General features: G+C 44.6%; 4 non-coding genes across 4 annotated transcripts; 3 read left to right on the forward strand and 1 right to left on the reverse strand.

The window, feature by feature from the left end:
* The first annotated feature begins 33,156 nt into the window (after positions 1-33,156).
* On the forward strand, positions 33,157-33,251 carry trnai-uau (transfer RNA isoleucine (anticodon UAU)). Its single transcript has 2 exons — positions 33,157-33,194; positions 33,216-33,251. It is a non-coding gene; the product is annotated as a tRNA-Ile (tRNA).
* Positions 33,252-35,314: 2,063 nt separating this feature from the next.
* Positions 35,315-35,409, reverse strand: trnai-uau (transfer RNA isoleucine (anticodon UAU)). The gene is made up of 2 exons: positions 35,372-35,409; positions 35,315-35,350 (listed from the first exon to the last, which is right to left on the reverse strand). It is a non-coding gene; the product is annotated as a tRNA-Ile (tRNA).
* A 2,154-nt stretch (positions 35,410-37,563) lies between these two features.
* trnar-ucg (transfer RNA arginine (anticodon UCG)) lies at positions 37,564-37,653 on the forward strand. The gene is given in 2 exon segments: positions 37,564-37,600; positions 37,618-37,653. It is a non-coding gene; the product is annotated as a tRNA-Arg (tRNA).
* A 4,344-nt stretch (positions 37,654-41,997) lies between these two features.
* Positions 41,998-42,070, forward strand: trnat-ugu (transfer RNA threonine (anticodon UGU)). Its single transcript has one exon. It is a non-coding gene; the product is annotated as a tRNA-Thr (tRNA).
* The last annotated feature ends 22,528 nt before the right edge of the window (positions 42,071-64,598 follow it).

Here is a 64,598-nt window from a genome sequence, read left to right on the forward strand (position 1 = left end):
CACACGATTCGCTGAAAGCGAGCATTCAGGTGCAGCAAGCAGTTAGGAAGTCAAATAGTATGTCGGCCTTCATTGCAAGAGGATTTGAATACAGGACCAGGGATGTCTTACTGCAGTTATACAGGGCCTTGGTGAGACCACATCTGGAGCATTGTGTGCAGTTTTGGTCTCCTTATCTGAGGAAGGATGTCCTTGCCATGGAGGAAGTGCAACGAAGGTTTACCAGACTGATTCCCGGGATGGCAGGATTGACGCGTGAGAGATTGGGTCGACTAAGCCTATATTCACTCGAGTTTAGAAGAATGAGAGGTGATCTCATCGAAACATATAAAATTCTAACAGGACCAGCCAGACTAGATGCAGGGAGATTGATCCCGAATGCTGGGGAGTGCAGAACCAGGGGGCACAGTCTCAGGATATGGAGTATGCCATTTCGAACCGAGATGAAGAGAAATTTCTTCACTCAGTCGGTGGTGAACCTGTGGAATTCTCTACCACAGGAGGCAGTGTAGGCCAATTCATTAAATATATTCAAGAAGGAGATAGATAAATTTATTAATCCTAAATGGAACAAGGGATATGGGGAAAACGCGGGAAAAGGGTACTGAGTTAATTGATCTGCCATGATCATTTTGAATGGCGGCGCAAGCCCGAAGGGCCGAATGGCCTACCCTTGATCCTGTTTCCTATGTTTCTATGTTTCTCGCTCATTATCTCTCTTTGTCTATATTTTTCTTTCCCACACACTCTTCCTCTGTCTCTCCATATCGTTCCCTGTGTGGTTCTCTCTGTCTCTCTCTCTGTCTCCCCTCTTGTCTTTCTCTCTCTCACTGACTCCCCCTCTTCCCACTCTCCACTCTGTCTCTCGCTCCCTTTCTCGTTAGCTCTCGCTATCTATTTCTCTCTCTCTCTCTCTACCTCTCGCTCGTTGTCTCTCTATCTGCCTTTCTCTCACTCTCTCTCTTTGTTTTTGTTCATCATTACAGATTTGTTTCCTCTCTCTCTGTCCCGTTCTGCCTCTCTCTGTCTCTCTCTATCTCTCTGCCTCACCCTTTCTCAATCTCTTTCTACAACTCCTTGTCTCTCTCTCTGTCTCTCTCACTACGTCTCTCTCTATGTCCTCGAACTCTGTCTCTCTCTACGTCTCTGTCCCTCTATAAGACTCTGTCTCTATCTCTTTCTCTCTCTCTCTCTCTCTCTCTCCCTCTCTCTGTCTCCCCCTCTCTCTCACTATTTTTCTCACTCTCTGTCTCTGTCACTCTCTGCGTGTGTGCCCTTCTCACTCTGTCTGTCTTTCCTCTCTCGTTCTCTCCCTCTACGGCCTCTCTCTCACTGTCTGTCTATCTGTCACTATATGTATCTCTCCCTCTCCCTCTTTGTATCTGTCTCCAAATCTATCTCTATCTCTGACTCTCTGTCTATATCTCTGTCTCTCTGACTCCATGTGTGCGTGTGTGTTTGTCTTTCCCTTTCTGTATCTTCCTCACCCTCGATCTGCCTCTCTCACCCCCTCTCTGTCTCTCATTATCTCTCTCTATTTCTCTCTCTGTCTCTATCCCCCTCTCTGTCTCTCTGTCGGGTTTTCTCTTTCCGTCTCTCTCTATCTCTCCCTCTCTGTCTCTCTCTCCGTCTCTCTCTCTCTCTTTCGCTCTGTCTCTGTCACTCTCCCTCCATCTGTCTTTCTCTCTCCCCATCTCTCCCCCTCTCACTCGATCACTCCTGGTCAGCAGTGCCCCCTGGTGGAAAGTGCGGTACGTGCTAACACCGAGTCTCCTTTCTGAGACACAAGTTCAGGCCCTTGGGGTGAAGGGCCAAGAAGGCATCCTATCTTTGTGGAGGCCGTCCCTCAGCGACAGTCAGTACCTGCAGGGGGTGGGTGGAGGGAGACAGGAAAGTTCAATATTAAGTGAATCACTGATGTTACCAAAGTTATTATTAAATGTGGACGATCAAATTTGGCTGCATTTCATCGGACAGTGAGATCTGGGGGTATATATGCACAGATCATTGAAGATGACACGTCAGGTTGAGAAATCGGTTAAGAAATCATACAGGATCCTGCGCTTTATAAATAGAAGCATAGAGTTCAAAAGCAAGGAGGATATGATGAAACTTTATAAAACACTGGTTCGGCCACAACTGGAGAATTGTCTTCAGTTCTGGGCATCGCACTTTAGGAAATATGTGACGGCCTTAGAGAGGGTACAGAAGAGATTTGCTAGAGTGATTCCAGGGATGACGGATTCGGATACATGCATAGACTGGAGAAACTGGGGTTGTTCTCCTCAGAGTAGAGAATATTGAGAGGAGATTTGATAGAGGTGTTCAAAATCATGAAGGGTCTGAACAGATTAGATAGAGATTAACTTCCCATTGGCGCGGGGGAGGGGGGGGGGCGGGGGGTCATGAACCAGGGGACATAGATTGAAGGTGATTGTCAAAAACAAATGAGGACGACATGAGAAAAAACATTTCACACAGTGAGTGGTGGTGAACAGGAATGATCACCCTCCTGAGGGGGTGGTGGAGGCAGATTCAATCGTGGCCTTCAAAAGGGAATTAGATAAGTACTTGAAGGGAAAAAAAAGAACAGGGCTATGGGGATGGAGCGGGGGAGTCGGACGAGCTGGATTGCTCTTGCAGAGAGCTGGCACGGACTCGACGGGCCGACGAGTTTCCTTCCGCGCTGTAACCATTCTATGAATCTATGATTCCAACAGTCCTCTGGTGTGAGCGAGAATGTTTTAGGCAAAGGTACCATCTTCTGGTAGCAGGGAGTTTTACGCCTTACCGTTCGTTGAATCTTTCAGCGCAGGTGGAGGCCATTCAGCCCATCATGGCGATGTCGGCTCTCCAATTCGTCCCACTCCCCTGCTCTTTCACAATAGCCCTGCAAGTTTTTGCCCTTCCAGTATTTATCCAATTCCCTTTTTGAAAGTCACAATTGAATCTGCTTCCTCCACCCTTTCGTGCAGTACATTCCAGATCATAACAGCTCGCTGCGGAAACGGAATTTCTCCCCATCATCCATCTCTGGTTCTTTGGCCAATTATCTTTAATCTGTTTCCTCTGCTCACCGACCATCCTGCCAGTGGAAACAATATCTTCTTCAAAACTCCTCGTAAAAATCAACTCCGGCCGAGGAAAAGTTTGGTGCGTGTTCGGGACCAGATGTCAGAAGGAGGATTCGCACCTGCACTTCGAAGAGAGACTGCGACCTGAGCGCAGCGCCTTAAACCGCTCAGCCATCCTGACTCCAAACCACTTGCGCTGCTGACACTGGTTTTCCCGCAGTGGGCCAATGACAATTTCATTCTGTTTCTCGGTAAATCTTGGTGAGAGACGGAGTGACCAGCGTACAAGCTTCCCGGATTTTCTTGTGCCTGATCTCGGTGTATGGGGAGGTTTGGTCGCGCCGTGGTATATTTTTTTTCCTGGGGAGGAGCAGCAACGCGCGGACTGAGACTGTATTCGGTGCTTTCCGTCGGCAGCGGGTGATGACATCAGCGAGGCCGGACAGGCGGTCTGAATATTGCACCAATCGCGGCCTCACTCACTCCGGGAGCTGGGGAACAGCGAGAAACTGATGGGTTTGATGCTGCATTCGAAATGCGGCTTGGAACTGTTGTTATTTACGGAGGCAGCGCTGCGGGATCCTTTCATGATCGCTCAGAAATCCACAGAATCCTGTTGGAATGTGAATAAAATTAAGAGAGCGACATTCATTGTGGAAACAAGGAAAGAGTCTGGTGTCGCTCACTGCAGAAATATCCATGTCACAGTGAGCCAGCTCTCCTGTAACCAGTAAATCCTCCCTTCGGACCTTGTCTGTCAAGAAGAATTCTGATTTCCGTGAAGCCAATCTCGGCTGTTTACAGCAAAATACTGCGGTTTCTGCAAATCTAAAATTAAAGTGAAAATTCGTCAAGACTTTTGACGAAAGGTCTTCGATCTGAAACGTTAACTCAGTTTCTTTCTCCAAAGATGCCACCTCACTTCCTCAGCTTTTCCTTATAAAGGAAGCCTCAAAACAAGGCTAGGAAGAGTGCAGAGAGTTAATCAATAAGTATTTAATTAATCGGTTAGTGTTCTACTGTCAGATAAACAGTGAAACTTGGAAGTGTAGTAAACAGTGAGGAGGAAAGTGATAAACTTCAAGAGGATATAGACAGGCTGGTGGAATAGGCGGACACGTGGCAGATGAAATTTAACGCAAAAAATGCGAAGTCATGCTTTTCGGTTGAAGAACGAGGAGAGGCAATAAAATTAGAGGGCATAATTCTAAAAGCGGCACAGGAACAGAGAGATCTGGGGGTTTATGTGCACAATCATTGAAGGGGGCAGGGAGGATAAGAAAGCGGTTCAAACAGCACACGGGTTCCTGGGCTGTATAAATAGAGGCATAGATTGCAAAAGTAAGGAAGTCATGAGGAAACTTTATTAAACGCTGTTTCGGCCACAACTGGAGTATTGAGTCAAGTTCTGGGCATCGTACTTTAGGAAGGATGTGAAGGCGTTAGAGAGGGTGCAGAAGAGATTTACTAGAATGATTCCAGGGATGAGGGACGTTAGTTATGTGGATAGACTGGAGAAGCTGGGGTTGTTCTCCTTGGAACAGTGACGGATGCGAGGAGATTTGATAGAGGTATTCAAAATCATGAAAGGGCTGGACAGAGTAGATAGAGAGAAACTGTTCCCATTGGCAGAAGGATCAATAACAAGAGGACATAGATTTAAGGTGATTGGCAAAAGAACAAAAGGTGACATGAGAAAAAACGTTTTTCACCGCAGGTGGTGAGGACCTGGAATACGCTGCCCGAGGGGGTGGTGGAGGCAGATTCAATCATGGTCATCAAAAGGCAACTGGAAAGTACTTGAAAGGAAAAAGAAAATGCAGGGCTACAGGGATAGGGCGGCGGAGCGGTTTTAATGTGGAAATGAGAGAATCTGACCACTGCACCCAGGAGTCTGGAGTCTCAGGCGTCTGCGTATCAGGCCGCGTGAAGCCGTGGGTTTGAATCCCAGTCCTGACCTTCAGTCCTTTACAAAGACGGAACAATTGTTGGTGCATTCGGCTGGAGGTGATTTTTCAGTCTTGTTAATATGTTCCTTCCAGAAAACCTACCCGACCTGCATCCGAATCCTCACCACCAGGGAACCTGCTGCATTTTTGTTGCTTTCAAGACGACCAACGCTGCTTTTCCAAATTGTTCATTTGAAATTCAGGTCACTTTCGCCCCAGACAAGCTGGCATTTACTGTCAGAACACCAAATACGTGTTCAGAGAATGAAAGCACCAAGAGCGGGGAGGCATGAACATGGAATTGTCAGTGAGGGGAAATACTATCACAAGCTGCTGGTGGAACTGTTTCCATTTCCAAAACACACCGACCTGTTCAATGCATCTCCTTGGAAAGGTGCAAGGCAACGCCGGCCTCTCAGGCCTCATTTGAAGCAAGTGACCCTCACATTTTTTGCCAGTTTCACCTGCCACCTCCTTCTGCTTCTGTCTATTATTTTAATCCATCTTCCTCTGTTCCTCCAGATGCCGGGGGAATTAGATGTTCGAAGCAACTGCAGCGACGGAAAATAAAACGCTTTCCAGGAAAGCAGGGAGAGGTGAAGAAATATATTGGTCATTGAGAGACGATGGATTTTGCACATGCCAGGATAAATTGACACACCGATCTCATCTCCCTGCCGCTTTGAGCTGCTGAATATCTGAATGCTCAAGAGATATTCTCACTGCCCAAGGACAATTATCCCGAGTCGCCCTGTCCCTCCAATCTTGCACACGGTGCTTAGATTTTAAACTGTCCATCACCCCTGTGCTCGCTCACCTACATTGGATCTCGGTCCGTCAATGCTCGATTTTAAAATTCTCATCCTTGTGTTCAGTTCCCTCCGTGGCCTCGCCTCTCCCTATCGCTGTAACCACCCTGACCCCAACAACCCTCCGAGATCACTGCGTTCCTCAAATTATGGCCTTCTGTGAACTGCTGAATTTAATCGCTGCACCATTGGCTGTCTTGCCTTCAGCTGCCTGGGCCCATATCTCTGGAATACCCGAATTAAAGCCCTCCGCCTCTCTCTCTTGAAAGGAGATCGTAAGTGTTCAAAATCATGAAGGGTTTAGATGAAGTAAATAAAGAGAAACTGTTTCCATTAGCGGAAGGGTCGAGAACCAGAGAGAATAGGTTTAAGGTGATTGGCAAAAGAACCAAAGGCGACATGGGGAAAAACCTTTTTACACAGCGAGTAGTTATGATCTGGAATGCGATGCCTGAAAGGGCGGAAGAAGCAAATTCAATCGTGGCTTTCAAAAATGAATTGGACAAATACTTGAAGGGATAGAAATAGCCAGGTTACGAGGAAAGAGCAGGGGAATGGGAGTAAATGGATTGCTCTTCAAAGAGCAGGCACGGGCACGATGGGCCGAATGGCCTCCTTCTGTGCTGTAACCATTCTGTGAGTCTATGATTCTATATCTATAATCGACAACAACTTGCATTTATATACCACATTTAAAATAGCAAAACTTCCCAAGTCGGATCACAGGAACATTATCAAACACACTTTGACACTGAGCCACATCAGGAGGCATTAGGACAGTTAACTAAAAGCTTGGTCAAAGAGGTCGATTTTAAGGAACGTCTTGAAGGAGGAGACAGAGGTAGAGCGGCGGAGAGGTTTAGGGAGGGAATTCCAGAGGTTACTTCCTAGGCAGATGAAGGCACGGCCGCCAATGGTGGAACGATGAAAATCGGAAATGCACAAGAGGCAAGAATTGGAGGAGTGCAGAGACCTCGGGCGGGGGCGGGAGGGGGTGGATGTTGTCGGGCTGGAGGAGGATACAAAGATAGGGAGCGACGAGGCCCTGGAAGGATTTTAACACGAAGATGGAAATTTTAAACTCGAGGTGTTGCCGGACCATTATTCAATGTGCTTCATACTTCTACACATTAAGACATCTGGCACCTGTCAATCCATTCCAGTCCAAACCATCAATGTCTTCCTGAACTCATTTAAATTTTCGTTACTGGCTGTCAAATCTCCTAATTTTGTGTCATCAGCTAATGTTCCGATTGTGATGCCGATTGCAAATCCGAACAGTCTGTATATACGGAGTGGGGATCTGGGCCCAGCACTGACCCCGAGGATAATCACTTCCACCCCTCCTCCATTGGAACATAGTTACAAGGGAACATAGGAACAAAGGGACAAAGGAACAAGAGTAGTCCAGTCATCTCCTCGAGCCTGTTTCGATCAAATATATCATGGTTGATCTGAATCTTTACTCCATCTACCCGCATTGGTTCCATAACTCATAATACCCGTGCCTAACAGAAGTCTATAAATCTCAGTTTTGGAATTTTCAATGGATCCCCAGCCTTAACAGCTTTTGGGGGCGAGAGTTCCACATTTACACTGCCCTTTGTTTGAAGAAGTTCTATCTGACTTCACCCTTGAACGGCCCGGCTCTAATTTTAATGTTATTCCCGTTGTTCTGCACTCTCAAACCAGAGGAAACAATTCCTCTCTATCATCTTAAACGCTTCAATTAGATCTTCCATGAGAATTAGGAGCTTCGATTCTCAAGGGAATGACAGCCATTTAAATAAATTCTAGGATCTACTCATTTTTGGTCCAAAATGGATGACCTCATATTTAACTGGTTTGAAGTCCATCTGCCACAGTTGTGCCCACTCCCTGAATCTACAAATATCTCTTTGCAATGTTCTGCTCCCGTGTACACGACTTGCTATGGCATCAATCCTTGTTTCATTTGCAAACTTGGATAAATAGCTCTCCATTGTGTTATCCATGTCAATAATAAATAGACTGAATAGTTGATGCCCCAGCGCAGATCCTTGTGGGTTCAGGTGTTGGGGAAGAGGATCAGGGTGTGGGGAACTGCTTCAAGGGTGGGAAGTGGATGGTAGGGATTCAGAGGGTGGGAAAGTGGTTCAAGGGTTTTGGAAGGGATTAGGGAGTAATGGGCGAGGGAAGGGGTTTATTGGGTCGGAAGGTGTTCAGGGGGAGGAGAAGTGGTCGAGAGGATTGGAAATGCTTTAGGGGTTGGGACAGGTTTTCAGAGGGAGGGAAGGGGTTCAGGGAGTGGGACGGGGTTCATGGAGTGGGAACAGGTTCAGGGGATGGTGAGCAGTTGGGGAAGATGTTGGAAAGGGGTTCAGGGGATGGGAAGGGGCTTCGGGGAGGAGAAACGGTTGAGTGTATCAATAATTCGTTCATGGGGTTGAAAAGGGGTCCAGGGGATGGGAAGGAGCTCATTGTGAGTATAAGGAATTCAAAGTGTGGGAAGAGCTTCAGGGGATGGGAAGCTGTTAAGGGAACTCGTTCAGTGTTTGGGGAAGGGCTTGAGGGAGTGGGAAGGAGTTTATGGGGTGGGCAATGTGTTCAGGTGGTTGGAAGGAGCCGACGGGCGATCCTGGTTGCCTCCCGGGGTTTGAATCCCAACTCCAGCTCCTTTCGGTGCCTGTCCCCGTTGGAGGGCGGCGGTTTCGCGGATTTCAGGAGCTGGTTGGACGGATGCGGCGATGACGTCCCCGCCTTCCCACAATGCAGCGCGGCCGAGACAAGCCCCGATCGAACCACAGCTCTGACCGCGTTGCACTCTGCGAGATGGCTTCACCTGACCAGGTGACTCCTCAACCGGTCACTCGGGTGCGGGGCAGTAGGCGGAGCCCAGCTGGGCCCGGCGGCGAACATGTTGAGCTGGCATCGACGTGACGAGGTCACTTCTGTGTCAGGACCAAATTTCGAATGCGGAGCGGGCTGGTCAGCAGCGGTGCAGTCGGCCATGTGCGACGTCAGTGTCTTACGCGGTGAGGTCACTTCCTGTGACACGCACCGAGGCCAGAGTCCCTGCCCCCTCCTTCTGTCTGCAAACCTCCATTGTGTTCAATGTCTGCGGGCCGCTTTGCTTCTCTCACAGGAGGGGATTAAGAATAATGTTAAAGAGTTTAAAAGGGGTTTAAAAGGGGACTAATGTTATAAAGGGGTTAAAAAGAGGGTTAAACGGGGTTAAATAAGTTACTGGTTGAAAGGGTTGTAAAGAGGTTAAAAAGAGGTTAAAATAAGTTAAACGGGGGTTAAAGTTTAAAAGCGGGTTGGTGGTAAAATTTTGGTTGAACAGGTGAAAAGGTTTAAAAACGATCGTAATAAGCGGTGTATGAGGTTAATAGTTCAAAGCAGGTTAAAGAGGTTTTAAAGGGGTTTAAAAGGGGTTAGGAGAGAGACTGTAAGCTCGGTGAGAAAGAGATGGGTTTCAAAAGGAAACACAGTGGGAGAGTTTGGAGAAAGACAGTCTCTCCAAAAAATGGGTTTAAAAAGGGGGCAAAATGGCTTCAATAGTAGGGTTTAAAAATGAGGTTTAAAAGGGATTAAAAGGGGTTTAATGACGTTTCAAATGCCAATTTAAAGTGGATTTAAAAAGGGGGGATAAAACTGGTATAAAACGGAGGTAATAAAAGGAGGTTTAAAAAGAGACTTCACGGGGGCCTGTTGAACCGGGTCTTATTTGCGATTCTAGATTAATTCTGGACCAGTGTGCGATGCTCATCTTCTCTCGTACTTTGTCTGAGTTTGTGTCACAGCTTGTCTCTGTTTCTGTTTAATTCTCTCCCCCTCTCTCTCTGCGACCCTCTCTCTCACCTGTCCCGCTCTATTTCTCACCACTTCTTTCACTGTGTGTCTCTCTCTCCCTCTGACTTTGATTCGCTCTTTCCCCTGACTCTTTGCCGAGGTAAGATTGTCCTCGCCTGGTCCATTCCATCTATCCAGTTGTGGTCAGAGAATCAACTGCAATGGCTTCTCTTCCCCCTCCTGCATCTTTACCTCTGGAAACCCCCAATGATCTCTACTTTGCCCCCGCCTATTTCTCCTATTGATGCTGCCCCTCGCCGTCATCATCCGAAAACACAACGCCAGGTTCCAGACGGCCTGTGGCGATCCAGCGCTCGTGGGGATGTCGCTTTTTGATTCTTCGATGTCGGCTGTTCCTCCGATTGTGAAGTAGACTTCACCCAGCGCTGGATTGTTCACACTCTAATATTGAACGTTAGCTCGGATTAGACCGTTGTGAGACAGCTTAGTTTCACACCACTGATGATGTGTTGTTGCAATAGTAATCCTGCTCAGTCCGGGAGGAACCAGTTCAGGCTGCTGACGAGACCCAGCTCCACATCCCCACCACCTCTCCCGACACCTCCACTGCCTCTGATTTGTTAGGCTGCTTCTCCGTCATCGAGTATTAGTTGAACAGAAATTTCCTCCGATTAAACGTCGGGAATACCGAAGCCATTGTCTTCGGTCCCTGCCACTAACTCCATTCCCTGGACACTGACTCCATCCCTCTTCCTGGCCAATGTGTGAGGCTGAATCAAACCGTTCACAATCTGAGCTCCCAATTTGACTCTGAGATGAACTTCTGACCCCATATCCTCTCCATCACCAAGACCGCCTACTTCCGCCTCTGTAACATCGCCCGTCTCCACCCTTTATCTCAGCTCATCTGCTGCTGAAACCCTCATCCATGCCTTTGTTACCTCCAGACTCAACTATTTCAATGCCCTCCCGGCCGGCCTCCGACCTTCTACCCTCTGCAAACTTGAGCTCATCCAAAGCTCTGGTGCCGGAATTCTCACTCGAATCAAGCCCCGTTCTCCCATCACCCCTATGTGTTCGCTGACCGACATTCCCTCCCGGTCCAGCAACGCCTTGTTTTTTTAAATTTTCATCCTTGTCTTCAAATCCATTAACGGCCTCGCACAACCTTATCTCTGTGACCTCCACCAGCCCGACAACCCTTCGAGATCCTCAGTGGAATATATTTATTTTGAAAGTTGTAAAATAACTCCCTAAATGAACACCACTGCTCATGTACCGTCTTAACCTTTAATCTATTTTCACAGTCCACTTTAATCAATTCCGCTCTCATACCATCATAGTCTCCTTTATTCAAGCTCAGTACGCTTGTTTGTGAATCAACCTTCTCACCCTCTAATTGGAAATGGAATTCAACCATGTTGTGGTCGCTCGTTCCAAGGGGATCCTTAACTAGGACATTATTAATTAATCCTGACTCATTACACAGGACCAGGTCCAAGGTTGCCTGCCCCCTCGTAGGATCAGTTACATACTGCTCAAGAAATCCAACCCTGATGCACTCAATGAACTCGTCCTCAAGGCTGCTCTGCCCAATTTGATTTGTCCAGTTAATATGACAATTAAAATCCCCCATAATTATGGCTGTTCCCTTATTACATGCCCCGACTATTTCCTGATTAATACTTCTTCCAGCAGAGTTGCAACTATTAGGAGGCCTATACACTACGCCCACTAATGTTTTTTTCCCCTTATTATTCCTTATCTCCACCCAAACTGTTTCATTATCTTGATGCTTTGTCCCAATATCATTTATCTGTATTACAGTGATTCCTTCCTTTATTAACATAGCCACCCCACCTCCCCTTCCTTCCTGCCTGTCCTTCCTGATTGTTAAATACCCTGGCATATTTAATTCCCAGTCGTTGTCACCCTGCAGCCATGTTTCTGTAATGGCCACAAGATCATACCCATACGTAGTTATTTGTGCCGTTAACTCGTCCATTTTGTTACGAATGCTACGTGCATTCAGATAAAGAACTTTCAAATCTGTTTTGTGACGCTTAGTTCCTGCTTTTTCCTTTTTTAACACTTTACATATTACTCCATACCTTCTGTCCCTTCCTGTTACGCTTTCCTCTCTCTCCCTGCTCAGGTTCCCAACCCCCTGCCACTTTAGTTTAAACCCTCCCCAACAGCACTAGCAAACACTCCTCCTAGGACAGCGGTCCCGGACCTGCCCAGGTGCAGACCGTCCGGTTTGTACTGGTCCCACCTCCCCCAGAACCGTTTCCAGTGTCCCAGGAATTTGAATCCCTCCCCCTTGCACCATTCCTCCAGCCACGTATTCATTTGAAATATCCTCCTATTTCTACTCTGACTAGCACGTGGCACTGGCAGCAATCCTGAGATTACTACCTTTGAGGTCCTATTTTTTAATTTACCTCCTAACTCCCTATATTCTGCTTTTAGGACCTCATCCCCTTTTTTGCCTATCTCGTTGGTGCCTATGTGCACCACGACAGCAGGCTGTTCGCCCTCCCCCTCCAAAATGTTCTGTTGCCGCTCCGAGACGTCCTTGATCCTTGCACCAGGGAGGCAACACACCATCCTGGAGTCTCGGTTGCGGCCGCAGAAACGCCTGTCTATTCCCCTTACAATTGAGTCCCCTTTCACTATAGCTCTTTCACTCTTTTTCCTCCCAGCCTGTGCAGCAGAGCGACCCGTGGTGCCAGGAAGTTGGCTGCTGCTGCCTTCCCCTGATAAGTCATCCCCCACAACAGCATCCAAAGTGGCATATCTGTTTGAGAGGGGGATGGCCACAGGGGACCCCTGCACTACCTGCCTGCACCTCTTACTCTTCCTGGTGGTCACCCATTCACTTCCTGCCTGTATACCCTTTACCTGCGGTGTGACCAACTCGCTAAACATGCTACCCATGAGTTTCTCTGCATCGCGGATGCTCCACAGTGAGTCCACCCGCAGCTCCAGCTCCGAGATACGATCGGTCAGTAGCTGCAGGTGGACACACTTCCCGCACACATGGTCGGCAGGGACACTGGTAGTGTCCATGACTTCCCACATCTTGCAGGAGGAGCATATCACGGGTGCGAGGTCTGCTGCCATGACTTGCCTTAGCTGAGTTACCCCTTTTAAATTACGTTGAAATTAGAAAATGTTAACTGTACTAGGGACCTAGGTTCACAAAAAAAAACACTACCTGCTATAAAACCTGCAGATCTTCCCTTTCTTATTACTTTACTTACAGTAAAATGGTACAAATACTCACCTGAACCTACTCACCAATAAGCTGCCTCCCCTGTGCAGCGTCACTTTCTGACTGGTGACGTCACCCCGAACTGCCGCTGGTCTCAGAGTCTCGCTCTCAGAGTAAGCTCTGGTCTCGCTCTCTCCGCGCTGTTTATATCCCCGCTCTGGTCTCGCTCTCTCCGCGCTGTTTTTATCCCCGCTCTGGTCTCACTCTCTCCGCGCTGTGTATATCCCCGCTCTGGTCTCGCTCTCTCCGCGCTGTGTATATCCCCGCTCTGGTCTCGCTCTCTCCGCGCTGTTCATATCCCCGCTCTGGTCTCGCTCTCTCCGCGCTGTTTATATCCCCGCTCTGGTCTCGCTCTCTCCGCGCTGTTTTTATCCCCGCTCTGGTCTCGCTCTCTCCCGTCGCTCACCGACTGAACTCCCGCCCTCTCCGTGCTGTTTATATTCCCGCTCTGGTCTCGCTCTCTCCCGCCGCTCAACGACTGAACTCCCGCTCTCTCCGCACTGTTTTTATCCCCGCTCTGGTCTCGCTCTCTCCCGTCGCTCACCGACTGAACTCCCGCCCTCTCCGTGCTGTTTATATTCCCGCTCTGGTCTCGCTCTCTCCCGCCGCTCACCGACTGAACTCCCGCTCTCTCCGCACTGTTTTTATCCCCGCTCTGGTCTCGCTCTCTCCCGCCGCTCACCGACTGAACTCTCGCTCTCTCCGCGCTGTTTCTATCCCCGCTCTGGTCTCGCTCTCTCCCGCCGTTCACCGACTGAACTCCCGCTCTCTCCGCACTGTTTTTATCCCCGCTCTGGTCTCGCTCTCTCCCGCCGCTCACCGACTGAACTCTCGCTCTCTGCGCGCTGTTTTTATCCCCGCTCTGGTCTCGCTCTCTCCCGCCGCTCACTGACTGACCTCCCGCTCTCTCTGCGTTGTTTATATCCCCGCTCTGGTCTCGCTCGCTCCCGCCGCTCACGGACTGAACTCCCGCTCTCTCCGCACTGTTTTTATCCCCGCTCTGGTCTCGCTCTCTCCCGCCGCTCACCGACTGAACTCACGCTCTCTCCGCAATGTTTTTATCCCCGCTCTGGTCTCGCTCTCTCCCGCCGCTCACCGACTGAACTCCCGCTCTCTCCGCACTGTTTTTATCCCCGCTCTGGTCTCGCGCTCTCCCGCCGCTCACCGACTGTTATTATGTTATTAATTACAACCTATTTCTGTGAATCTGTTAATGTTTACAGGTTGTTTGTGTGAGACGGATCATGTTTGCAGGATGTTTCGGTGAGTGTGTTAATGTTGATCATGATGTGGAGAAGCCGGTGATGGACTGGGGTTGACAATTGTAAAGAATCTTACAACACCAGGTTATAGTCCAACAATTTTATTTGAAAATCACAAGCTTTCGGAGGCTTTCTCCTTCGTCAGGTGAATGTGGGAATCCTTGAACGTTTCGCATTTATATTCAGAGAACAATACCCGGTGATTACAGATAATCTTTCCAACTGCCCGTTGTCAAGGCAATCAAAGTTTTCAGACAGAGAGGTGTTACCTACAGGTCCACCGAATATACAAACGGCCAGGACACAAGACAGAGAGAGAGAGGGAGAAACATCCCAAAGGAAGAGAAAGAAAGAGAATGACCAGTTGTATTAAAAACAGATAACTTTTATTCGCTGGTGGTGTTACGTGGGGCGTGACATGAGCCCAAGATCCCGGTTGAGGCCGTCCTCATGGGTGCAGAACTTGGCTATCAATTTCTGCTCGACGATTTTGCGTTGTCGTGTGTCTCGAAGGCCGCCTTCGAGAATGCTTAACCGAAGATCGGTGGCTGAATGTCCTTCACTGCTGAAGTGTTCCCCGACTGGGAGGGAACCCTCCTGTCTGGCGATTGTTGCACGGTGTCTGTTCATCCAATGTCGCAGTGTCTTCATGTTCTCGCCCATGTACCATGCTCCGGGGCATCCTTTCCTGCAACATATTAGGTAGACAACGTTGGCCGAGTCACAGGAGTATGAACCATGTACCTGGTGGGTGATGTCCTCTCGTGTGATGGTGGTATCTGTGTCGATGATCTGGCATGTCTTGCAGAGGTTACCGTGACAGGGTTGTGTGGTGTCGTGGACGTTGTCCTGAAAGCTGGGTAATTTGCTGCGAACGATGGTCTGTTTGAGGTTGGGTGGCTGTTTGAAGGCGAGGAGTGGAGGTGTGGGGATGGCCTTAGCGAGGTGTTCGTCGTCATCAATGACATGTTGAAGGCTGCGGAGAACATGGCGTAGTTTCTCCGCTCCGGGGAAGGACTGGACGACGAAGGGTACTCTGTTGGTTGCGTCCCGTGTTAGTCTTCTGAGGAAGTCCGTGCGATTTTTCGCTGTATTCCCCGCGTGGGAGACTTCTACTGCCTCCCAAAGATACACAAAGCCAACAGACCCGGACGTCCTATCGTATCAGGCAACGGAACCCCGTGTGAGAACCTCTCTGGATACATCGAGGGCATACTGAAACCCATCGTACAGGGAACCCCCAGCTTTTGTCGCGACACTGCAGACTTCCTACAAAAACTCAGCACCCATGGACCAATTGAACCAGGAACATTTCTCACCACGATGGACGTCTCGGCACTCTACACCAGTATCCCCCACTGTGACGGCATCGCTGCAACAGCATCAATACTCAACACCAACAACAGCCAATCTCCAGACGCCATCCTACAACTCATCCGCTTCATCCTGGATCACAATGTCTTCACCTTCGATAACCAGTTCTTTACCCAAACACACAGAACAGCCATGGGGACCAAATTCGCACCCCAATACGCCAACATTTTCATGCACAAGTTCGAGCAGGACTTCTTCACTGCACAGGACCTCCAACCAACACTATACACCAGATACATCGACGACATTTTCTTTCTATGGACCAACGGCGATGAATCACTGTAGAAACGACACGATAACATCAACAATTTCAATCCCACCATCAAGCTCGCCATGGACTACTCCTCAGAATCGGTTTCTTTCTTGGACACACGAATCTCCAATAAAAAGCGGGCTGCTCAGCACCTCACTCTACCGCAAGCCCACGGACAACCTCACGATGCTCCACTTTTCCATCTTCCACCCTAACCACGTCAAAGAGGCCATCCCCTATGGACAGGTCCTGCGAATACACAGGATCTGCTCAGACGAGGAGGAACGCGATGGACACCTACAGATGCTGAAATACGCCCTCGTAACAACTGGATATGACGCTCGTCTCGTCGATCGAAAGTTCCGACGGGCCACAGCGAAAAATCGCATAGACCTCGTCAGAAGACTAACACGGGACGCAACTAACATTCCTTTCGGATGTTTCTCCCTCTCTTTCTCTGTCTTGTGTTCTGGCCGTTTGTATATTCGGTGGTCCTGTAGGTAACACCTCTCTGTCTGAACGTTTGATTGCCTTGACAACGGGCAGTTGGAAAGATTATCTGCAATCACCAGGTATTGTTCTCCGAATATAAATGCGAATCGTTCAAGGATTCCCACATTCACCTGACGAAGGAGAAAGCCTCCGAAAGCTTGTGATTTTCAAATAAAATTGTTGGACTATAACCTGATGTTGTAAGAATCTTTACATGTGTTAATGTTTACAGATGGTTTCTCTGAGTCTGTTAATATTTGCAGGGTGTTTCTGTGAGACAGTTAATATTTATATGGTGTTTCTGTGAAACTGTTAATTTTTACAGGTGGTTTCTGTCACTGTTAATGTTTACAGCGTGTTGCTGTGAGACGGTTATTAATTATAGGGTCATTCTGTACGACTGATAATGTTTTCATCGTGTTTCCTTGAGTCTGTTAATGTTTGCCGGGTGTTTCATAATTGTGTAAATGTTCACTTGTTGTCCATTTAAGTTTGAAAATGTTAAAAAGAGTCTTCCGTCATGAAACTGAACATTTAATTGATAATTTCTTTCAATAATTTAAAACATCTTCCAACGATTGCCCAGTCCCACAATGTCTGGATAGGAAGCCGTAGTGAAATTACCGGCCCCAATCTAGAAGCACCGCAGGGACCTCAGAGGTTGTGACGTTCCCCAAACCTCCATTCAAATTGGGAACCGATATTCGCATTTTGGACTGTTTCAGTGTCATAGCCGATTGACCCCAATATCTCGATATCACAGACCCCGGGTGCGGAGCGGGTCGGACAGAAAATGAAAGAGGATTGATTTCTGATGTTGGGAATTCTTCTGTTCTTCTCATCATTTAATGATTTTAACAATTAGAGTAAAGGGATATTTCAGCATATTCTTCAACTGCTCTCTGAATTTTGTCTGGGTCACCGCATAAATACAAGTATTTGTGCAGCAACTCAGGAGCTGGAGCATGAATCCCAGTTCCATTAGAGCTACAGGCGGAGTTCCAGCCTGATATGTGAAACCCAACGCCCGCATCCATATAGAATACAACATAAACATCGCCCACAATAGAATGAAATTCCACGAGATGACGAACAGTAAAATAATGGATTTCCTTCGAATCGTAATTTCTGGGTCACTGGGACTCTCTTCACTGCTGTGGTCCCGGAGTCTCCTGCGGGCTCTGTTGGCCACGACAATGTTTCTGACGATTAAAACATTGAGCAGCAGAATCAGAACAAATGCGACCCCCGGGGTTAGAATATAATGAAGGAGTTCGATTGCTCCCCACACCTGTGATGCATTAACAAGGCCGTACACAGCACAAAACCAGGGAAGGTTGCCAAGATTATACCCACTCGATAACATAAAGTACCAGGTGATGTTCTTTAAACAGCTCAGCACAGTCACTGTTCCCAGAACCACAGCCGCCGTTTTCTCGGTGCAATATTTAGTTTTCAGTTTCTGGCAACAAATGGCCACAAATCGATCAAAGGTGAAAGTGACTGTGAACCAGACAGAACAATCTGTGGCTGCATAAAGCAGGACGGCGTGGATATTACACACAGGGATGTCGTACAGGAAAACAAAATGTTCGAAATAAGCAATCGGAATCTGCCTCAATATCAGATCGATGATAACGACCAGTAGATCCGCCGCTGCCATGGCCACCAGGTAGCGATTGACACATTTGGAGAGGCCGCACTTTCCTCGGGACAGGATCACAATTGTCACTAAGTTAACTGTAAGGAAGGGAAATAAACAGGGAAATTATATAAGGCTGGGAGCAGAAACAACAGTTTGATGGAGTTCGGGGTGAAATTTGCTCCTTTATTACTGCATCCAGTGATGGACCTGATTATTATACTTGTGATACGGCTTTCTACTGGAGACAGAGTTTAAATATAATAATAGTGATTGGACTGCGGAATAGAGAAACAAACAGAGATTTCCGCTGGAATCAGGAGTGGATTGAGAAGTAAAAAAAAAACGGAATTTAATTACACTTGAACGATAATAGGTTTCCATTGAAACAGATCCCCCTGTAAATATTGATAGAGCCTTTGATCCAAGTGTAAGTATTAATACAATCCGTGGTTCCAAAGTAAATATTGTCATAATCTGTGGACCCACTTGTCAACATCGTACCGTCACTTTAACTCTTATCGATATGGCCACAGATTCCAGGCGCCCCTATAAACATTCGGGAAGTCCATTGATCCAACTTTCAATATTCCAACAGTCTCCGGATCCTGTGTTGATGTGGTATAGTCCCTGAAGCCCCCGGAACATTTGGTACAGTCATTAATCCCCCATTAATGTTGATCTTTTCATTCAGTCTCCAGACCGTGTCAGTCTGGACAAGGTTCGGTGGACAGTGTCAATATTTCAAACAGTAAAAGAATCAGAGCACACAAGGAGGACACTCGGCCCACCGTACCCGTGCCGGCTCTTTGAAAGAGTTATCCAATTAGTCCCACTCCCCTGCCCTTTCCCCACAGCCCTGAAAATGTTGCCTTTTCAAGTATATATCCAAATTCCTTTTGAAAGCAACTGTTAAATCTTCTTCCACCACCTTTCAGACAATACATTCCAGATCATAACAACTCGCTGCATGAAAAAAAAATCTCCTCATCTCCCCCTGCTTCATTTCTCAATGATCTTAAATCCGTTCCTTTAGTTACCGACCCACCTGCCAGTGGATACAGTTTCTACTTGTTTACTCTCTCAAAACCCCTCATTATTTTGAACACCTTTATTAAACCTCCCCATGGCTTTTTCTGCTCTAAGTGAACAATCCCAGCTTCTCTCGTCTCTCCACATAATGAAACCCTTCATCCCTGCTGCCATTTTACAAATGGCCTCTGCACTCTTTCTTTGACGAACTTTCTAAAGTATGGTTACCAGAATTGGGGACAATACTCCAGCTGAGGCCGAACGAAACAGTGCCAGAGCGTGTACATATTCAGACAGACGCCAGAATGTGTCAGTGTTTACATGGGTGGGTGAGTCAATATTTACAGGATTACCAGGGTGCGTGCCCATTCAGGAAACCCCGAGTGCGTTGGTAAGTACAGGGTCGATAACAATAAGTCAATGCGAATCTGGAACAAAGGACCAGGAGGAGGCCATTGAGCCGCTCGAGTCTGTTCACCATCCAATAAGATCATGGCTGATCGACATCTCAACTCCTTTTACCGCCGTTTTGATCCACATAATTTGTTAATAAACACAAAACTATCGATTTCAGTCTCGAAAATGTGAATTGACCCAATACGCACAGCCGTTTGGGGAAGAGTGTTCAAGGTTTCCACTACCCGTTGACTCAAAAAGTGCCTCCTGATTTCGCTCCTAAATGGAATAATTTGCCCTCTACTTTTGGATTCCCCCAAAATAGAAAACATTCGTCAGTATCTTCCCGATTCATTCCATTTATGACTTTAAACACGTCGATTAGATAACTTCTCAGATTTTAAACTAACGGGAATACAAAAAAAGTTTATGCATCCCACAAGTACTGACACGCACAAAGGAACATCCAGCAAAGAGTGAGAATCACTTGAGAATAACGTATAATTACTGACACACAAATAGAAAGATCCAGCAAATACTGACACTAATTTAGAAACAACCTGTAAATATTGATACTCAACCAGGAACATCCTGTAAATATTGACACTCAACAAGGAACATCCTGTAAATACTTACACTCAACCAGGAACATCCTGTAAATACTGACACTCAACCAGGAACATCCTGTAAATACTGACACTCAACCAGGAACAACGTTTCAATACTGACACTCAACCAGGAACAACGTTTAAATACTGACACTCAACCAGGAACATCCTGTAAATACTGGCACTCAACCAGGAACATCCGTTAAATACTGACACTCAACCAGGAACATCCTGTAAATACTGGCACTCAACCAGGAACATCCGTTAAATACTGACACTCAAACAGGAACATTCTGTAAATACTGACACTAACCTAGGATCAGCCTGCAAATACTTACACTCACTCAGGAACATCCTGAAAAAACTGAGTTCGCACAGGAACATCCACTAAATACTGACATTCACCCAGGAACAATCTATAAATACTGACATTCACCAAGTAACATCCTGTAAATACAAACACTCAGCAAGGAACACCCTGTAAATACTGACAGTCGAACAGGAAATTCCTGCAAATACTGACACACAAACAGGAACATTCTGTAAATACTGACACTCACCCAGAACCCTGCTGTAAATACAGACAGTCAACGAGGAAAATTCTGTAATTAATGTGACTCACCTAGGAAAAGACTGCATATCCTGACATTCAACCAGGAGCAATCTGTAAATACTGGCACTCACCTAGGAACATCCTGTAAATCCTGACACTCACCCAGGACCATGCTGTAAATACAAACACTCAGCAAGGAACATTCTGTTAATTGTGACACACACTCAGTTACATCCTGCAAATGCTAACAGACACTCGGGAACATCCTGTAAATACTGACGCAATCAGGAACATCATGTAAATAATGACACTCACCCAGGAACATCCTGTAAATAATAACAATCAAACAGTATCATCGTGTAAATACTGACACTCTCTCAGGAACATCCTGTCAATACTGACACATATTTACGAATAACCTGTAAATACTGACTCTCACTCAAAAACATCCTGTAAATACTGACACTCACTCAAGAACATCCTGTAAATACTGACACTCACTCAGAAACGAACTGTAAATATTGACACTCACCCAGGATCGTTCCGTACATACTGACAATCACTCGGGAACATCGTGTAAGTACTGAAACCTACCCAGGAACATCGTATAAAGAAGGAATCTCGCCGAGGAGCATCCTGTAAATACTGACACTAATTCAGCAACAGCCTGTAAATACTGACACTGAACCAGGAATGAGCTGTAAATACTGACATACACTCTGGAACATCCTGTAAATACTGACACTCACTCAGTAACACCTGTAAATACTGACACTCACTCAGTAACACCTGTAAATACTGACACTCACTCAGTAACAACTGTAAATACTGACACTCACTCAGTAACACCTGTAAATACTAACACTCACTCAGTAACACCTGTAAATACTGACATTCACTCAGGAACATCCTGTAAATACTGATACTCACGCAGAAACAGTCAGTAAATACCGACATTCACCCAGGATCATCCTATAAGTACTGACACTCAGACAAGTGCATTCAGTTAATACTGACACACTCTCGGGAAAAAAAAAACCCTGTAAATTCCGACACTCACCCAGGAACAACCTGTAAATACTGACAATGACACGGGAATGATCTGTAAATACTGACACTCACACAGGTACATCCTGTAAGTACTGACAGTCACCCCGGAACATCGTGTAAATACTGACACTCACTCAGGAAACTCCTTCAAATACTCACACTCACACAACAACACTCTGTACTATTGGCACTTATCCAGGAACATTCTCTAAATACTGACGCTCACTCAGGAACATGCTGTAAATATTGACACTCACTCAGGAATATCCTCTAAATACGGACACCCTCATAGCTACATCCTGTGAATAGTAATAATCCATACGGTACTTCCTGTAATTACTGAGACTCATGCAGCAAAATCCAGTGAATAATATGACTCGCCTAGCGACATGTTTTAATTACTGGCACTCATGCAGGAACATTCTTTAAATACTGAACTTTTCGAAAGAACATCCTGTAAATCCTGATACTCACTGAGAAACATTGTATAAATCCGGGAACTCGCCTGCGAACATCCTACGAATAATGTGACGCAACTCGCAACATGTTGTATACACTGACATACTTGCAGACCCGGTCTATATAGTGACATAATCGCAGACCCTGTGTATATAGTGACATACTTCCTGTACTATTTATTAATAATGACATTCTCCGAGGATTCTATGGCATCTCTGAGACACTCCAAGGTTCAGAACTTGATTGTAAACATTCCCGGAGACTCCCTGAGAATCCTGTCTCACTGTACGAACCCCTGTAAACGCTCAACCACTCCCAAACATTCTGTAAATACTGACAACTTCAATTACACTTCCTGTGAATATTAACACAATACCAGGGATTATATATCAATGTTGACATTCTGTCCGGGACCCAATGTAAATACTAACACACCCCAAGGGCCCTCTTAAAGCAATATCACACTCAGGCTTCCGATCAGACAGCTTAACTCCAAGGGACCCATCTTGGATTAAATCTCACACCAAGAAGACCTGCGTAAACACATCTCCCATCCTCGAAACCCCATATAGTAATTGAGGCTATGCAGGAGACCCTGCAATTATATCTTCCATCACGGAAAACCCCATATCGATCTAACGACTTACCAGGAGACTCCGTAATTATATCTTCCATCCCGGAAACAGCATATCTCTATCGCGACTTACCAGGAGACCCTCTAATTTCCATCCCGGAAAACCCCATATAGATATCGAAACATACGGGGAGAACCTGTAATTACAACTTCGATCCCGGAAACCCCATATCTGTATCGAGACTTAACAAGAGACCCTCTGATTAAAGTTTCCATCCCGAAAAAACCCATATAGATTTAGAGACTTACCAGGAGAACCTGTAATTATATTTTCTATCCCGGAAACCCCATATGGGTATAAATACTTACCAGGAGACCCCGCAATTAAGTCGCCCTTCCCAGAAACCCCATATCGATATGGAGACTTACCAGGAGACCCAGTAATTTCTCTTCTATCCCAGAAACCCTATATCGATATAGAGACTTACCAGGAGACCATGTAATTACATTTCCCATCCCAGAATTTCCATATAAATTATAAAGAATTGGCAGGAGTTCCCGTAATTACATCTCCCATCCAAGAAAACCCATATAGATAAAGGGACATGCCAGTAGATATCGGAATTACATCTCCCATTCTGGAACCCTACATAGATATAAAGACTTAGCAGGACACCTCCGCAATTACATCAACCATCCCAGAGACTGCTTAAAGATATAAAGACCTAAGAAGAGTGCCCGTAATTAGATCACCCATCCCGGAAACCCCATATCAATATCAAGACTTATCAGGAGATGCCTGCAATGACATCGAACATCCCAGAAACCCCACATAGATATTCAGAATTAGCAGCAGAATCCCGTAATTTTATCTCCCATTCCAGAAACCCCATAGAGGTGCAGTCTTACGAGGAGACCCAAAAATTAGATCGCCCGTCCCGGAAAACCCATATTGATATAGAGACTTACGTGGAGTCCCCGAAATTACATCTCCCATCAGTGAAAACCCATACAGATATAGGGACAGATCAAGAATTCCTGTAATTATAACTCCTACTCCTGATACCCCATACAGATTTAGAGACAACCAAGGAGACCTAGTTTCCATCCTGGAAACCATAGACAGATGTGGACTGACCAGGGGATTCCTTAATTGCATTTCCAATCCTGGAAACCCCATATAGATATAATTTCTCAGCAGAAGACCTCCGTAATTATCTCTCCCATCGGAGAAACCCCAGATCGATATAGAGACTGAAGGGGACAGCCCAGAATTACATCTCCCATCCCGGATAAATCATGCAGCTATGGAGACTTAGAAGGAAACCCGTAATTACCTCACATCATGGAAACCGACATAGATATAGAGCTTTACGAGGAAACCCCGTAATTACATCTCCGATCCCGACAACCCCATATGGATAAAGAGACTTACCGGGAGAACCCGTAATTACACCTCGCATCCTGGAAACACATGGAGATATAGAGACTTACCAGGAGACCCCTTAATTACATCTCGCATCCTGGAAACACATGTAGATATCAGACTTACCAAGAGACCCCGTAATTAAATCTCGCATCCTGGAAACACATGCAGATATAGAAACTCACCAGGAGACACCGTAATTACATCTCGCATCCTGGAAACACATGTAGATATCGGACTTACCAAGAGACCCCGGAATTACATCTTGCATCCTGGAAACACATGTAAATATAGAGACTTACCAGGAGACCCCGTAATTACATCTCGCATCCTGGAAACACATGTAGAAAAAGAGATTTACCAGGAGACCCCGTAATTACATCTCGCATCCTGGAAACACATGTAGATATAGAGATTTACCAGGAGACCCCGTAATTACATCTCCTTCCCAGAGATCGCATATAGATATAGAAACTTACCAGCAAACATCGTCGTTGCACCTTGCGTCCCGAATCCCCCATATACATATGCAGGCTTAGCAGGAGCTCCAGGAGAAGTGAAGATGAGGCAGTAAATTACGAGAACAGTAATACAGTGAAACATGGCTTGGAGAATTAATACGCTGGATATTGGATATAGAGGATTACCAGGGACACCAATAGAAGCGAGGAGGGAATTGTAAATGACATGAATAATAAAACAGTGAAACCTGTTTTATCGAGTTAATGGGTGAATATGGAGATTAACCCGGAACACTAACTGCAGAAAGGACGGGATGGCAACTCACAAGAAATGTAATACGGTGAAACGTGGGACATATCAATAATAGCTCGATATAGAACTCACCAGGAACACCAAAATCATCGAACTTGAAGAAATAAATTAGAGGAACAGGCGTACAGTTAATCGTGGATTATAGAATCTATAGTTTGATACAGAGACTTACCAGGCACAGCAACAACAGCAAGGAAGGGGAAATAAATGAGAAGAACAGTAATAAAGTTAAACATGGTTTAGGGAATTAATTATATAGAATATTACCAGGGACACCTGCTACAGCGAGGATGGGATAGTAAATCCTTTGAATAATCCGAAGTGCCAAATATATCCGAACAGCTAATCTCAGTCTGTCATAATTTGCAGAAAGATAATCAAACTCCCAGGAGAAACTCCTGCCCATTGTTGTAACATTCCAATCTATTTTCCTCAAATTATGGCCCATTCTTGTCACTTTCCAATTTATTGTTCTCAGATTCAGACGCTTTCTCCCACTTTCTGTCGAGCGGCTGATCCCTGTTAAGGCCGGAGTTGGTACTTCACCTGACAATATGGGATAACACATTGCAAGGAGCTCGTTATTTATAACAAAGGGAAACTCTCCAGTGAAACAATTAGGGCCCGTGGAGGCTGATTGAAGTACAGTCACTGAATAAACATGTTCAGTTAACGCCTTTCAACCCAATACATTTTATATCACAACATATATTTACCCAAATATTTCACAGTTGTAAATCTAAAAGTTCAGCACATTATTTAAATTAATATTTGTAGAACAGTAACTATGAGACCCGCAATCTGATAGCATCGGTGTGACGGAGAACAGCTTCAATTACAGATTGCAGATTATTTCTGAACGTGATTTATGAATTAATTTCAGTTAGTTTCTACCCATTTCTAAAGGGTTGTGTTTACACTCAGAGATGGAAACTGAATCATTTTACCAGTCAGCTTGAAGACCACCCTGCCAATATTGGTTTAATCTCTGGATAACCCGTCAATATTGTTAAGTCAATAGATTATCATGGAAATATTGGTACAGTGTCTGAGTTTACCTTAAAGTAACGGTAACATTTTTGGATTGTACTGTATATATTCGCACAGTCTATGGGTTTCCCTGCAAATATTCCTACAGGCAACGATAAAGGCTCTTGATAATTCTAAAATTGTTGGGCCATCTCATGAATTCCCATTATTAATGAAACATCTTTGGATACTCTCCATGAATATTGGCACCAACTCTGCATCATTCTCCAAACACTAACAGTTTCTGGATCCCATGTAAATATTACTCCAGTCTCTTCACGTCCAGTAATGTTTAGTACAGTCTATGGATCTACTTGTAAATATTGGTATATTGTCTGGATCGCTTTGCAACCGTTGTAGAGTGTGCGAATCCACTTAAATAAGAGTTTTGCCTTACCCTCTCATAAGTTAGTAGCAAGAACACGTAGCCTTTGTAAATATTGGTAGAGTCCCTACGTTTTCTAGTATTATATTTAAACACTAACTACTCCCGTTCTCAATATTTGTGCGTTCCCTGAGACTGACTATCACATTATAGGGACTGACCGAAAGTGTACTCTCCACGGTACAACTATACATAAGAACATAAGACATAGGAGCAGCATGATGCCATACGGCCCCTCGAGCCTGCTCCACCATTCAATCAGATCACGGCGGATCTTCAACCTCAATTCAACTTTCCCGCCCGAACCCCATATCCCTTGATTCGCTTCGTCTCCAAAAATCTATCGACCTCAGCGACTGAGCTTCTACAGCCCTCTGGGGTAGAGAATTCCAAAAATTCACAATCCTATGAGTGAAGATTTTTTTTCTCATCTCAATCCTAAATGAACGACCCCGTAATCTGAGGCCATGACCACTTGTTCCAGACTCTCCAGCCTGGGGAAACCACCCCTCAGCATCTCCCCTGTCAAGCCCTCGAAGAATTTTGTTTGCGTTTCAATGAGATCACCTCTCATTCTTCATAACTCCAGAGAAAAAAGGCCCAATCAACACAATTTCTCCTCAAAGGACAACCCTCTCATCCCACTAATCAATCTAGTGAAACCTCGCTGCACTGAATCTAAAACAAGTATGTCCTTCCTTCGGTAAGGAGGCCCAAACCGCACACAGTAAAACAGGCGTGGTGGAACTGAAGAGCTTTTTAATTGCAGCAAGATATCCTTACTCTTATACTCCAACAACATGCCATAAAGCATAACATATCATTTGCTTTCCTTATTGCTTGCTGTCCCTGCATTTTAACTTTCTGTGATTCGTGTAAAAGTACACCCATATCCCTCTGAATATCAATATTTACCAGTCTCTCACATTTTAAAGAATATTCTGCCTTTCTATTCTTCCTACAAAGTGGATGATTTCACATTTCCCCACATTATACTTCATCTGCTGCCGATTTGCCCAATCACTTAAACTGTCTTTAAAGCTTTGCATTCTCCATGTGTCAATCTCACAGCTTACTTTCCCACCTAGCTTTGTACCGTCAGCAAACCTGGCTACATTACACTAGGTCGCCTCATCGAAGTCATTAATATAGATTGTAAATACAGGAGGGCCATGGACTGATCCTTGCGGCACCCCACTAGTTAAAACATGCCAACCCGGAAATGAACTGTTTATTCTTATTCTGTGTTTTGTGTCTGTCAGCCGATCCTCAAACCATGCTAATATATTACCCCCAACCCCACGGGTCCTTATATTGTATGACAACCTCAACTGATGCACCTTATCAAACGCCTTTATAAAATCCGAACATGCTGCATCCACTGGTTCCCCCTTATCTGCCCTGCTGGTTAGACCCTCACGAAACTTTAATAGATTTGTCAAATACGATTTCCCTTTTATAAAACCGTGTTGACTCCGGCTAATCACATTATTAGTTTCTATGTGTCCTTTCATCACAGCCCAATAATAGATTCTATCATTTTCGCTACCACTGATGTCAGGCTAACTGGCCTGTCGTTCCCTGTTTTCTCTCACCTTCCTTTCTTGAATAGCGGGATTACATTTGTTGCCTTTGAATCGAGGAAATTTTGGAAGATGAAAACAAATGCATCCACTATCTCTGCAGCCATCACTTTTAAAACCCCAGGATGTAAGCCATCAGTTCAAGGCGATTTGTCCGCTTTTAGTCCAATTAATTTATCCAGTACCTTTTCTTTACTAATCTTAATTACTTTAAGTTCCTCACTCTCATTGGACCCCTTGTTCACCACTATTTCCAGTACCTTTTGTGCCTTCTACTGTGAAGACAGATAAAACATATTTGTTCAACGTCTCTGCAGATGAAGTTCAACGCAGAAAAGTGTGGAATGATATATTTCGGTAGGAAGAACGAGGAGAGGCAATATAAACTAAAGGGTATGAACTGAAAGGGGTGCATGTACAGAGAGATCTCGGAGTATATGTGCACAAATGGTTGAAGGTGGCAGGGCAGGTTGAGAATGCGGTTAAGAAAGCATATGGGATACTGGGCTTTATAAAAAGAGGCACAGAGTATAAAAGCAAGGGTGTTATGATGAAGCTTTGTAAAACACTGGTTCGCCCACAACTGGAGCATTGTTTCCAGTTCTGGGCACCGCACTTCAGGAAGGATGTGAAGGCCTTAGAGAGGATGCAGAAGAGATTCACTGGGATGATGCCAGGGATGAGAGACATCAGAGACGTGCATAGACTGGAGAAGCTGGTGTTGTTCTCCTTATAGGAGAGAAGTTTGAGAGGAGATTTGATAGAGGTGTTCCAAATCATGAAGGGTCTGGACAGAGTAGATAGACAGAAAGTGTTCCCATTGGCGGAGGGGTCATGAACCAGAGGACAAAGATTTAAGGTGACTGGCAAAATAACCAAAGGAGACATGAGGAAAAACTTTTTGCACAGCGAGGCTTCACATCCTTCATAAAGTGCGGTGCTGAGACCAAGGCAGAATATTCCTGTTGTGGCCGAACCAGTGTTTGCTAAAAGTTCATCATAACTTCTTTGCATTACTACTCTATGCCTGTATTTATAAAGCCCAGGATCCCGTACGCTTTCTTAAAATATCTTTACACAGCGAATGGTTGTGACCTGGAATGCACTGCCTGAGGGGGTGGTGGAGGCAGATTCAATAGCGCCTTTCAAAAGGGTATTGGATTAGTACGGAATGGAAAATATTTGCAATGCTCCGGGGATAGGGCGGGGGAGTGGGACTCGTTGGATTGCTCTTGCTGAGAGACGGCACTGACTCGATGCGCTGAATGGCCTCCTTCCGTGCTGTTACCATTCTATGATTGTATGCTGAAGTACGGAACATCACGACCAGAATTCGAACCCACGCAATCTGAACACATGGCCTTAGACCATGCGGACATCCTCGCTCCCGGGTGCATCATTCAAATCCATTGATCAACCGGTAACTTTCTGTATCAGATTGCCGGAAATCCAAACATGGTTAGCGAGTCTCCGTCAAAAATGTAATATGTTTTTTGTGTTTTGCCCATGTTGATTGTCATCCATTCTCATTATACAGACGGTATTTTGGGACTTGGTTAAAAATGTTCCGTGCTTATGTCAACAGGAATCTCGAAAGAATTTAAATTCTCCACCTCACTAAACACAACGGTAACTATTGCCCCCATTCCATCTTGCAACCACACCAAGTGCCGCCTCAATTGAAAAACCTTAACTAATACGATCCCCCTCTCCGCCACTATTGTACAACCTCAGGTGTGTATAAACAAAGTGTGAGTGTGTTTGTTTGACTGTGATATTTTTGAAATAGCAGCCTCCAATCCCTCCATGTCTCTGGAAAGTTTGTTCGTGACGAAAGTCGAATCGTGCCCTGACAATACTGGAGCATCAATGTCCGGGCTCAGGCAACTCGACCGCGCTCTCGTCCAGTGTTGTCCAATGGAAAATGCTGACTAACCGCAGGTGTGACTGTGGAGACACCGTTTTATCCACATGAACGGATTTAGTGGAAACATCCCCCACACACAATACAGGGAAATGGACTTCACATGTGTGTATTTCAGAACATCTTTCACCATTCAGTAACCAAGGAAGTAAAACATTCACAACGACGAAACAACACTCGCACACTCTGCTTTTCATCTTAACGTTTTACCAACAACACAAAAAGGATAAAGTTCACATGCAAATCGCATGCGAATATGAGTATTGAGATCACAGGCCCAAAGACTGTGTTCATTACTCATTTTTCAATTTAATAATTTCAATTGTAATTAACCACATCTGAATTCCCATTTGGCCATAAGAGCCCAGTTGCAACGGTATTGAACGACACGGAGGGATTGGAGGCTACTATTACTTAAATATCACAGTAAAAAAAACACACTCACACTTTGTATATGCACACTTGAGTTTAAAAATAGTGGCAGAGAGCAGGGATGGTATTAGTTAAGGTTTTTTTTAAATTGAGGCGGCACATGGTGTGGTTGCATGATAAATAGACACACTCACACCTTGTATATACACACTTGAGGTTGTACAATTGTGGGGGACACTAGTTAAGGTTCTTTAATGAGGCGGCACTATTTAGGGTTATATGATAGAGTGGAGCAGTAGTTACCGTTGTGTTTTAGTGAGGTGGGCAATTTAACAATTCAACACATGCAAAACACAAAAACTTATTTGAGCTTTGACTGACTCGGCAAACATGTTCGGATTCCCTTCAGACTGAAGCACAAAGTTATCGGTTGATTCATGGCGAATTGAATAATTATTCATCGTCTTTGAAGAGTTTGCTGTGGTTCTCGTAATTAATACAGTAAACTGTTTTGTAAAAAGTGAATTCTCCGAAACGAGAATCGAATCCGCCTCCCGCACTGAAAACATTTGCAGACCGCTGTCCTCTTCTCAGTTGTTCCTATAGTAATTTACAGAGCTGAGTTTCCGTAGTGTAATGTTTAGCATTCTCGCCTAATGCACGAAAAGACCCTGGTTTGAAATTGCGTTGCATTATTTTGAAAACATTCCTCATTAAAGGCGCAAAATTTCAAAAGTTAAAGAATTCATGTTGAGGTTAAATATGAATAAAATACAATATCTCACCGCCCCGGTGTATTCTTTCTTTCTCTGTACAGTTCTACTCAGACAAACATCACACAGATACCGGCAGTGTCTCTCCCTCACTCCCAATCCTTGCCCTGACGATATCGAAAACCCCTCTCAAAGCTGCACATTCAGTTGATTTGTTAGAGATCATTAATGGAACCTGCAGCGATGCCTCTGTTAAGAACAATAGGTTTTAACCGCATTTCATCAGCGGCAACAAAGCCATCAGATTTTCGCTGTTCCCCAGCTCCCGGAGTGAGTGAAGCCGCGACAAGCAGCAACATTGAGGCCGCCTGTCCGGCCCCGCTCTCTTCAATCACCCACTGCCGGTAGAAACCAGCCAATGCAGCCTCGCATTCCTGCCCCTCCCTGGGAAACAAGATGCCACGGTCAGGTCAAACCTCCCCATGCACCGAGCAAATGGGCAGGTAATTTTGGGGAGATTGTATCCCAGTCACTCAGCCTACCGGAAACATTTAACGAAGTCCGGAATGAGTGAAAATGTATATGGGTTTTAATCTAGAAATGAGAGAATGTGACCACTGCAGTCAGGAGTCGGGAGTCTGAGGCGCTGCGTTCACGTCACGTGGAGCCGTGGGTTCCAATCCCAGTCCTGACGTTCAGTCCTTTACAAAGACGGAACTATTTTTGATGCATTCGGCTGGATGGGTTTTACGGCGTTCTTGATTTGTTCCTTCCAGAAAACGAACCTGACCTGCATTCGAATCCTAACCAGGGAAACTGCTGCAATTTTCCTTCAAGCAAACCGACCAACGCTGCCCTTCCTGCTTCTCCCTTTGAAATTTAGGTCACTTTCGCCGCAGACAAGCTGCTCAAACAAAATGATATTTACTGCAAGAACACGAAAGATTTGTTCAGAGAATGAAAGCACCAAGTGCGGGGAGGCATGAACATGGAATGTACAGTGAGGGGAAATACTATCACAAGCTGCTGGTGTAACTGTGTCCATTTCAAAAACCCACCCAGCTGATCAATGCATCTCCTTGGAAAGGTGCAAGGCAACGCCGGCCTCTCAGGCCTCATTTGAAGCAAGTGACACTCACATTTTCTGCTAGTTTCACCTGCCATCTCCTTCTGTTTCTCTCTGTTATTTTCCTCCAGCTTCCTCTTTTCCTCCAGATGCCGGGGAATTAGATGTTCGAAGCAAATACTGCGGCTGAAAAATAAACCTTTACCAGGAAAGCAGGGAGAGGGGAGGAAAGATGTTGGGCATTGTGAGACGATGGATTTTGCAGATGCCACGATAAATAGACACATAGATCTCATCTCCCTGCCTCTCTCAGCGACTGAATATCTGAATGCTCAAGAGATGTTCTCACTGCCCCAGGCCCATTCTCCCGAGTCACACTGTCCCTCCGATCCTGCACACGTTACTTAGCTTTGAAACTGACCATCACCCCTGTGCTCGCTCATCTGCATTGGCTTCCGGTCCGCCAATGCCTCGATTTTAAAATTCTCATCGTTGTGTACAGATCCCTCCGTGGCCTCGGCTCTCCCTATCGCTGTAACATCCCACAGCCCTACAACCCTCCAAGATCACTGAGTTCCTCAAATTATGGCCTCTTGTGCATTCCTGATTTTAATCGCTCCACCATTGGCGGTCTTGCCTTCAGCTCCCTCGGCCCATACTCTGGAAAACCCGACTTAAACCCCTCCGCCTCTCTCTCCTCCTTTCTGACGCTCCTTAAAACCGAATTTTTTGACAAAGTTTTCGGTCACCTGTCCGAATATCTCCTTTTTTGGATCTGTGTCAAATTTTACCTGATGACGCTCCTGTAAAGCGCCTTGGGACATTTTATTTTGTTAAAGGCGCGATATAAATGCAAGTTGTTAATTGTAAGCTCTCCCACCATTTCAAGAAGTCAGGGTATGTCAGTCACCTTGGTAACTCCGAACCATCTATTGCTGCACCTGGTTCACCGTTTCCATCACCAGCTCAGGTGCACCCTCTCGAGAGGATGTATATCGTGAGACTGAGGGTATCTCACAGGGTGAAGCACCGAGCACCAGTGAGCAGGAGGAGCTGGAAATAATTATGATAATTATTATTACATAAACTGTGAACAGCCTATACCTTAAACAATGACCCAAGATAAAACCAATCGCCAGTCCGTGAGTCGATATACTCAAGTCGTGATTTGCACACGGCCGAATGGCAGTTGGCGACATGTGTCCTCTTGGAAACCGATCAGAAAGATCATACAGTATCACCGGTCGGAAATGAGAGTATTTGATGGCAGCTTCAATAGTGCGCAGCTCCAGTGGCGCAATCGGTTAGCGCGCGGTACTTATATAACAGTATCAAGCTCGGGAAATGCCGAGGTTGTGAGTTCGAACCTCACCTGGAGCAGTTTAACTTTTTGCTTCATGAATATTTCCACCGGAGTTCAAGGGACAGCTGCTTTGTTCCATGAAGTATCTCCTTCTTATTGTTCTCATGTGGGCACTTCGGGTCCTCTGGCCGGCCGTATTGCAATAGCAGGTGTGAGTTTATTTGTTAATAGGCGGGAGAGGGGGCGATTGGCGACAGCATGAAATGGCAAAGGAGGCGGCACGAGATCTTCAAATCTAAAGATCCGAACACACGATTCTTCTTTTCGTGAAACAGACATTCTTCTGTTTGAAGTGTCGTGTAGGAAAATTCGGAAGGTAAATGTGTTTCCCGGTGTCACTGAGTAACGGGTGGAATTATTCCGCTTTCTGTTGTTGATCCGCTAACAGGTCGAGAGACCTTTTCCAGCTCCGGTGTGGGACAAGTTTAGCTTTTGAGCCACTGGGTAAAGTTTTTATTTAATTGGTGTTAACGAATGACAGGACATTTGGCACAAACGAGAAGAATTGTAAACTCACGAGTTTCCTCTCCATGTTTCTTACATCAGGTTCAACTCAATCAAGGATTCTCCTCAAAACGTTACTGAGAATTTTATAAAACGGACCCTCACCCGAGTTCGACGCCCACAATGGAAAATTCAGAGACCGACCATGAATCTGTATGATGCAAACTCACGAATAGCGACCCTGGATAGTTCAGTCGGCAGAGCATCAGAATTTTAAGCGAAGTAGTGAACTTAGGGTCGAGGATTTAAGTCCCGACTCAGGTTGTTAGTTTTACAACAGTTGGCAAGTTCTGCCTTTCCAGCGGAACAACAACTGCCGGAGAGACGATGACTGTGATGTGTTGTCAATATGTTGAACTTTGGTGAGCATTCTCGGAAAAGGGCTTTGTTCTTCTCTGATCAACATTTTTACCAGAAACATTTGGACAGTAGATTATCAGTTAGAAAGACCACTGATTGCCCGTTCACACCACCGGTCCCTTCTTTGTACAGATATTGTTAAATGTCTAAACTGCTTCAAGTAAGTCTCTTCCATAATTATCTGGAAGTGTTTGGATCGGTGCAGTTATCTGTAGCTTGTCAATTGGATGGTGAACACTGAGTTTAGTTGGGCTGATCTGATTTCTTTGTTCCAATAAATTAGATACCTTTTAACCGCCACCCACTCCTTGCAGACACTTCCAGCATCATCTCCGTGGGCGGTAGAATGCAGAGACATTCAGCGTTACAAATCAATCCGTGCTGCCTCTTACCGAATCTCGGGAACAATGTGAACCCTTTCAGCCTCTCAGATGCCGATGTCTCCAATTTCATCTTGTGAGCAAGAACCCCTGGTGATTTTCCAGTTACTTAAGTTCGCTTCACTTTCCCAAAGGTTTGCTCCAAGAGAAAACAACGAAAAATAAGGAAAAAGTGAGCATTTCGTCATTGGTGGCGAAGCAAAATCGCTGCTTTCATTCCTTCCAATGTTTGTCTTCCTGCGGGCTCTGAACCTTCTGCACTCCGCTATTTTTATCACATGACCAGGAAGTGAAACAAGTTGAATGTGAAAGTTGGAACAACAAACTGGATCAAGCAATAGGCGGGGGTGGCGGGGGCGGGGGGTGGGGGCGGGGGGGTGGATATTGGAAAACAAACAGCCAAGCAACGAAAAGCGGGTCAGCTGTTATATAAGAAGATAAGAAATAGGAGCAGGAGTCGGCCTTACGGCCCCTCGAACCTGCTCCACCATTCAATAAGATCATGGCTGATCTTCGACCTCGAATCGATTTTCCCGCCCGATCCCCATATTCCTGCACGACACTTCAAACACAAGAATGTTTGTTTCACGAAGAGAAGAATTGTGTGTTCGGTTCTTCAGATTTAAAGATCTCGTGCCGCCTCCTTTGTCATTTCACGCTGTCGCCAATCGCCCCCTCTCCTGCCGATTAACATCTAAACTCACATCTGCTTTGCAATGCGGCGGGCCAGAGGACACCAAGTGCACACATGAGAACACGAAGAAGGAGATGCTTCAAGGAACAGACCAGCTGTGCCTTGAACTCAGGTGGAAATATTCAGAAGCAAAAGTTCAAACTGCTCCAGGTGAGGCTCGAACGCACAACCTCGACATTTCTCAAGCCTGATATTATCATATAAATACCGCGCGCTGACCGATTGCGCCACTGGAGCCACGTATGACACACAGTCTCATCAAACACTCTCATTTCCGGCCTGTGAGTCTCTATGTTCTTTCCACCATGTTTCCAATTGGACAAATGCAGCCAACGTCAGTTCGACCATGGATTTTTTGTTGGTCGAATTCTTGCCTGCCACACAGGAAGCGAGCGTTCCATTACTGCCCAATGCAGGAGCATTTTCATTCTGCATTCATGACATCGCTGAATTGGGATCAATTCATATTCAGCTTCAATCTGCACAACATCTTGAGACATTTTCTTTTCTCCAGGTGTGTTGCGTCCACTGAACCTCGGATTCTGCACGCAAAGGATGGGAGACGTTTTGAACGCTCTTCTGCTGACCGTCGTTGATGCAAGCTCACTTGTGAATGTTAAATCTGAGATTAATAGATTTCTGTGAACGAAGTGTATGGAGGGATATGTGGAAAAGGCGGGTATATGGAGTTAAGTCGCAGGTTCACCATGAACTAATTGAATGGCGGAACAGGCTCGACTGGCAAAATGCCACTGCCACTTGCTGATATGCGCCACCTTCTCCTGCAAGAAAACGGGACGTGTGTCTGTGTGATTTGCCTGTCATGCTTGGATAGCTGCCAGTGTGTATGACCTGTGATATGTGGGTGGGCGGCTCAAAACAGTGGTCATGTGTAAGGGTGAAAGGAAGCCTCTGGTTAGAAGAGTTGAGTACCGATGGAAAGAGTTTGTTGGTATGTGGGGGATGGGGGGTGTATTGCGTGGTGCAGTTGGTAGGCGAGGCCACTTGAGAGCTGACCTCACTCACCTTAACGACTCATGTAAGAGCATTGAACTTCTTCCTGCACTGCATCCAAGTCCATGTTCCTGTGCGCCTGGCATTGACTTCCGCCCCCGCTGCCTCCCGCTGCCTTTGGATGTATGTCTGGAGGGCCTCTTTCCCACCCCCTCCATCACCCCTCACTCTGCGGTTATTGGATGTTCCTCCATCTATCCAAATATTGCACCATGGTCTCCCAGCGGCAACAGAGACCCTTGGCGCATGCCCTCTCCAGGCCTGGTACCAACTCAGATTCATGACCAAACAATGCATTATATTGATGTGGCTGAAGGGATAAATATTGAACTGGTCTCCGGGGAGAACGAATCACCTTTTAAGACGGAGACAAGGTGATTGTATCAGTTCGAGTTTTGACCTTTGTAATGTTTTTCTTTCCTTATTTTTCTTTTCTTCAGATTCCAACTGATCAGAAAACTGACAACTGAACTCTCAAAGAGTTTTAGAAAAATCTGTCACTCAAAATAAACAATGTTATAAATAAAGAAATAAACCGGATTGAGACGGTTCACTTCACTTCACTGAAACGTCTAATTCCGGTTAAACCGGCGCGGCGGAGTCACAGCAGCTCATCGCTGATCTGCACCTCAACTCCATTCAACGAAATAGAAACTGGAAATCTCATGTTTCGAGACGAGTTTACTAATTCCCTGAAAAATGATTATCACGAAAACAGCAAAACATTCCCTGCCCTGATTAAACACACAGCAAGGGGATGTGTCGAATATATGGCAAGAAACGCGCGATTTTATTATTACACGGATAGAATCCCGTGCTCAATATTAACATTAACACTGAGCGCCAGGTCTGGATCTGACCCGTTTACCCCGTGGTGCGGGACCCCGTCCGCGTTTATATTTACCAAACACAGAAAATCAGAATATAATAATCGCACCCAGCAGAATTGGGGATTGTTCGTATTTTACAGGACGAGATGAGACCACTCGGCCCGTCGGGCTTGGATATTAAATTCTGTTCACATTCTCCGCTCGGTGTTGTTCTCCGTGTACATTTTTAGTTAACCGATTTGTCTTGTTATTTTATTTCCCCTCTCTCTATTTTGCAGGCTGAGTGCGAAAGAGATTCGATTTGGAGGCTAAACACTTTGATCAAAGATTTGAACATTGTTTATTCTGATTGTAGGTTTCTCGGAGACCCAGCGGGAGTTCAGTTCTCAGTTTCCTGATTAGTCGGAAACAGTAGAGCCAACTTGCTCCAAGAAAGAAAACAATAAATGAACAACATCAACAAAGTGAAAGTCAGTGAAAGATCCAAGCAGAGTCTTAACCACCCCTGCCCCTGGTTTAAGATCTTTTGCTGAAACTTTGCAGTCGCGGCCGCGTAGCCTAATGGATAAGGCGTCTGACTTCGGTATTAATCGTCGATGTTATCAGAAGATTGCAGGTTCGAGTCCTGCCGCGGTCATTTTTACATTCCTTCCAACGTGCGCCGTTACTGTTTGACACCGGGCCGTTTCGAACAGTGACTGACCTCATTGAACGGAATCCATAAATTCCTTTGCTGACAGAAGTTGGCCCGACACATTCAACATTGTCGGTCTGGGTGCTCGGGCAGGACATAGTGTAAAATTGACTTTGTTTCTATTGTTTGGATTCAGAAATGGTCGAATAATCCATTCTGCTCTGTCCGTGTGGGTCGGAATCCCATCCGTGTCGTTATTGTATTGAAATTTTGTTGCGGCCCTACGTAAGTTTTGTACAATTAAAATGGTCTTGAATGATATTACCATCAATTCGAAACCGGTGTTTTAAGTCTATGTCCATGGATTGTTTATATTTTGTTTAAATGGAGAGGGACAATTGGAATTTTACACCTGCTGTAATGAGATAATGGTCGAGTGGAGAGGACGGATCGGAGATAAACCTTTCTGTCCTTCCTTGCTGCCTCTGGGGTTGACAGCGAATGAAAGATTAACGGAAAAAGCAAATGAAAAGGGAGCTGGAACATAAAGGGTTAACTTTATCCATCAGGATGAAATCGAATTTCAAAACTTTTTAACAATCTTGAACCTGTCCAGTTATTAGATTTGCACCAAGTCTGTACATTTTTTCTGTTAAATTTAATTCCTCCGCCCGCTCTTCATGACGAAAAATTAAATTTGGTGGGAGGTCGGGTCCAGATTTGAGTCCACGATCTCTCTCATTGTTAAGAGTCTCCCGTTTTGAACTAGAATCCCACCCATGGCTCGGTTCCCAGTAACTGCTGCAGAGATTGAAGGACTTCGGTCCCTCCTGAATCTCCTGCATTTCACCATCTCCCGATTATTCGATCGCTATTTGGGAACATGGGAGAAAGTCTGGGTTTAAATCCCGAACATTTAAATCCCCAACAATTCTTCTGTTTAACCCATTCCACGGTGTCTTTAGTTAACAATAACCTCCCGAGCGCAATTGGAATCCAGTCCGCAGTTTGTTTCCTTCTCTGTTCCTGTTCTCCCTCGGTGTCTCCAAAAGACCATTCACTGTTTGGATCAGGAGCCTGGGTTTAAATCAGCATTCTTGTAATTATCTGCTGCACCCTCTCTAAAGCCTTGATATCCTTCCTAGAGTGTGGGGCCAATAATTGAATACAATATTTCAGCTGAGGCCTAACCAGTGTTTTATAAAGGTTTAGCATAACTTCCTTTCTTTTGTACACTATGGCTCCAAGCGAATGATCCCATATGCTGATTTAACAGCCTTCTCAACTTGTCCTGCCACATTCAAAGATTTATTTGCATAGATCTCCATATCTCGATGTTCCTGCACCCGATTTAAAATTGTACCATTCGATTTATATTGTCTCTCCTCATTCTTCAGGCCAAAACTTATCACTTCACACTTCTTTGCGTTAAATTCGATCTGCCATGTGTCTGGCCATTTCATCACTCTGCCTATGTCGTCCTGAAGTCTGTTACTATCCTTTAAATTGTTCATCACATTGCCGAGTTTCGTGTCATCTGCACACTTTGAAATTCTGCCCTGTCCATCCAAGTCCATGTTGAACACTATCTATTTCAAGACGACGCGATCAGGCCTTCTTTGCCAAAATCGTTTTCAATGCGTGACATTCATTATCAAGTAAGACTTTGCAGAATGTATGAGGTAAGAAACGACATTGCCGTCTGTATGTGCAACGTAATAAAGTGCTTCCTGATTTCACCGTGAAAATCCGAGCTCTGATTTTATGTCCCGCCCCATCCCCATCACCGGAGGAAATAACTTCTCTGTATCTACTCTTCCGAATCGTTTTATCGTCTGACCAAGGCTCCATGCAACTGAAGCATAACTTCCTCCTCTTTATATTCCAGTCCCCTTAAGATAAAGGTCAACATCCCTTTAACCTTTTTGATTACCTTTTTTTATTGTCCAATAGTTTTTAGTGATTTGTGTACATGGACACACAAATCCCTTTGCTCCTCCACTGTTCCTAATCTCTCGACATTGAGACCATTTTCCGATTGATTGGATCCAAAGTGAATTACCTCACACTTCCCCACATTAAACTCCATTTAACACAGTTTTGCGAGTCACTTAATCTGTCTCTGTCCCTTTGTAACTTCCTGATCCCACCCACACAGGTAACTGTGCCTCCGATCTTACTGTCATTTGCAAACTTGGATATACAACTCTCTATTCCTTCATCCAAGTCACTCAGAAATATTGGGAGCACATTCCCGAGTGTTCACTGAAATCAGGTACCTTAATATTTTGAGGAATCCTTGAAATCCCACGGTCTTTCCCCACAGGTTTCAGTTCGCGCTGCAGTAAATCTCGTCCTCGGGTCTTTATTGAAAACCGTCAGTTTTTGCTGTTCAATCAGAATTGTCTTTGCATCCCGTGCTGGCGAGTCAGGGATTAGTGTTCGAAGAATCAGGAATAGGATCTGGAACCAGATCTTGCCCACTGCGCTACTGAGTTCGATTTTTATGTTTGATCCGCTCGATCAGATTGAATTTGACCAAGAAACAGGAAGCGGTTTCGGTGAAACTGATCCGAGGGGGAAGCGCGAAGGTGGTTGAAGCGATGAGCTGCTCAGTGATTGGATCCAGCCCGTGTGGCTCAGGATCCCGGTCTGGTCTCGGTCGCCGACACTGTTTTCTTCCTGATTGTTTTCCCTCTGCTTTCAGCAATTGCCTCAGGAACTATCTTTTATATCTGGATTCAGCACCAGGCAGAGAGATAGAAACAACTGTCTGGTGTTTATTGACCTGATCGGGAGGTTAAAATCACCGACGGCTGATTCACTGAGATCTCCAGGCCTGTGCTCTGCCGCCATTTGCTTTGGTTCCCTGTTCGACGCTTGTTCTCTCCGGGTGAAGAAGACAGATTTTCTCTTTCACCAGTTTTTTACAATACTGGACCGGTCTCATTTTCTTTGTGGATAACTGGGATAAGTGGACAGAGCAGGGACAGAGAAAGGCTCTTGGAACCCGGAGCGGAACAAGGTCTCACTGTTATCGGACCAGAATTATTTCATTATCATTCTAATCCTGCAATTGCTGGGACCTCGAGCCACAATGATGAATTCACAGCGTGCGCCATTATCGATAGGTAAATGTTGCAGAAAGTGAGATACGGGAATTTGTGATTTGCCCATAATTTCTGGAACATTTCCGCCGCTCCTCCGAAAGGCTCGATTAAACGATAAAAGTTGTTTTCGTCGCTCAGCACACTGTTGCCGTCAACGGCGATCGCCAATTCGCTGTATTTACACCAATAATCGTGCCGCAGCCAATTACGATTGGACAATGAAGGTAAATAAATTATGAGGCAGCAAGAAGTGACTGAGAAAAGTCACAGACTTCAGCCTCTCAGCTTCTCTCCTGCCATCTCACTCTCAGGCTCAGTCTTTTGTTCCTTTTCAGTCGAGTTTATTTCTGCTCCCTCCCATCTTCCTTCCTTCTATCCATCACTGCCATCTTTCTTGGAAAAAGACGTTCCTGCCGTCTGCAGCTATGAAAAAATCTGAGACGCCAATTGGTGATTTTTCACTTAAAATGGAAGCGTAGTGGGACTTAACTGGGATTCGATCTCCGGACTTCTCATTTATCAATCATTGAAAACCTCAAAGTGAAAATAAGACCCGAAGTTCACCGAAACGCTGGCAATTGACCATGCAGCCATGTAAAACTTCGCTGCCACCCACAGCCGATCAGCCATCCTTTCAGACGGTTCCTGTTCATTCAATCTCGCTTTCTATTCCGATGTACAGCATCATCGAGTTGTACACTAATTATTTCAAGTAAACAATATCAACGTCTTTTCACCAAATTTTGAATGTCCAACTTGTCTTATCCAGTAAGACTTTCTAAAATTGAAATGATCTGAAGCAAAATTGCCGTTTGTGTGAGAATAGAGTACACCGGGTAGACTAGTGCTAACACACATTTCATAATGTAAAACAAACACACGTTAAACTATTGTGCAGCAGTTGTCGGAGGTCACCCACAGGAGGAGGTCAGGGCCGGGTGTATCACACACAGTACTCATCAACATTTCGTGGGAAGAGATCAGAAATGCAATAGGGTAAGACCAGATAGTGTGGAGAGAGTGTGGGAATAAATCAGGATGAATAGGACTAGATATAAGATGTACTGACAGGGGATAAGGAAGAGAAGGTCATGACTGATATCCATGGTTTCTCAGGCTGAGACCGTTGAACAAAAGGTTGAGGTTATTACGCAGACGCACTGAAGGGGAAGGCTCAACAAAGTCGCTTGACAAAGGTATCAATACCATAACGTTGGGAAAAGTTGGCACGAATGTGAGCGCCGTGGCTCAGTGGTTAAACCACCTGTCTTGTAAACAGGAGATCCCGGGTTCAAATCCCAGCGGTGCTTTAAGCTCAGGTTGTTAGCTTCTTTGCTCCCATTTTCCACCCGTTGTGCTTCAGAGAGCAGCAAGAACAATCTTTCCTTCTCCTCATTGGCAGCCTCCAGAAGGCCTTGGTTTTTGCTTCCCAGCCTCTCTGTGTTGACTGCCGAGTTAAATTAGTTCCAGAGATTCCCATCCACGGGTTTACAATTGCAACGAATCATCTCCGTGAGGTTAAAGTGCCCCCTGCTCCTTTATATTTCGATTAAATAATATCAATCAATTGCGGAATAAAAATTCAGCTGTTCGCTGATATTCTGTATTTTCCCCAATCAAGTCGACAGGAGGGAACGAATCTTTGTCTGAGGACGTTGGACAAACTGATTCTAGGGTAGAGCTAAACATTCATGGTGGAGATTAAACACAGACCAACACCGCGGGACCGCTTCTGGTCAACGACTTTAATTCTTAAACCAGAGCTGTTTTAGCGAAGGGATTGAAGAGTTGGATTCTAAATCTAAGGGGATCCAGACGCGCCGGTTTAACCGGATTTACACGGTTCACTTCACTTCAACAGGAAAACATTCAACAATTTCAAAAGTTTCATCCCCTGATTCTCGTGACCGGACAGGAAGTGAAATTTCAAATTGGTTTTTCAGTTCCAGCAACAAGATTCTTCTCAATATAAGAAAAACGGAGTGTTTCAAACTGCAGGGAGTGAATTAACCGCAGATTCGGAGCCAGCGCTCTCCAGTATGTTCTTATCTACAACACTCTTAGAATTATGGAGTCATAGAATGGTTCCAGCACAGAAAGAGTACATTCGGCCCGTCGAGTCCGTGCCGGCTCTTTGCAAGAGCAATCCAGCTAATCCCATTTCCCCGCTCTCTACTCGAAGCTCTGCAATTTTTCTCCCTTCAAGTACTGATCCAATTCGCTTTTGAAAGCCACGAGTGAATCTGCCTCCACCACCCCCACAGGCACTGCATTCCAGATCACAACCATCGCTGTGTCAAAAACTTTTTTCTCATGTCGCCTTTGGTTCATTTGCCCATGACCTTAAATCTATGCACTCTGGTACTTGACCCCTCCGCCAATGGGAACAGTTTATCTCTATCTACTCTGTCCATACCCTTCATGACGTTGAATACCTCGATCAAATCTCCTCCGAAATTTTGGCTCAATGGTGAACAACCCCAGCTTCTCCAGTCTATGCACGGAACTGAAGTCCCTCATCCCTGGAATCATTGCAGTAAATCTCTTCTGCAACTTCTGTAAGGCCTTCACATCCTTCCGAATGTGCGGTGCCCAGAACTAGAAACAATACTCTAGTTGTGGCTCAACCACTGCTTTATAAAGGTTCATCATAACCTCCTTGCTTTTGAACTCTATGCATCTATTCATGAAGCCCAGGTTCCCGTATGCTTTCTTAACCGCTTTCTCAACCTGCCCTACCATCTTCAATGATTTGTGTACATAGACCCGCAGATCTCCCTGTTCCTGCACCCCAATTAGAATTGTACCGTTTAGTTTATATAGCTTTTCCTCGTTCCATGACTCTTCCCTTCCGCCGATACTTCTCAGGACTTAAAACTCAGTTTAATTACACCGACTTATCATTTTCTAATTTATCCCGTTTCTCTCCCTCTCTGTCTGTATCGAACGTGGTTTCCTCACTTGTTGCGACCCCGCCCGCACTCCATCCGTCTCTGTGTTCAGACAAAGGAACTGGCTGAAGTGTCACATCATCCTGGGGGATTTCAGTGTGAGTGAGGCTTCCACGGACACTAGATCCCGTTCAAAGAGTTTCATCAAGAGGTGTTTCAATACGGTGAGGTCATCTTTACTGCCTGGAGATTATAATGTCCAGACGGGCAGTGAGACTGAATGGGGACTGAGTGCAGAGATTGGAATGGGAGGCCAGCAGATTCACTTTGATCTGGCCATGTTTTCATTTCTTCTCTATGAATCCCCTGAGCTGGAGATCAGCCTCCTCCTTGAGAGCGATTCGGCAATCCAGATCAGAGGGTATTAAGTATCAAGAAAGTCGAGTGGGACTGGAGCCCCTTGTTTGACAAATTTATTGGAGTTGTTTGAGGATGTAGCCAGCAGGGTAGATCAAGGGGAACCAGTGGCTGTAGTTTACATGGATTTTCAAAAGGCATTCGATAAGTTCCAACATAAAAGGTTGTTCCATTTGGTAAGGGCGCATGGGGTTGGTGGTAATATATATTAGCATGGTTGAAGATTGGTTAACGGAGAGAAAGCAGAGAGCAAGGATAACGGGTCATTCTCAGGTTGGCAGTCTGTAATTAGTGAGGTGTCGCAAGGATCGGTGCTTGGGCCTAAGTTATTTACAATCTATATTAATGAATTAGATAAAGGGAACGAGTGTACTGCATCCACCTTTGCTGACGATACAAAGCTCGGCGGCAAAGCAAGTTGTGAGGAGGAGACAAAGAATCTGCAAAGGGATATAAAAAGATTTACTGAGTGGGCAAGAAGGTGGCAGATAGAGTATAACGTGGAGAAATGTGAATTTATTCACTTTGGCAGTCAGAATAGAAGAACAGAATATTGTTTCAATGGTGAGAATCTATTAAACGTTGGTCTTCAGAGAGACTTGGGTGACCTAGGTCAAAAAAATTATTACGTGGGCACAGCAAGCAATTAGGAAAGCAAATGGCATGTTGGCCTTTATTGCAAGGGGGTTGGAGGACAAGAGTAAGGAAGTCTTATTGCAGTTGTGAGGGCTTTGGTGAGACCTCTCCTGCAGTACTGCGAACAGTTTTGCTCTCCTTATCTAAGGAAGGATATACTTGCCTTGGAGACAGTTCAACGCAGGTTGACTAGATTAATTCCTGGGATGAGAGGTTTGTCCTATAAAGAGACGTTGAGTAGAATGGGCCTAAACTCTCTGAAGTTTAGAAAAATGAGAGGTGATCTCATTAAAACATAAAAGATTATGAGGGGGCGTGACAAGTTAGGTGCTGAGAGATTGTTTCTCCTAGTTAGATAGAAATGAACCAGGGGCATAGTCGCAGGACAAGTGGTCGGTCATTCAAGACTGTGATGAGGAGGAATTTGTTCACGCAGAGGGTTGTGAAATTTGGAATTCTTTACCCCAGATGGCTGTAGATGCTGATTTATTGAATATATTCAAGGCTGAGATAGAACGATTTTAGGACTCGAGGAGAATCAAGGGATATGGGGATCGGGCGGGAAAGTGAAGTTGAGTTGGAAGATCAGCCATTGTCTGATTGAATGACGGAGCAGGCTCGAGGGGCCGTATGACCGACTCCAGCTCCTGTTTCTTATGTTCTTAAAACAGGAAGCGTCGGGATGGCTGTTTGCCTTCAATGAAGGACAGCAGTGAACAGCTTGGGTTTTTATTACAAGGTCCCACCCTTCAGTATCATTCATATGTCGCCGTTATCTAAAATACAACGCGAGTGGGATTTGAACCCACAACCTTTAAAACCGTTTCATTTACTCACAATGACGTATCCATTGCGTCACAGAGCTAAAAGCAGCAAGGTCAATTTTGCTGAGTGCTGAACCGACCGGGCAAGCCGTTCGGTAGATTTGCACTTCCCACAGATTTTCCGTGGGGTTTCACACGCACGTTTTTATCAGCCAAACATCTAAATAGAGCTACAGAGCTACGACAGCAGACTGAGAGATGGGGGTTGAGGGATATTGTGAGAAGCTTGATAAGTGGGTTGAGAGGCATGGAGAGAAGGACTTAGTTGGGTTTGATGGATATGGTGAAAACTGGGAAGCTGGGTTTAGATGGAGAGTAAAGCTCCCTCAACAATGTCCCGTCAAACACACCCAGGGTAGGTACAGCACCAGTTAGATTACAGAGTAAATCTCCCTCTACACTGCCACATCAAACATTAACAGGGCATGTACAGTACGGGTTAAATACAAAGTAAAACTGCATCTAAACTGTCCCATCAAACACTCCAAGGGCAGTAGCACAGAGCGGCGGGGATATCACAGTATCATTGTCGGTGCAGCACAGGAGGAGGCCATTCAGCCCCTCGAGTCCGTTCAGCCATTCAATTAGATATTGGCTGATCTGTACGTTCGGAACAAATGGAAGCGATTCATCTGGTCGAGCCTGTACCATCATTCAACTATAAGGAACCGATCCCACCATCAAACTCACCATGGACGACTCTTCAGAATCGGTTTTTTTCTTGGACACACAAATCTCCATCAAAGACGGGCATCTCAGCACCTCACTCTACCGCAAGCCCACGGACAACCACACGAAGCTCCACCGATCCAGCTTCCACCCAAACTCCGTCAAAGAGGCCATCCCCTATGGACAGGCACTGCGGATACACAGGGTCTGCTCAGACGAGGAGGAACGCGATGGACACCTACAGACGCTGAAAGACGCCCTCGTAAGAACGGGATATGACGCTAGACTTGTCGATCGACAGTTCCGACGGGCCACAGCGAAGAATCGCATAGACCTCCTCAGAAGACAAACACGGGACGCAACCAACAGAGTACCCTTCGTCGTCCAGTACTTCCCCGGAGCGGAGAAACTACGCCATGTTCTCCACAGCCTTCAACACGTCCTCGATGACGACGAACACGTCGCTAAGGCCATCCCCAAGCCTCCACTACTCGCCTTAAAACAGACACCCAACCTCAAACAGACCATCGTTCGCAGCAAATTACCCCGCTTTCTGGAGAACAGCGTCCAAGACACCACACAACCCTGCCACGGCAACCTCTGCAAAACATGCCAGATCATCGACACAGATACCACTATCACACGAGAGGACACCACCCACCAGGTACATGGTTCATCCTCCTGTGACTCGGCCAACGTTGGCTACCTCATACGTTGCAGCAAAGGATGCCCCAGAGCATGGTACATTGGCGAGACCATGCAGACACTGCGACAACGGATGAACGGACACCGCACAAAAATCGCCAGACAGGAGTGTTCCCACCAAGTCGGGGAAAACTTTAGTAGTCCAGGACATTCAGCCACCGATCTTCGGGTAAACATTCTCCAAGGCAGCCTTGGAGACACACGACAACGCAAAATCGTCGAGCAGAAATTGATAGCCAAGTTCCGCACCCATGAGGACGGCCTCAACCGGGATCTTGGGTTCATGTCACGCTACACGTAAAACCACCCGCGGGAAAAAAAAAAGTTATCTGTTTTTAATACAACTGGCCATTCTCTCTCTCTATCTCTCTGCCTTTCGGGTCTCTTTCTCTCCTTGTCTGTGTAATTTGACCCTTGTGTATTCAGTATCCTGGGACATACTGTTTTCCGTGGCTAACCTGTCTGAACACCAACGACACCTTTGAATCCCAGATTAATATAAGATATGCGATTTGAGAACCTCTCATTCACTCACTCACCTGACGAAGGAGATAATCTCCGAAAGCTTGTGATTTTCAAATAAAACTGTTGGACTATAACCTGGTGTTGTAAGATTCCTTACATTTGTCCACCCCAGTCCATCACCGCCATCTCCACATCATCATTCAACTAGTTCCTCGCTGATCTGTACCTCAGCTCCATTTTCCCGTCTTTTCTCCACACCCTCTGATAACCTGAACCAACAAAAATCTCTCGATCTCAGTGCTGATATTTTCATTTCATGGAGTCACCACAGCCTTTTCGGGGAGAGAGTTCTCGATTTCACGGAAAAGCAGTGCCCGTGACAAAAGCTGGTCTCGGTCTGCAAACCGCCTCCTCAATGTACCCGGTTTACTGGACGGGCAGAGAAATTGAGGAGCAGCAGATCCTTACAATTCCTGCGCTTAGCTCTAACACTAAACAGCAACTCCCCAATGTTAGAGAAAGAGATTTCATTCGACATTCTAAGTCCCTTGTATTTGAAATGTGCTGTTGAGAATACAGCACGTGCAGACAAAGGGACAGGCAGAAATGCAGATTTGGCAAATAACAATGCAAAATAGATCCTCACAAATTAAACACATCGTGAAATGAAATGGGGAAAATGATAAACAGTAACGATAATAATGAAAATAACGATAATAATCCTCATCATCATCATATTGGAATTAATCCAGAAGGAGAATTAATTGTGGGGAATTTCCGAGGAACGAGTTAAATCATAGGTCAGAGCGCAGTAGATCAGCATCGCCTCAAGATTTCGGCCACCGAGATGCACCGGTCGCTTCCAAAAGCCGTTTTATTTCCTTCTTTCTGAATCCAAACAGTGGGAATTAAGTCACCGGTACAAAATGTCCTGCCCGTGCACCCAGATCGACAATGTTGAAATCGCACAGTCAGGAAGACAAGGAATGTGTGTATTTACATCAAGTCTGTTCTGGGACAGTTAGAAAAGGTCGGATGGAAAACAGATCCGGCCCATGTCGAACACGTTATCAACCAGTGTGCAAACCGACCACAGCAGGACTGGAACCTGCAATCTTGTGATGACATCACGATAAAGAGCGAAATCAGATGCCTTCTTTATAAGACCACGATCACCAAATGATCTAAAACCCGGAACAGTGTTCATTAAAGCCTTTACTTCTTTCTGTCTCTTGCTTTCACTTTGTTGATGTTGTTCATTTAATTGATTATCTCTTCTTTTAACAAGTTGGCCCTTCGGCTTCCGAAATCGAAATAAATCTTTCAGAAAACTGACAACTGAACTTCCGCTCGGTCTCCGAGAAATTTACAATCAAAATAAACTATGTTCAAATAATTGATCGAAATGATTAGCCGCCAAAACGAACCTCTTCCACACTCAGTCCGTAAAATAGAGAGAGGAAAAGACAAATTGGTGAACTGAAAATCTATACTGAGAGCAACACAGAGCAGAGAGAGCGAGCATAATTTACTGCGGGCCCCGAGGGGCCGAATGGTCTCTTCCTGTTCTGTACAATACGAACATTCTCTAATTCCACTGCGCGTGATTACTATTTTCTGATTTTCATTTGGTATTAAATATGAACACAGTGTATTTGTGAGAGTGTGTGTGTGGTGGGGGTCCCGGAACCTCGGGGTAATGGGTTCGATTCAGATCTGGCGCTCAGTGTTAATATGTGTATTCTCACTGTTTCATAGTTAAATCGCGGGTTTCTTGCTGTGCACTCAACACATGCCCTGTAATGTGTGTTTAATTTCGGCAGGGAATGTTTTGCGAGATTGGTAATATTCAACTCGCGGGAAATAAATGAAATGGGAAAGAATTATTTTTGCCAAAATGAGAGGGCACGCAATTGGAGCGAGCCATTTGACTTGGGTTGAACATTAGTTGGGATTTAGGAGGCAGAGAGTGGGGATAAAGTTTAGGTATTCTGATTGGCGGGATGTGACAGTGATGTTCCCCAGAGTTCTGTTCTGGGGCTTCAACTCTCCACCATATTTATAATCACGGTGATGAAGGAATACAGGGTTGGATATCCAAGTTTGCAGGTGTGACTAAGTGAGGACGGACAGTAAGTGAAAAGGGGAGCAGGAAGTTGCAAAGGCGCATAGACAGATTAAGGGAATGGACAAAACTATGGTAAATAGAGTTCAAAGTGGGCAAGTGAGAGGTCATCAACTTTGGACACATAAATCGGCGAATTTTCTGAATGGTTAGAAGCTAGGGATTGTAGAGGAGCACAGAGATTTGGGAGTCCAAGCACATAAATCATTGAAAGGCAGGTTGAGAAAGCAATTAAAATGTCTTGTGGTATGTTGGCCTTTATCTCAAGGGGGCTGGAATACAAAGGTGATGAAGTGATGGTTGAATTCTATACTGCCTTGTTCACAGCCCATTCAGCGAACTGTGTTCAGCACAACGCCTCAGAAAGGATATTTTGGCTTTGGAAGGGATGCAGTGCAGATTCACCAGAATGATACCTGGCTGGGAGGGTTAGTTTTGAGAGCAGTTTGCATAAATATAGCTTGTAATCACTTGAGTATAGGAGATCGAGGGATGGTCTGATCGAGCTTTTAAAATGATAAACAATTCAATCGGGTAGATAAAGAGAAACTATTTTCTTTGTTGGGGTAATCAAGAACAAGGGGACATAAACTTAAATTAATTCGAGCCCTTTCAGGAGCGAAATCAGGAAGCATTTTTTTGCACGAAGGTCAGTGGAAATTTGAAACTCTTTGTCCCAAAGGCTGTGGCGACTGGGGGTCAACTGCAGTTTTTAGCACTGAGATAGATCGATTTCTGTTAGTTAGGGGTATCAAGGGATCGGGAGCAAAGGTGGGAAAATGGATTTAAGGCGCAGATCAGCCACGATCGAACTGACTGATAGAACAGGCCAGACGGGTTGAATGGCCTCCTCCTGTTCCTAATGTTGCTATTGTCCTTGGCGTGAGCTATTATAATACCACAGGATACAACAAAGTTAAACTATCTGGAATGGATAATAATAGAAAATAATGAACGGAGCAGAAACTGGAATCCCCACCGTAGCCCACAGAATCCTGGGGATGTGGATTTCAGTCGAGCTTCTGCTTCATACTTGTGACAACCTATTCCAATATTGTGCAGGTCGCGATACCTCGGGTAGCGCTAATCAAACAGAAAGCTGTCAGTTTTATCATCATCTGTAACCTTTAAAGATTCTTCATGTCAGTGAAACGGAGGTTATTTCAAGCCCTTGTCTATGGTTACATTACTCCACCTGAGGTGTTCGGGCAAAGCCCGATGTTTTGCCGTCCGAAATACATAAATCCCTAATTCAATGACGAGCCTGAGCGCCCACATTCAAACAGATGGAGAAATGGTGCAAGACGGTGGGCTTCAGATTCTTGGGGCATTGGGATCAGTTCTTGGGCAGGAGGGATCTGTTCAAAATGGACTTGTTGCACCTCAATAGAGCTGGGACCAATGTCCTCGCGAGGAGGCTAACTAATGCAGCGAGGGAGCGTTTTAATCAAATTGGCAGCGGGATGAGCACCAGAAGGAAACAATGGAGAGGAGAAACGAAGTACACAGAGGACTGGGAGGGTCAAATAACACGACAGTAAAAGAGAGTTCAGAAATAGGAGGGATCAGACAGGGGCAAATCCAAAGCAGTCTAAGATGAGTTTGGAGTGCATATGCCTAAATGCACGTAACGTGGCAAACCAGGTTGGTGAGCTGCAGGCTCAAGTCGCCAAATGGTTCCATGATATAGCGGTAATAACAGAAACCTTGCTCAAAGAAGGGGAGGATTGGGTGCTTAATATTCTTGGCCACATGGCATTCAGGAAAGATAGGGAAGGGAAGAAAAGAGGGGCAGTATTGATCGAATATACTATTATAGCACTGGAAAGGGATGATGTAGTGGAGAGGTCAAAGACAGAATCTATTAGTTCAGAATTAAGATACAGCAGAAAAGCTATTACGCAACTGGATGTATACTGTAGGCCAACAAATAGTGGGAAGGAGATAGAGGAGCAAAATTGTTGGCAAATTACGGAAAGTTGCAAGAACTATAGAGTGGTGATAATGGGGGATTCAATTATCCCAATATAGAATGGGATATTAAAGAGTTTCAAGGGCAAAGTGGGGAAGGAGTTCATGAAATGTGTACAAGAGAACTTTATGGGACATTGTGTTTCTCGCCCAACGAGTAAGGAAACAATGCTGGGTCTAGTTCTGCGGAATGAAATTGGGCAGGTGGAGCATGTTTCAGTGGGGCAGAATTTGGCGAACACTGATCATAATATCATTAGGTTTACAATAGTTATGGGAAAGGTCAAGAAGGAGTTGGTTTCCGGAACAGAGTAGACACATCACTGCGAGGTTCTAAGGAAGGGCATGGAAAGCGAGAGGTCCCCGCATGGCTAATGATACTGAGAATAAAATGAAACAGAAAAAGGAGGCTTATGAGAAATGTAAGGTTCGTAAAACAGTAGAGAACTAGGCTGAATACAGAAAATACAGAGGAGATCTAAAAAAGGGAATAAGAGGGGTAAATAGAACATGAGAATAGATTAGTGGCTCACATAAAAGGGAAGACAAAATTCTCTTATAATCGTATCAATAGTAAAAGAGTAGTAAATGAAGAGTCGGACTGATTAGGGACAATAAAAGAAGGTCTTCTTGTGGAGACAGATGGCGTGGCTGAGGCACTAAATGAATACTTGAGATCTGTCACACGTCTGTTCAGAAAGTGTAAAGAAGGCAATTAGAGGCCAGTCAGCCGAACATCGGCGGTGAGGAAACATTTAGGGAGAATAATCTGGGAAAAACTTAATTATCACTTGGAAAAGTACGGGTAAATAAGATAAAGTCAGCACGGATTTGTTAAAGGAAAATCGTGTTTGACTAACTTGATTGAGTTTTTTCATGACAAAGCGGAGAGGGTTGATGAGCGTGGTGCAGTTGATGTTGTGTAAATGGACTTTAAAAGGGGATTTGATAAAGTACCATATAATAGACTTATAACCAAAATTAAAGCCCGTGGGACTAAAGGGACAGTTGCAGCGGCAGAGTGTCGTGGTGAACGGTTGTTTTTCAGACTTGTGGGAAGTATACAGTGGTGTTCCCCAGAGGTCAGTATTGGGACCACAGATCTTTTTGATATATGTTAATAACCTGGACATCGGTGTGGATGGTATAATTTCAAAGTTTGCAGATGACACGTAAATATAGTAAACAATGTGGAGGATAGCAACAGGCTTCAGGAGGACATAGACAGATTGGTGAAATGGGCAGACACGTGGCAGATTAAATTTAACACAGAGAAGCGTGAATAGATACATTTTGGAAGGAAGAATGAGGAGAGGTAATAAAAACTAAATGGTACAATTTCAAAGAGGTGAAGGAACAGAGAGAGCTGGAGGTGCATATACTTGCAGAACAAGTTGAACAGGCTGTTAAAAAGCTATGTGATCCTGGGCTTTATTAACAGAAGCATAGAGTTCAAAAGTAAAGAAGTCATACCAAACTTTCAGAAAACTCCGGTAATGTTTTCAATTCTGGGCGCCACACTTTTGGAAAGATGTCAAGGCCTTAGAGAGGGTTTAGAAGAGATTTAATAGATACTAGGGATGACGAAATTCAGTTATATTTTGAGATTGGGGAAGCTGGGTTGTACTCCGTGGAACAGAAAAGATTCAGGGAAGATTTGACAGAGGTGTTCAAAATCATGAACGGTTTTGATCGAGTAAATAAGGAGAAACTGTTTCCATTGGGAGAAGGGTTGGTAACCTAAGGACACAGATACACAGATCTAAGGTGATCAGCAAAAAAGCCAGAGGCGACATGAGGCAACATTTTTTTTTACACAGCGAGTTTAACGGTCTTAAATGCACTGCTTGAAAGGAAGCAGGTTCAATAGTAACTTTCAAAAGGGGAATTGGATGAATACTTGAAATGAAAACATATAGAGAGTTACGGGGAAAGAGCAGGGTAATGGGAATAATTGTATAGCTCTTTCAACGAGCAGGCACAGGAACAATAGGCCGAATGGCCTCCTCCTGCGTTGTAACATACTGTGATAATATGATACTATGTGTTTTCATCGCGCGGAGCAGTGTAAACCCTTGAAGGATTCTTGAGAATTCTTGGCATTGAGTTGTTGCATCGACAGGAGTGAACCGCGTCATCTAACAGAACAGAAACTGAACCTCCTTCTGTTTAACGCGTTGCAGTGATGCAGTCAGAGTCCGGCTTTCAGTATATTGTTGGATTGAAACGTGAAAGAAATATTACTTCAAACTTTGGGCTATATCATTTCAAAACACTTGCAATATCCTTTGGTATTAATTAATGCAGCACACACATTACAGTGAAGGGAATTGCGTGCTGACCGAATGACTGGAAGTAATGGCAATGCTGCTGCTCTTCCCTGATCCCACGGGAGGTTTCCCTCGATTATAAATAATGATTTTCTCTGAATCTCTTATCTCACAGAGTCATTTGGAGCCGTGTGTCCAGCGTCAAGATTCACCATCACTTCTCAGACAGAATGAGAGTTCCATTCGCCGCGTATCCATTTACCGTGTTACCGCCAATTGTACAGACAGTAATGATTTACTATCCGATTATAGCAGCCATTGGAGTCCCCGGTAAGTTATTATATTCATTTCCTAAATCTATGATTCAGGATTTCAACATATTATTGCTCTTATCTCGGTAACTGTCCTTGTTTCACTGTGTTATTTCCAAGTTATTTCAATGCAGAAATTCAGTGACTGGACTTCCCGCTTTATCTTTTCCTTGACTGCTCATTCTATTGACATTCTAATGTTGTTGTTCATCTGCGTCAAAAGCTGCAGTTTATTTTCTTCATCAAATGTCTTTCAAATTGATGTATTTTAACTGAGAATCCTTGCATTATGGGATATCGTGGATATACTGAGATTTCAAGTTATTTCCCGTGTTCCCAACAGACTGCCTCTCCTCTCCTCCTTCTCCTGATCTAACACTCTGTAATATCCGTTCAATACCTGGACATATAACAGACTGCCTCTCCTCTCCTCCGTCCCATGATCTAACACTCGGTAATATCCGTTCAATACCTGGACATATAACAGACTCCCTCTTCTCCCCTCCGTCCCCTGATCTAACACTTGGTAATATCCGTTCAATACCTGGACATGTAACAGTGAATCCGGACAATCAGGACTGGGATTTGTTCACTGCCATTAATCAGAATTTTCCGCCTGTTTTCGGTCTTTTCCTACCAAAGTGTTGATATTATTCCTGGTGATCACAATCCATTTCGAGGGTGGGTTTGTGCTCCATGCGGAACACGGAGTCCCACCCTGATCTTCTCCCATGACCGGTTATCAGCCTGTTCTCAGCCATCTCTTCACCAATCGGACCGGCATTTTGCTGCCTTCAGCCGGTGGGAGACAGCTGGTTTCTGACATACCCCTTGCTGTAACGATACAGGTGAGACTGGGAATCCAATGCAGTGGGAGAGCGTTTGTAACCGCGGAGCGGCGCTCGGTGAAACTGTTCTGGATTTGTTCCAATTTGGGAAACCGGATTCGGCTTTCACCATCCGTATTTTACCCATAGCATCGATTCGATGCCGGGTGATGGCCCCTTTATACTAACCGGACAGTTTTTTTCATTGGATCACTCACTTGCAGGTTGATACAACTCCTGCTGCACTTTTAGCAAATCTGTCCGCCCGGTCAAAACGCTGCTTGATACAAATTCACCTTTAATATCACTCAGATCCTTAGAGTTAGAAGATAGTTCTGATCACATTTACCCAACCTGTCCCCATATCCCTTCATCACTCTTCCTCCATCCACCTATCCAATCTACTTTAAATCTTGGCATATTTTCTGCCCCGACCATCATTCCAGGAACTGAATTTCACCGCCTCCCAACTCTTCTTGTAAAGACATTTCTCCAGCTCTATGTTCGAAATGTATTATATTTAATCTTGTATCTATGGAACCTCATTCCTGACCCCCTCATCTGTTGGAAACATTCTGCTTCTAATTACCTTCTCACATCCTTGCATAATTTCAAACAATCCTATATTATCGCCCTGTAATCTCAGTCTATGTTACACTGCTCTACCTCACATTTACCGTTTATTATGACAGAGTCCAGTTTATTAAACAGGTGGATTTTAACTTTTTCTGTAGCACGGAATCAAATTTCATGTTTCAGTTGGAAAATGGAAATTTCACATTTTACTGAATTCCAATCACCGGGTGATATTAAACCCTGGCACCTTCCCCCTTTATTTTAAGAAGAAATGTGATCGGAATAAACCACTAATATTTCGGCTGTTCGATTGTGAAACTCTGTAAAGTCTATTTAAAGATGTTGCTCAGTAAGAACTGAGTGAAGTGAGTTGCCTGACTGTCCCGCTGACTGTCACCAATCTCAGTGTCAATGCAGCCTAATGCTCCCACTGGAAGATTCGCGGCTGTATTAATCAGGGTTTCTCTGAATATATCAACTCACAGGGTCAGTTGTAGCTCGGTGTTCCGCACCCAGAGTGACCATCAATTCTCACACACGAATGAAGTTCAATTGATTGTATATCCGTTCGCCGTGTTCCAGTTCTCCAGGTGATGTTTGGTGTTCCCGATAACTGATTCCAAACAATTACTTATTTTGTGAATCAGAGTTTAACTGTATCACTGATCTTCTCATGTGTCCGATAAATTGCTCTTTTTTTCTGAAGCATTTGTGTTTCTGTTTCTCTCTCAATGTCAAAATTTCATTGAGTATCAAATCTGTGTTTTCCTCCACCTTCCTTGTGTGATATGTTCATTGAGATCATAATGTAATTGTAATGTCTAGTAAAAGCTCCAAACGGTTATCTTCATTGAAGGTGCTGTCAGCTGATGTAATTTTAACTGAGAATATCTTCAGTACAGGCTGAAATGTCATGTAACCAACCACCCCCCAACCCACCCCCCCTCCCCAAGATATTTTCAAGTTGTGTTAGAATGTCAATTATTTCCGTGTTCTTGATCAGTTTTCGCACAAGCGAGTGCCCAGAATTGGAGTTAAATTTGTGACCTGAGTCGGTAATTGGTTGTGATGAAGGAGACAGAGAATAGGGATCGATGATCGATGTTAACGGAATGTTGGCTTTTATCGCAAGGAGGTTTAATTGAAAATTGTGGAAATGATACTTCAGTTGTACAGAGCCTTGGTTAGACACCATCTGGAGTATTGTTTTTAGATTTGGGCACAGAATCTCAGGATGATATATTGGCATTGGAGTGGATGCAGCACAGATTCACCAAAATGATACCGGGGCTTAAAGGGTTCAATTATGAAGCTGGGTCGCATCAGCGTGGTTGTATTCCCGTGAGTTTAGATGGTTGAAGGATGATCTAATCTAAGTATTTAAAATGATAAAGGGATTCGATCAGGTAGATGCAGAGAAACAATTTACTACGGTGGGGTCCAGAAGAAGAGATTAAATTTAACATTGGAGCTCGGCCATTTTTGAGTGAAATAAGGAAACAATTTTTCACAGGAAGGATTCCGGAAATCTGGAAATGATCACAGAGATCCATAGATTTGTCTTGCGTCAGGTCACCACACGGACTGTAGCGGTTCAAGAAGGCGGCTCACCACCACCTTGTCAAGGGCAATTAGGGATGGGCAATAAATGCTGGCCTTGCCAGCGACGCCCACATCACGTGAACGAATAAAAAAATGGAGATCGGGTACAAGTCTGCCCTGATCCAATTCAATGGGGAAACAGACTCAAAGAGCTGAATGACCTATTCTTGTTCCTATGTCCTTTGGCAGCAAGAATAGCAAAGCAGTATATTATTTAAATGGAGAGAGATTGCAGAACTCTGAAATGCAGAGGGATCTGGGTGTCCCAGTATACAGCAAGTTAGGACGCAGGTACAGCAAGTGATTAAGAAGGCAGATTGAATATTATCATTTATTGCAAGGGGAATGGAATATAAAAGTAGAGATATTTTGCTATAGTTGTAGATGGCAGTGGTGATACCACAACTCGGATACTGTGTGCAGTTTTGTTCTCCTTAAGGACATAAGAAAGGACATAATTGCTTAAGAGGCGTTTCAGAGAAGGTTCACTCGACTGATTCCAGGAATGTGGGGGCTATCTTATCAGGGAAGATTGGACAAGTTGGGTCTGTAATCATTGGAGTTTAGAGGAATGAGAGGTGATCTTTTTGAAACATATAGCATCCAGAGGGGACTTGAAGGGGTAGATGCTGAGAGGACGTTTCCCTTTGAGGGAGAGAATAGAACTCGGGGCCACAGTTTAAAAATAAGGGGTCTCCCATTTAAGACGGAGATGAGGAGAATTTGTTTCTCTCAGAGGGTCGTGAGTCTGTGGAACTCCCTTCCCCGGAGAGTGTTGGAGGCAGAGTTATTGAATATTTTTAAGGTTGAGTTAGATAAATTCCTGATTAACAAGAGAGTCAAAGGTTATAGTAGGTAGACGGCAAAGTAGGATGGAGGTCATAATCAGATCAGCCACGATCTTATCAAATGAAAGAGCAGGCTCGAAGGGCAGAATGGCCTACTCCTGCTCTTAATTCGTATGTTCGTATGTCCATTTCCAGAGTAACTGAAACCTCTTCAGGTACAAATTATTTCCTGTGTTAATCTTGCAGACCTTAGAGTTTCCAGTGAATCATTGTGACCGGTTCCTGTTTGTATAAATCCAGGTCTCACTGTATCACTGCTGCTCTTGCGTATCTGGTAACTTGCTCTATTTGTCCTGAAGTGATTCTTTTGCTGATTTCGGTCGAGTGTCAGAAATTCAGTGAATATCACGACTTCCCTTTCCTCCATCTGCCTTGTTCGATGTGTTTATTGATATAATAATGCTCTTTTAATCTCCAACTAAATATCCTGTTATTTTATGCATTGAATGTTTCAAGGTGATAAGGTTCCAAGTGAGAATATGAGCAGCATTCACCCAGTGGGATATTGTTAGTTTATGAAGTGGTTCCAGTTAATCCAGTTAATCTGTGGCAGCGAAGGGGCTTCTGGCCAATGTTCTCCAGCTGACTGTCTCTGGTTATTTCTCTCCCTCGCCTTTAAGTGTAACAGATAGTAACTGTAGTTCAATACAAAGCGAAATGTTTTGAATTCACATTCAGTTATAGTGGAAGGTATGCTGCCAAACGGAAGTAAGCATCTGCCGACAGACATCGAAGTCCCAGATTAACACTGATAGAGGGTAACTTACAAGTGTTGTATCACACTGTATTTCTAGGAAATTAAATGAACAGCATCATGTGGGAGTTTGTGGAGACCAGAGAGATCCCAGGCAATCACATCCATGTTAAGTGTCTACAGTTCAAGGAACTTCGGCTTGGAGATGTTGAGCTGGAGTCCGAGCTGCAGACACTGCAATGTATCAGGGATGGGTGTTAACTGGACAATTTGATCCAGGAGGCACTCACACCCCTTAGATTAGGTAATAGTTTAGATTCATCCAGTATTCAGGGACAGGAAGGTGTGACTGCGAGCCAGGCGGGTATGGGGACCCAGGATCTAATGAATGACGAGCCACAGCCCTTGAGCTCATCTAACAGGTACGAGGTACTTGCAACCTGTATGGATGAGAGCAAAGACTGCAAGGAGGATTTGCAAACTGACCACATTACTGTAGTACAGGAGGAGTCGGGAGAGTAAAAGGAAATGTGGTAGTGGTCGGGGATACTTTATTCAAGGGGATAAACACTGTTCTCTGCAGCCGCAACCGAGATTCCCGTACGCTGTGTTGCCTGCCCTGTGCCAAGGTTAAGGATATCTGCTCTCGGCTGGAGAAGAACTTGGGGCATGTGGGGGTGGATTCAGTAATCGGGGAACATGTCGGAACCAACGACATAGGTAGAACTAAGAAGGAGGCTCTGCTGAAACAGTTTGAGGAGCTCGGGTCTCAATTAACAAGCAGATTCTCAAGGGTAATAATCCCTGCATTACTACCTGAGCCACGCGCAAATTGACATAGGGACAAACAGATCAAAGACTTAAATGCGAGGCTCAAAGATTGGTGTGGGACACAGGGGTTTCGATTCATGGGACACTGCCACCAGTACTGGGGAAAGAGTGAGATGTTCCATCTGGACGGTCTCCACTTAAACCGGGCTGGGTCAAGTGTCCTGGTGAGTTCAATAACTCGGTCTTTTGATAAGGCTTTAAACTAAAAAGGAGGGGTCAGGTGAGGGGAAGTTTGGAAATGTAATGAAAGTCAAGGCAACACAGCAGTGTAGTTATTTGGGTAAAGATGAACAGAGTGTGGAAGGAAAGGACAGAGAGTTTAACGCTAATAGTGCATCAGCAAATAAGGTCAAAGCAGAGAAAATGATAAATGGAGATAAATAGTTTTGACCTAATTGCCATTAGAGAGGCATCGTTGCAAGGTGACTAAGTTTGGCAATTAAATATCCCAGGGAACTTGACGTTCCGAAAAGACAGGCAGCGTAGAAAATGAAGGGATGTAGCCCTGATAATAAAGGATGACATAAGGACAGTGGAGAGAAATGATCGTGGTTCAGAAGAACAGGAAATAGAATCAGGACGGGTGGAAATAATAACTAACAAGGAGCTGAAAACACTGATGAGAGTAGTTTGTAGGCCTCCTAATAGTAGCTATACCGTTGGACAGAGTATTTTTAAAGAAATAATACGAGCTTGTAGCAAAGGACTTTAATCTAAATATAAACTCGACAAATCAAATTGGCAAAGGTAGTCTGGAGGATGAGTTCATGGAATGCATTCGAGACAGTTTCCTAGAACAATACGTCTTGGACCCAACCAGGGAACAGGCTATTTTAGATCTTATACTGTGTAATGAGACAGGATTAATTAGTAATCTCATAGCAAAGGATCCCCTGGGGATGAGTGATCATAATATTCAAGAATTTCACATTGAGTTTCAGAGTGACGTACTTTAGTCAGAAACTAGAGTATTAAACTTAAATAAATTCAATTACATGGCTGCGGGGGCGAGTTGGCAAAGGTAGACTGGGAAATTTGATTAAAGGGAATGACGGTAGATAAACAATGGCAAACATTTAAAGAAATGTTTCAACATTGTCAATGAATGGACTTTCCACTGAGAAATCAAAACTCCACGGGAAAAGTGATTTATCTGTGGCTAACTAAAGATGATCAGGATAGTATTAAACTAAAATAATAGACATATAATAGTGCCAAGAAGAGGAGTAAGCCTGAGGATTGGGACAGTTTCAGAAACCAAATAAATGATAAAAAAGGGAGAAAATAGTATATGAAATTAAAGTAGCAAAAGATATAAAAGCTTCTACAAGTGTCTAAAAAGGAAGAGAGTTGCAAAAGAAAACATTGGTCCCGTTTGAGGCTGAGACAGAAAAAATATATAATGGGGAATAAGGAAATGGCAGAGGCGATAAACAAATATTTTGTATCTGCCTTCACAGTAGAAGACACAAAAAATACCAAGAATAGTGGGGAACCAAGTGTCTAATGAGAATGAGGAATTAAGGTAATTCACATCAGTCGAGAAAATGTACCGGAGGCACCAGTGGAATTAAAAGCCAATAAATTCCCTCGATCTGATGGCCTACTTTCCAGCGTTCAACAAGAGGTAGCTTCAGAAATAGTGGGTGCATTGATTGTCATCTTCCAAAAGTCCCCAGATTCTAGAACGATCCCAAGGATTGGAAGGCTGAAAATGTAACCCCGCTATTCAAGATGGAGGCAGAGAGAAAACAGGGAACTTCAAACCAGTGAGCCTGACAACAATGGTCGGGAAAATGCTGGAATCCATTATTAAGGAAGTGGTAACAGGGCACTTCGAAAGTCATAATATGATTAGGCAGAGTCAATACGGTTTTATGAAAGGGAAATTGTATCTGAAAAATTTATTAGAATTTTTTGAGGATGTAACTAGCAGGTTAGATAAACGGCGACCAATCGAAGTAGTATATATGGATTTTCAAAAGGCATTCGATAAGGTTCCATATAAAAAGTTGTGACACAAGATAAGGGCTCACGTGTTTGGGGCAATATATTAGCATGGAGAGAGGATTGGTTAACAGACAGAAAGCAGAGAGTCGGGATAAACGGGTCATTTTCAGTTTGGCAGTCTGTAACGAGCGGAGTGCTGCAAGGATCTGTGCTTGGGCCTCAGCTATTTACAATCTATATTGATAACATAGAAGAAGGGACCGAGCGTAATGTATCCACGTTTACTGATCATGCAAAGCGAGGTGGGAAAGTAAGCTGTGAGGATGACTCAAAGAGTCTGCAAAGAGATATATACAGGTTTAGTAAGTGGGCAAAAAGGTGCCAAATGGAGTATAATGACGGAAAATGTGAGGTTACTTACTTTGCTAGGAAGAATAGAAATATAGAATAGTTTTTAAATGATGATAATTTATTAAATGTTGGTCTTCAGAGAGATTTGGGTGTCCTCGTACATGAAACGCTAAAAGTTAGCATGTTGGAAGGAAAACGGCAAGTTGGCGTTAATTGCAAGGTGGTTGGAGTACTATGGCAGGGAAGTGAGGCCCTAGTCAAAAAGAAGAAGGAGGCATATGACATGCATAGACAGCTGGGATCAAGTGGATCCCTTGAAGAGTATAGAGATTGCCTGAGTAGAGTTAAGTGAGAAATCAGGAGGGCAAAAAGGGGACATGAGATTGCTTTGGCAGATAAGGCAAAGGAGAATCCAAAGAGCTTCTACAAATACATAAAGGGCAAAAGAGTAACTAAGGAGAGAATAGGATGCTTCCGGGACTTGATATTTTGACTGAAAGGGAGAGGTTGGATAGAGTGAGACTTTTTTCCCTGGAGAGTAGGAGGTTTAGTGGTGATCTTATAGAAGTCCATAACATAATGAGGTGCATAGATAAGGTAGAAAGTCAAAATCTTTTCCCAAAGGTAGGGGAGTCTATAATGAGTGGGCATAGATTTAGGGTGAGAGGGGAGAGATACAAAAGGGTCCAGAGGGGCAATTTTTTCACTCAAACGGTAGTGAGTGTCTGGAACGAGCTGCCAGAGGCAGAAGTAGAGGCGGGTACAATTTTGTCTGTTAAAAAGCATTTGGACAGTGACATGGTTAAGATGGGTATAGAGGGATATGGGCCAAGTGCAGGTAATTGGGAGTAGCTTAGTGGTATAAACTGGGCGACATGGACATGGTGGGTCGAAGGACGTGTTTCCATGTTGTAAACTTCTATGATTCTATGATTCTAAGTCTTACTACAATTGTACAGGGCTTTATTGAGACCTCAACTGAAGCAATTTATACAGTTTTGTTCTCCTTATCGAGGAAGGAAATACTTGACTTAGAGGCGATGCCAAAATGGTTCACGAGATTAATTCCTGGGATGAGAGGGCTGTACTCTTAGGAGAGATTGGGTTGAATGGGCCTATGCTCTCTGTAGTTCAGAATAATGAGAGGTGATCTAATTGAAACATATAAGATTCTCAGGGCGCTTGACAGGGTAGATGCTGAGAGGTTGTTTCCCCTCGCTGGAGAGCCTAGAACTAGGGGGCATTGTCTTAAATATCATTTAGGACAGAGATGGGGAGGAATTTCTTCACTCAGCGGGTTGTGAATCTTTGGAATTCTCTACCCCAGAGGGCTGTGGAAGCTGCGTCGTGGAATATATTCAAGGCTGAGATCGATAGATTTCTGGATTCCATGGGAATCAAAGGATATGGGTATCGGGCAGGAAAGTGGGTTTCAGGTCGTAGATTAGCCATGATCTTATTGATTAGTGGCGCAGGCTCAAGGGGCTGTAAGGCCCACTCGTGCGTCTATTTCTTACGTTCTCATGTTCTAACTTTGTAGTAGGTAGGTCGCTCGTAACACGATTTGTTCTCAAGGATTTGGTGAAACCAGTGTGGTGATGTAATATATTCCGAGCTGCATTCGTGCACCAAAAACAGTTATGGCGTGAGGCCGCAAATGATTAGAATTGTGCAGTCAGTTATAAAACACATTAAAACGTTAATATTCTGGACATTGGACCAGCAGTGAACCGTGAGACACTTAGCCAATTTCGTATCCACTACCATTTCAACCCCGTGGTCTTCCATTTTGTTAAGAACTCTATTATGTGATACTTTATCAAACAACGTTTGAAATTCCAAACACACATCAACCGCACGACCTTCAGCCCCCCTCACCGTTAGTTAATCAAAGAACTCAATCAAGTTAGTCAAACACGATTTGTCTTTAACAAATCCGTGCCGGCTGTCATTTATTAAACCATATTTTCCTTGTGCCAATCATTCTTTCCCCGAATTATTGTTTCTTAAAGTCTCCCCACCGACGTTAGGCTGACTGGCCTGTAGTTGTTGGATTTATCCCTGGTTTACTGAATCATTAAAAACTGCTCAAGTTGTTAAGTGGAGAGGACTCAGTTAGGGTGCACTGAATCTTTCATCCATATCAATCAATCTTTGCACCTCGGGCAATCCAAGTGGTCATTTGTGTACACATGAAATGTTATGGAGTGCTGGCACTCAGACCTGGGACAATCCATTCCGTTTAATATGCCCCCGAAAGTTCGACAACTGCAACTCTGTAATTGTGCACATTATAAAGCCATCTTGGTTGGATTGAATTAGGGTTTCACCTTGTCCACCGCACGAACGTTCTGGGAGTAAATTGGCTTGGTGATCAGTTCGCGACTCTTCCACCAGGTGGCGCTATCCTACCGCCGTTGCGCTCACAGAACTTGGAGGTTGAGCAGAAAAGGCGATTTGGCCGGAAACGCGCTGCAACATTATGGCACATGGAGTTTACTGTGGTCAAGAGTGAGGACATCCACTTTGGAACTAAGAAAGATAAATCGGAGGAGATTCTAAATGGTGAGCAAAGTGGAAATGTAGAGAGGAGCAATCAGATTCGGGAGTTCAAGTACACAGATCTTTTAAAGCTGGTGGACAGGTAAAAAAACAATCAAGAAGGCTAATGGATTGTTCGTCTTCATCTCAAGCGGGCTGGATTACAAAGGAGGGGGGTAAGTAATGTGTTCAGTTTTGGGCACTGCTCCTCAGGAAGGATATAATGGTCTTGGAGGGGAAACAGCGCATATTCATTGGAATGACTCCGGAGCAAAGAGATTAAGATTACGAGGACAGGTTGGATAAACTTGGCCTGTGTTCCCTTCAATATAGA

Source organism: Heptranchias perlo, unplaced genomic scaffold (genome assembly GCF_035084215.1).
Source record: "Heptranchias perlo isolate sHepPer1 unplaced genomic scaffold, sHepPer1.hap1 HAP1_SCAFFOLD_54, whole genome shotgun sequence".
Lineage (NCBI taxonomy): Eukaryota > Metazoa > Chordata > Chondrichthyes > Hexanchiformes > Hexanchidae > Heptranchias > Heptranchias perlo.